Below are 72,089 nucleotides of genomic sequence, written 5' to 3' on the forward strand. Positions count from 1 at the left end.
TCTAGAAGGAATCAAACTTTGGAAATCTTTAGAGATCTTCTTAATTTTGGGTGAAGCGGGTGTTCTTGTATTTCGATAATTTCTCTAGAAATTATTCCCCTTATTTAATGGACCCAATCTCTCAAATACAGAAGCTCTCACAGTTGATTTTCCAAGTCGATCAAAGACAGAAGGCATGTTAGAAGCAGCAGATTCTTCTTCTATAGTGATAAAATTGCTACTCTTCCTTCTTATTGAGATGCACATTGGTGATGGTTGCTTGTATCCCAAACCTTCACGTGGTTGCCTCGTTGCAGCTTCTGATGGGAGCTTCCCTAACTTTGATGGCTCATTGGGATTGTATCCAGCTTTTGCAAATAGCTTGTAAGTGTTAGGGTCAAAACATTCATCTGTTCACTTTGTAGGGAGTGCCACATTATGCAAATCATTTTGGGCTACAAACCCTGCAAGCGGCTTCAAGGACAACTTTACTGCCTCAATTCATTTTATCGGAAGAGTTAACTCCTTTAGCGTGTTAGTTTGGAGATTAGATGATTCGCCCTCATCTTTCTTCCTTTTAGGGACATATTGGAGCGCGGGACTTACTTTCTTTCCATAAGACGTGATACCCCATTTATGAGATTTATTCACGTTGGCGTGTACCTCTTCAGTAATAGCTTTGGCTTTACCAATAGTCACCTCAGCTCTTTTAGTTACGGGCTCGTCATTCTTGCTTTTCATGCCATCATCAACTTTTATCCCCTTCACAATGCGGTTCTTCAAGTAGAACTTTGCATCGGCAAAGTGTGACTGTGCCTCGGTGAATGGCTCATCATCAACAACTATCTTCTTCTCGACTTCATCCTCATAATATTTTAAACATTTATGGTAGGTATATGGAACCACTTTATTCTCATGTATCCAAGGCCTTCCAAGCAAGACATTGTATGAAGTCTTCACGTCGATTACATGCAGTCATGCACTTGATTGCATATCTTCAATGGTGATTTCCAGCCTGATCGCTCCTATGGCTCTTTTCCCCCTTGGTTGGATCCTTGTATCATCACACGACTTTCTGAGAGTTCGTTCATGGGAATACCAAGTTCTTTCATAGTGCGAATGGGCAAAATGTTCACTGAGGATCCTCCATCAACCAAAATTCAATTTACCCGTTCATCACGCATATAGCCAACTAGGTACAATGGGCGGTTATGAAGAGTGTCACCTAGCAGAAGATCGTCATTTGTGAACGTGAATTTTTCCTTACAAGCATTAACTTCTTGAGGAGTGGACCCGATGAGCTTTTCTAGAGATGGTTCCAACGGTAGGTTATCACTCTTTTCTTCCCCTTTATCAGCATGGCAACAAGGGGCATCGATACCCTCATGGGAAATCTTCGTGCGGAACCAACTTGGTAAAAACTCCTCTAAGGTCACTAGATTTCGTGGCTTTTGAGAATGGTGTACATCTACTTTTGCTTTCTTCAAACGCCTAACTGGATTCTTTTTCATTGGTCTTTTTACCATCATCTTCCTTATTGGTTGTTCTATTGATTCTTTTAATGGGCTCTATTTGTGGTTCCTACGACGAGTCACCAACGTCCAACCTTCACCATCATCAGGTTGATCGTCTTCAACTTTGTTGTTCTCCAGTAATTCTTCATTTATTATTCCTTTTAAACTGCATAACTCATCTAGACAGAATGAGCCAAATGTGATAGAGACTTGGTTCGCGCTTGCTTTCTCATGTTCAAATACGATCTTCTTTTCACGGTCCAAGTCCATAACTTTGTCCTTAAAGATAAAGCACTTCTCCAGAGGGTGGCTTACAAGTCGGTGATATTTGGAGTAGTTTGGGTCATTCATTTTCCCAGCTTCATTTGGTCGCTTCATCTCCAGAAGCTCAATGAGATTTAACTCGAGGAGTTCTTCAAAAATAGCGGACACATCATAATTCAGAAATGGGTACTCTTTCTCTTGCAATTTTTTAGAGTCAACTTTTCACTTGACTTATCTCGAAAAGAAGTGGATTTTATACTCCGCTTCTTGCTCACCTTCGTCGTGAACTTCACAGGTGACGTGTTGACATTCATAGCTTCTTTTCTTTCAGACTTGGATACGAACTTTTCCCACTTCCTAACTTCTTGCTTGTCATTACCTTTGCAAGGTTCATAGATGGGCAACCTTTCATTTCCAGCGGAGGCCATGCTCAATTCCATGTCATGGGAACGAGTTGCAAGTTCTTCAAATGTGCTAGGCATGATACCTTGCAAGATGTAGCGCAATCCCCAATGCATGCCTTGGATGCACATCTCTATGCCTGAAGCTTCACTAAGCATGTCTTTGCAGTTGAGGCTTGCATTCCTCCAACGATTGATAAAGTTGATAACTGGTTCCCCCTTTCATTGACGAGTATTTGTAAGTTCTATCATACTTACAGTACGTCTCGTACTATAAAGCAATTGAGGAACTCTTGCTCTAGTTGATCCCATCTATTGATAGATCCAGCCTCGAGGTCAGTGTACCAGTCAAAAGCATTTCCTTTTAGCGAGCAGACAAACTACTTGATGAGGTAATCTCCATCAGTCCCAGCATTGTTGCACGTCTCCATGAAGTACGCCACATGTTGCTTTGGATTACCTTTATCATCAAACTATTGAAACTTTGGAGGTTGATAGCCAACAGGCATCTTCAACGTATCGACCCTTGCAGTGTACGGCTTTGCATATGTAAGGAAGGATTTGGCAGCAACTTTATATTTGTTCTTAATGGTTCCTTCAATGAACTCCTTCAGTTGATCAATTGGAATCATCCCTTCAGATGGGACATGGATAGCCTTAGTGGATGCATTTGTCTTGGGGGAGAGTCACTCTTAAGAACTTCTGGGAGCTTGCCGGGTGAATGGGTGGATTTTTCTTCCATCATGATTCTCACCCTATCTGTTATCTTGTCAATTCTATCCTCTTGATTTTGCATGCATTTGGTCAAGCCACCGATTGCTTCCGTCAAGTTTGCCAACTGCTCCTCCACAGATGAAGTGTTTGTCACCATGACTTGCATGATTGTCGTGGACGACATAGAATAGCATAGATTTTCACACATACTGATCCTTGATTGGCTCACGCTATGTGGTATAAGTGAGGAGGATCCATCATTTGAAGCATCATCATCTTCCTTCATAGTAGAGTGCTTGGATCCGGAGAGGTCAAACAGAGCAAGAGTTTTCTTGATCTTTTCAGCAACATCGCTTCCTCCTTCAGGTGCATTTGTGGAAGATCTTGCTCCTTTTGAGGATGGAGATCCGAAAATAGGTGTTGATACGGACGACACATGAGGTACTTGTTGTCTTAAAGAGCTCGCTTTGCTCCTCGTAACTGGTCTGAAGCTTCCAAAGGTAATATCGAGGATGCTTTCCGCATCAGCATAGAACCTGAAGTTAGCAGCTTTGGTGGAAGTTGGATCGGAGTTGATTTTCTTTGAAGCCATTTCAATGTTCTTGGACTTTGCTGATGGAAAAATTGAGATGAGAGGTAGAGATTGTCCAACTGGGCGTGCCAGAATTTGTAGACAATAAATTGCGTTGAGGAAATAAAATCAAGACCGAAAAATGTCGCAACAATCGTAGTATTTTATTTTGATTATTTGAGTGTTACAATCTCTATGAATCCTCTGATTCTTTTTTCTAATAGTAAATAACCTCAAGGGCTTTTGAGCTTGATCTTGAATATGTAGTTGTTTCCACAAACGATGATCTTGTTCTTGAGCTTTAGCTTGATTTCTTGAACTTGACCTTGATTTGTTCTTCGTTCTTGAGTTTGAACTTGATTGCTTGAAACTTGAAACTTGTAGAGAAATTTGCGGCATTTGATCCACGAGCTCTCTCTTTTTTCTCGTTATAACTTCTAGTGTCTTTTCTGAGTTATGAGGACCCCTATTTATAGTTGTGGAATGGAAGAGTTGTGATAAGAACAAACTCTTTCCGACCAATCAAATTGAGGTATGACATGGCGGCATTTGATTAGCCAGAATATGTCACTTGCACACGTGGCGCGATTTCATTAGCCTTTTAATATGACTTGGCATGCCTTGTCATTTTGACACGCGGCGTGGTCCTATTGGCTCTTCCATTTGACGTGGCGTGCCACGTCATTTGACACGTGGCACCAAACTTGGCCTCTAGAAATATGATATCTTGGGCTAAATGAAGTGGGCTCATCACTTGTAGCCCAATTAAATGAGCTAGCCTAATGGATTAAGACTTATTTATTTAATCTATATATATTGAATTTATATAATTAATCCAATTATATTAACCCATCATATTTATTTGGACCAATATATCTTGAATTTAAAATATAGTCTAAATTAATTTATGAATTTAATTTCGCAAATTTTATATACCTACACAACACATTAATCACAATTTTCCCTTCCATAAAAAAGATCTGTCAAATTCTATTTGTCATGAATGATTATCATGTATAGTAAATTATTCACTCTTTCATTCTCATAGAATTAACAAAGAACTTATACGACTTGGGTATAGAAATAAATCGTGCTTTTATTTATAACACTCCAAATTCAAAAGTCAAATTTGTTGAAATTGAAGAATCAATTTAAACCCACTATCTTAGAGCTTTCAGGATTTTCATGTATAATAATAAAAGTCTATATTTATGTAGGCTTAGGCACATTCAAATACTAGAAAAAGTGTACCTTAATTTTGTGATGCATTTTCATCTTCATAATGCGATAACATACAAAATTGAAATAACAACTTGCCAAGAGTGCATGCCAAAGTAGAACCAGCATCAACGATATATAATACCAATATAATAATAATATTTGTTCATCTGTCATTTATTACTCTTGAGATTCTAGAATTAATATTCTTTATAGGAATAATATTGAAATATTCTTAAGATTGTTGGAAAAAATTGGATGATTATGGAGAATAAAAAGTTTAGCTTGAGGCGTGTCAAAGACACTGTCTTAAGGATATTTCGCACATACCGAGATAAATATTTTTAGGCGTATCCCCCAGGATTCAACAAGCTCTTCTAGTATAACTAGGAGTAGAAACAACAAAGATTGTATAAAAGAAAACCCAACACAAAAGAAAATGGAAAAAATATTTTAATTGTTTTTCCAAACTTCTACCGGGAACACAAGCAGATAGCTTTATATATAGTCCAAAGAAGATGGACATCTGAAATAAAAAAAATAAAAAAAGGGTAAAATCCATTAAAGATTTAATGCCAAGAATTCAATGCCTAAAGAGATCATTAAGAATTCAATACTAAGAATTCAATTCCAAAAAGAAACCGGTATAATCATTTAAGTCCATAACGTTGAATCGTTGAAAGCTATCAAATACCAAACATTAAAAACATAGTTATTGCCTTCAATCATCAGTTTTAAAATTTTCAAATTTGTAATTGAAAATTATGCCATTAGTTACATTTTGTATTAAGACCAATTAATATTATTTTAAGAGAATGAACCTAGACATAATTTTAAATAATTTTTTTTGAGATATTAAAACTACTTTTGTTTCAACACGTAGTACTCAGTGGGTAATTCCTGAAGGTGTATCCATATTGTGGAAAAATTAATGTGATTTGCATTGAGACTGAATTTCATTTCCTGACACTAAGGTACTATGAGCCAATAAACCAAGGTCCGTTATTTACGGCTCTTTAGCAGTGGTCATGGGATGAGATCCAGATTAGGTAGTAGTCATTACCTGAATCGTTGAGGTTTATGGGTTCTGATGCATTCTAGATTTTTTGGATTTTGTGCATAATAAGTTGTAGCCCATACGTTTTCCTAATAATTTGATGATTACGGATTGCTTCCAGGGCTCATATAGTCTTGTTTTGTCCGCTATTGTAATGGGTATGAAGTTAGGGTGGTGTGATGGGTTGTCGTTTTCCTCTTCTAATAAGGTTGCTAAAAATTGTGCAATCAAAATTCATGGGATAAAAAGTTTGTTTTTGGGTTAATGTATCTCTATAACTGACATGTGTCTCCATAAATGTGTTACAATTTTTTTGACATGTGTCTTCTTAAATGTGTGTTACAATTTTTTGGTCTGTGCGTGTTGCATGAGAGCAGGTCTTCTTCTTCGTTGGTTAGCGTGCCTTCTTCCATTTGTTGGCTTTGTGGTTTGGTTGCTTTTGCGGTGGTCTTTAAAATATATATCTTGTACTCAAATCTTTCTTACACATCTATTAAATACGGAAATAATATTACATACCAAAACTTTTAAAAGTATGTCAATTACACACCTTTTTTGTCATGTGTTACACGTGTGTATTACACATAAAAAAGACACGTGAAAACTACAAAATTCATCTGAATTTTTTTAAAATTTTCCCTTTTTTAACTATTTTCTTTACAAATTAAAGAAAAAATTATAACCCATGTCTTCTTCCCCAACCCATACCCAGCGATTCCTACCCGCCCCCTCCCCCACATCCCCCCTCATGTTTCGTCTTCTTTCCCAACCTCCATCCTAGATTTGTCTATCTCTCTCATTTCGTCTCTTCAACCCCCATGATTAAGAAGAAAAAGAAAAAGAAGAAGAAAAATGGGGCTATTGGGTCTTGTAAAAATTACCATTATTGACCTTTTGAAAAAGCTTGAAAATTTAATCGGGTCTTGTTAATTTTGGTGTTCCATGACCTAGAAAATTAGTTTGAATTGGTGATTATTGTTGAATAAAAATTTACTTAGGTGATTAATTTTGATAAAATTCACAAAATACCATTAACAAGTTTGAAGCTTTGGGTTTGAGCTTGATTTTGAAATTTCTCTAAGGATTTGTGATGGATGTTGTTAAAATTTGTTAAAAATCGGGTAAAGATCTGAAACTATAGTTGGGGAAGAAGGTGCTTGTAGTGGAAGAGTTGGTGGTAGTACGGTGATGGTGAAAAAGATGATGGTGTTGGAGAGATGAGGAGGGGGTGAGATTTTTTTTCTCTATTTTATTCTTTGGGAAGATGAGGAGTTTGGGGGGGGGGGGGGCAGAGGCTTTTCTCAGTTTTTTTTTTCGATTTATGAAATGTGTGAGACGCTGATTGACGCGTGTAATAGCAATCTTTAAGCAGATATGGTCAAACATCGAAGTAGTGTGTAATTGACATAGCTTTAAAAAATTTGGTGTATAATATTATTCCCGTCTTTAACAGGTGTATAAGAGGGATTTGGGGACAAGGTCAATGGGTAAAGTATGTATTTTGCCAACTTTAAAAAACGCATTTAGTCAAAATTATGCATTTGTTCATTAATGGTTTTTGTTCCTTAAATACTTATACTTTCTTTATTTCAATTTATGTAAATCTATTTTTATTTTGGTCTGTTTCAAAAAGAATGACTATTTTTTAAATTTGGATACAATTTAACTTAAACTTCCAATTGTATTTTTAATGAGAAGTTTTTATAACCACACAAATACTCTGGACCCCTTTTTGATTTGTTTAAGACCACAAATTTTAAAAGTCCTCATTTTTTCTTAAACTCTGTGCCCAGTCAAACATGTTTACATAAATTGGAACGGAAGGAGTAAGACATATGCTTAGTATTTGATTCTTCTTTTCTTTTTTCTTCTTAAAATAACTGTTTATGAATGTATTATTTTGATCATTTGTTTAGCAATTCGTGTACTTGTAAAATATTCTTTTATATCTTCCATTAGGTAGTTGTGATTTTCTTTTTCATAAATCATAATTCGTAGATTTGCTCTAGTTATTGACCCTCCAGTAGTTTTTACAATTACAAAAGATTCTCCTATGGTAGAATTTCTCCAATGAAATAGATATGCTATTAATAATAAATAAGAAAAATTTCCTGCTCAAACTTAAAAGTTAAGGAAAGTTATAGTAATACTTTTCCAATCGGAACAGGATATCAATTTAAACTGCCGATTAAGAAAATATTTTTAATATTCCCAAACATTCAGGCCAAGATTCTGAAAAGTGTTATGAAATTACTTTCCGTGTAGTGGTGATATGTGATTGAAAGTGCTCTTGTCCGTATTGAATTGTTATTATTTGGAACTTCCGAATATGTGAGAAGTTTAAAATTGATTAAGATTAGACATTGATGCAAATTCATATTAGATAACGTTTTAATATTACAATTTTATCCTATATGGAATTATTTTTTGAAGAAGTATTTTAACTTTTTAAGGATATAACAGTCGATCAACATTTTGAAAATATTTTCATCGTTCAATTAGCGTGAAACATTCGTGTATTTATTATTATTATTATTATTATTATTATTATTATTATTATTATTATTATTATTATTATTATAGCTCAAAGAGGTGGAGTTAGAATTTGAATCTTATGAGTTCGGAATTTTAATTCTTTTAAGTTATTGGGCAAATTAATAATTTGTATATATTTATTGAATTTTTTACAGGCCGAATTTGCGACCAATACTGTGGCTCCGCCCCTGAATTAACTCAAAATTTTTTGGGGGGAAGTGAACGGTTAGCCACTAATAGCACATGTATTTACTTTTAAGCCACTATTTAAAATGTCTTTAGTCTTTAGCCACTGCTTTAATAATTTTTAACTGCCCGAACGAAAATACCCTTCTGCTCATGTCCTTAACTTTTGAACTTAACTTCAGGATTACATGTCCTTAACTTTTGAACTTAACTTCAGGACTTCAGGACTACATGTCCTTAACTACAGGACTTCAAGACTACATATCCTTAACTACAGGACTTCAAGACTACATATCCTTAACTTTTGAACTTGTAACACTAAGTAAATACCACTTTAAAAAATGGCTACCCCATATAATTTTTACAAATTTTTGCTGTGGTAATTAAAGGCCGTAAAGGCCTTCTATTGTTTCATTCAATATTATTTGGGACTAGCCCTTAATCTACACTTCTTGATTTTTCTTGTATTTGTTCAATATGCTACTTTTTTTCTTGGAGTGTCCAGCTTAGTTTTACTATTTACCAAGCACTTGTCTGTTGCTTTAGTAGCAAGTTTAGAAAATAATGCAAAACTCTGTACCTTTAAATTTTCTGATCTTTTAATATATATCAAAATAAAGAGGGAGACAGCTAAGTTGTGAAAACGAGACAAAAAACGTAGTGCTTAGGATTCCACTTTCAAGAATGTAGAGGATCAGTCCAAACTTAAGCTATAATTAATAACAGAATTCTAATATAATTCAAGAACACTTTTAGGGTAGGCCCCACCATGCCCTATAATGAAGTTTTGATAAAAGCAAAAGGCAGACCTAGCACTAATACACATGAATTTCTTTTTTGAAAGAGAAAAATAAAATTTATCATCTAATTCCATGACTGCTAGCTATATACAGTCATAGCAATTGAAAATAACATTTGCTAAAGCACACAGTAAGGCAGTTAGACAAACCATACTAGTTCGAGAGGTACTCTTGGCATTGAACAGGTAAAATAAAGTTTTTAGTAGCTACTAGCTAGTTTATGATAGGAATATTAATGTTCTCCAAGTTCTTAAGCATTTTCTTGTTCCTTGTTGTGCTTTGCAGCTTTCAGAAATGGAGATTGGCTTAGCAGTTGGAGGTGCATTTCTATCTTCAGCTTTGAATGTTCTCTTTGATAGGCTTGCTCCTCAGGGCGAGCTGCTGAAGATGTTTCAGAGGGACAAACATGATGTTCGATTATTAAAGAAGCTGAGAATTACCTTGCTTGGTCTTCAGGCTGTTCTATGTGATGCAGAGAATAAGAAGGCATCAAATCAATACGTGAGCCAGTGGCTTATTGAGCTTCAAGATGCTGTGGACAGTGCCGAAAACTTAATGGAAGAAATCAATTATGAAGTTCTGAGAGTTAAGGTGGAAGGTCAGTATCAAAATCTTGGAGAAACAAGCAACCAGCAAGTAAGTGACCTCAACTTGTGCTTGAGTGATGAATTTTTCCTTAACATAAAGGAGAAGTTGGAGGACGCCATTGAAACATTGGAGGAGTTGGAAAAGCAAATTGGTCGCCTTGACCTAAAGGCATATCTTGACTCGAGTAAACAAGAAACTAGAAAACCTTCAACTTCTGTGGTTGATGAATCTGATATCTTTGGTAGGCAGAATGAAATAATGGAATTGGTTGACCGCTTATTGTCTGTTGATGCAAACGGAAAAAATTTGACTGTAATTCCTATAGTTGGAATGGCTGGGGTTGGCAAGACAACACTTGCTAAAGCTGTTTACAACGATGAGAACAAGGTGAAAGACCATTTTAATTTGAAAGCTTGGATCTGTGTGTCTGAACCATATGATGCTTTTAGAATAACAAAAGGGTTACTTCAAGAAATTGGCTCATTTGACTCTATGATTGATAACAATCTTAATCAGCTTCAGATAAAATTGAAGGAAAACTTAAAGGGAAAAAAGTTTCTTATTGTTTTAGATGACATTTGGAATGAGAACTATAATGAGTGGGATGACTTGAGAAATCTTTTTGTACAAGGGGAGAAAGGAAGTAAGATCGTTGTGACGACACGCAAAGAAAGCATTGCCTTAATGATGGGAAGTGGGCCAATTAGGGTCGGGACTCTGTCGGGTGAAGTTTCTTGGGATTTATTTGAAAGACATGCATTAGAAAACAGGGATCCTAAGGGCCTTTCAAAACTTAGACATGTTGGAATACAAATTGCAAACAAATGCAATGGATTGCCGTTAGCTCTAAAGACACTTGCTGGTTTGTTACGCTCCAAATCGGATGTTGAAGAGTGGAGGCACATTTTAAGAAGCGAAACATGGGAATTACCAAACTGTCCAAATGGCATCTTGCCAGCATTGATGTTGAGCTACAATGATCTTCCTGCATATTTGAAGCGATGCTTTTCCTATTGTGCAATATTTCCCAAAGATTATTCATTTTGCAAAGAACAAGTTATTCATTTGTGGATTGCCAATGGTCTCATACAGCGGTTCCATAAAGATGAAAATATTGAAGATTCTAGCATCCAATGCTTTCTCGAGTTGAAATCAAGATCATTGTTTGAAAGGGTCCCAAATTCTACTCAAAGAAGCAACATAGAGAAATACCAAATGCATGACCTTGTCAATGATTTGGCTCAAATTGCATCTGCAAAACTTTGTATCAGGTTGGAAGACAACGAACCATCTCATACGTTGGAAAGAAGTCGACACCTGTCATATTCAATGGACCATGGTGACCTTGAGAAGTTGAAACCCCTTTACAAATTGGAACAATTGAGGACATTGCTTCCGTTAAGTATCCAACCACATAGTTCAATTAAGCTAAGCGAGAGGGTGCTGCATAACATATTGCCAACACTAAAATCCTTAAGGGCATTGTCATTGTCTCGTTATGCTATCAAGGAGTTGCCAAGTGTCTTGTTTATCAAATTAAAACTCCTAAGATTTTTGGATCTTTCTCGGACAATGATAAAAATGTTACCAGATTCAGTTTGTCTATTGTATAACTTAGAGACACTACTTTTGTCATCGTGTGATTATCTCATAGAGTTACCGCTGCAATTGGAAAACTTGATCAGCTTGCGTCATCTTGACATTAGCGGCAGTTCTCTCTTGAAGTTGTCTCTACATCCAAGTAAGTTGAAAAGCCTCCACGTGTTACGGGGAGCTAGATTTCTTCTGGGTGGATACAGTGGTTCAATAATTGGAGAGTTGGGTGAACTACATAACTTGTATGGTTCTGTATCGGTTTTAGCATTGCAAAATGTGGTCGATAGAAAGGAAGCTCAGAAGGCAAACATGAGGAAGAAGGAATATATTGAGGAGTTATCATTGGAGTGGAGTGAGAGTATTGCTGACAATTCACAAATTGAAAGAGATATACTTGATGATTTACAACCAGATACAAACATAAAAGAACTCCAAATCACTGGATATAGAGGGACAAAATTTCCTAACTGGCTAGCTTATCCTTCGTTTCTTAAACTGGTGAAATTGTCTCTTATCAAGTGCAAGGACTGTGATTCCTTGCCAGCTCTAGGACAAATTTCTTCTTTGAAATTCCTTACTATTAAAGGGATGCATCGAGTATTAGAGGTGACCGAAGAATTCTATGGCACTTCTTTTTTCAATAAGCCCTTTAACTCTCTTGAGAAGCTGGAATTTTCAGAGATGCTGGAGTGGAAGCAGTGGCATCTACTTGGAAATGGAGAGTTCCCTATACTTCGGGACCTTTCAATTGAAAATTGCCCCAAGTTGATGGGGAAGTTGCCTGAAAATCTTTCTTCTTTGATAGAATTGAACATTTCAAAATGTCCTCAACTCATTTTGGAGACACCTGTTCAACTTCCATATTTAAAAATGTTTCGAGTAGTTGGTTCTCCTAAGCTTGGAGTTCTTTTTAATCGTGCTGAGTTGTTTACATCCCAACTTCAGGGGCTGAAACAGATAGCTGAACTATATATTATTGATTGTCACGCTCTCACCTCCTTACCTATTAGCAGTCTACCAGATACTCTAAAGAGAATATGGATGTATCGTTGTGGGAAGTTGAAATTGGAGTCGCCAGTTAGTGAGATGATTACTAGCGGACATAACATGTTTCTCGAGAGCTTCAGATTACATAGGTGTCATTCCATAGATGATATATTACCTGAGTTGGTCCCAAGAGCACACTCTTTGAGTGTGGATGGTTGCCCCCGCCTTACAAGGCTTTTGATTCCCACTGCGACTGAAGTTCTCGGTATTTATAAATGTGAGAATCTTGAAATACTTTCAGTGGCACGCGGGACTCAGATGACATCGTTGCATACTTTGGTTATTAGAGACTGCCAGAAGCTGAAGTCGATGCCAGAACGTATGCAGGAACTCCTTCCATTTCTTAAAAAACTGGAACTGCATAATTGTCCCGAAATCAAGTCCTTTCCTGAAGAAGGTTTACCGTTCAGCTTAGGAGTCCTTGTGATCGACGATTGCAAGAAACTGGTGCATGGCCGAAAGCAATGGCATTTACAGAGACTCCCTTATCTCACAGAGTTAACCATCTTTCATGATGGCAGTGATGAAGAGATTCTTGCTGATGAAAATTGGGAGCTTCCTAGCTCAATTCGAATTCTTATGATTTACAATCTGAAAACATTGAGCAGCCAAGTTCTCAAAAATCTCACCTCTCTTATACATCTACTTATTGGTAGTTTACCTCAAGTTTGGTCACTATTGGAAGAAGGGCTTCCCTCTTCTCTTTGTTACCTATCATTATATGATCATCCTGAGCTCCATTCACTACCGACTGAAGGTCTTAGGAGCCTCACTTCGCTTCAATGTCTAAGGATCGACAAGTGTCCTAATCTCCATTCTCTTCCAGAATTAGCGCTGCCCTCTTCCCTCATTGAGCTGCGTATCGATCGTTGTCCTAATCTCAAACCCCTACCATTAAAAGGAATGCCACCTTCCATCTTTGAACTATCTATTTCTGAATGTCCGTTGAGAAAACCACGTCTAGAATTTGAGAAGGGGGGTTACTTTGCTCATATATCCGAAATATATATCGATGGTGAATGCCTGTAATGATTAAAAGGAATGGTGCAACAACAGATGTAAGTGATTCTTCTTTCTCAGTAGTTTTCTTTTTTTCATTACTTCTATTGGCTTGTTTATTATTTCTTTTTCATTATTAAATCATGTTGAGCAGTGTATAGTGTCCATTTCCACTATGACGCCGTGTAATCAGCTTCAGAGAGGGATGAATTTCAAGTTAGATAACAAAAAAACGGTACGTAGTAATATGTTGCAACTACAGAATTTTTTATAAATGTGCTGAAACATTGTAAAAGAAACCTGGTATAGGTAGGAACATTGAAATAATTTGCTCTTGAAAGTTTTGTACCATAATGTAATGTTAATGAACGATAAATCTTTTACCATGCATATACGCAGATATGTGAACCGCGGGATATGCATTGTCTTTCAAACTTTGAAGAATCTTACTTCAGGATTCTTAGTTCAGGTAGTGTTTGAACTTTCATCTTAATAGCAACGTATTGTTCTTGTCGTTTCCCTTTTTCCACTGAGTTGAGAAAGGAGGTGGTTTAGAGTTGAACATGTTCAATTTTGAGCTTTCATCTGTCTAGTGTGAGTTGAAAGCTGATAACATAACGTAATGCTAATGTACTTACAAATCTTTTCCCAGTCATATAGGTCGATATGTCAGCGATGTGAGCACATGATTTTTGCCTTATACTAATTATTCTAAAATAATTCCTTAAATTAGGTCTTTTCTTTAATTATGTGTTATTTTTAGGAAATATTGTACGGTTTTCCTGTTTGTTTGCATAGGTATATGTGCGTGTGTAATTTTATTAATGCATTTAAAATACAAAATAATAATAATAATAATAATATAATATGTGTTGTATGTGCATTTAGAATTTAGTTTTTTAATTTAGGAATTAACAGGTTTGTTTTACAAAAAAAAAAAAAAGAAGAAGAGGGAAATAAAAAATTATGCATTTATCTTATTTTTGTCATTTAAATGTGTCATTGTGTGATTAATGTTTTGTCTTGTGTGTTAGTGGTTGTTAAAGGGTAATTAATATTTTTGTAAGGGTGATTTTGATTTTTATAATTAAAATTAGGAATTTAATAATTAGGAATTAAAGGGAAAATAGGAAACAAAAATTGGGTTGGGCCGTTTTAATTGATAAAAATGAGGCCCAAAATGTGTAATGACCTAGTCCAGGACCAGATCTCTCAGCAGTCTCCTAAACGACGCTGTTTGAATGCTTTCAATTTGGACCATTGATTAGTTAGATCCAACGGTCCCGATCAATCCTCTATACCCGATCCACCTTACCCCGGGCCAAACCATACCCCAACCAAATTCAAAACGACATCGTTCCTTTTAAGAGAATTGATCCAGGCCATTGATCTCAGTTGATCCAACGGCCATGGTCCATCCACCCCACCCCGTATATAAGTCCTAAAACATACCCCACCCCCAAACCAAACACCCCCCATGTCCTGTTCATCGTCTCTTTCGAGAGACCAGATGAACCCCACCGTCCACCACCGTGCACCGCCCACCGGAAATCGCCTCACGGCGGTTCCGGTGGTCCAAATGACCCCATCTTAACAACATAGCTTCCTCACAACACCCTCTTTACGGATCTGGTGTTAGTTTCCCTCGAATCAGGCCACAACATCTCAAATCTTCGATCAAAGTTTGGTCTGAAAACCCAACTTTCTCCGATGGCTTCCAAATTAACACCATAGTTTCCCCTGTCCATCCTCGTCATGAACCTGTTAGTAGCATGGTTCGAATCTTCCTGGAACTGCTCGAATCTTCATTAGTTGTTAAACAGTTTAGTTTAGATAATTGTTAAATTTGGGCAGTTTTAGTCTGGGGGCAGTAATATTAAGGGATTTTCAGGGATATTTTGGGAATGAAACAGTAAGAATAATATGTTAGTATTAGTGTGCTAGTAGTAGAATGTTAATAGCTATTAATTAATCCTAACGGGGAGCCAAAGGAAGTGGAAGGAGCTGAAAATCAGGAAAAAAGTTTTCCTTAATTGGATTAAAGTAATAAAACAGATTTTGAGTGGGATTTTCTGATTTTTTTTAAAAGAAGGAGTGTTGGGCAGACTTGTATAAAGAAGGGGGTTGGGACTGGAAAAAAATAGAGACAGAGAGAGAGATATACATAAAAAAAAGATCTAAAAATGGCTAAATCAGTAGAGAGGGCAGAACATACAAAAAAAAACAGAGAAGAAAGAAAGGAGAACAGAACAGAAAGGAACAAATAGAGAGAGAGGAGAAAAACTGAAAAAAAGAGATAGAGAGGAGATAGAGAGAACAGATATAGAGGACAGTAAAGAAGAGAAGAACAGAAAAAAAAAGCACACACACACACACAGAATCTGAAATAAAAAAGAAAAATAAGAGAAGTCAGAAATATGGTTTCCTCATATCTGTCTGGGTTTGTTTGGTGATACTGTTTGATTGGATCTGAAATTTTCATAAAATTTCTGTTGTTGTTCGTCTGTTTTCACGGGTCTTGATGTTTTTGGCTCAAATCTGCTAAATCATTGGCACTTTTCTGCTGGTTTTGTTGCTGCTGTGACTGCTGAACCTTACCTCCTTTACCCTCATTTCCAGGTAGATATCTGTAGATCATGTCATGAAAAGCTTCAACATCGCAAGTAAATGAAGTTTAGAATTGCAATTATGTCCTCTACTCATTTAAATCTATTAGTTAGGTTTCAATTTTGTTTTAGTTGGTTAATATAGTATTATACTTGACATGATAAACTATTAGCCAATTTGCCTTTTAAAGTAGTATAAATTCTGCGGTAATCTCATTTATTTTGAAGTTTAGTGATGACATTTATTTTTGAATTTCTAAGCTAGGGAATATGGCAGAAAGCTGGCCATTAATTAAATCTTGTGATATGGTTGGTTAAGTATAGGATAGTATATAAATATCAAGAAACTACATTATTAGCGTATCTCGTCAAATATCCGAACAAAAGCTAGATGATGTAAGTTGTATTTTGTTTGTATATGGCGTGATAACGGTTGTGTATAACCATAGGTGAAAGGTGAATTGATATAATCCTCTACGTTTACGATGTTGGAATATTGCGAATGGTTCAGATGTATACTACAAATTCAATCATCGTAAGCAAAATTAACCAAATAATCAGAACTTTGAACTAAAAACCAGTTGTTGAGAAAGGGGTGAGATTTATAAATACGAATTGCAACATTTTAAGTTGAAGATATACAAAAAGAGTCCGCTCCGAATAGAACAATGAAAATTCTTCGAAAAATATTAGTTGTTTATCCAATTAATTCTTTCCTAGTTTTGCATGTAATTTGTTTTATTTTTGTATACGAATACTGTATTAACTAATAAAATGATAAATTTAGTTGCACGTTATTTATTTTTCATATCATTAATTCATTAAATTTAGATAGTTTTGAGGTATATAATTCATACGTTTAAAATATAACCTGTGGTCGACACCTAATAAATTTTAAATTCTTTTCAAGAAAATCTAGAGGCATCTCAATCAGTGATTTCCCATGATTTTCACATTAAAATAGATGGATATAATAAAAATTTGTAGAAATTTTATATTACCAGCAAGAATATTTTGTGGAATTAGGGATTCATTCGCGTGACCTAATTACATTTTCTAAAGGCAATTCGGATTATGCGTTCGCGTAACTTCGAGCAAACTTTTAATAAAAAGGGGTTCTTCGGAGGATGTTAAATTAATTTCATATAACCCGAGATGTGCAGTTCACTATTTAATCATACGAGAGCGACGAAATGTTCTTAATTTTATTTTAAGCACAATTTCGAACATAAGTTTTTTTTATAATAAAAATATAAAAATATTCTCAATCTTATTGTGTACACGTATGCGTGACACGATTCTTTACATTTATAAAAAATATATAATACGAATATACGTACGCGTGATTCGTTTCAAGGAAGGTCTATAATTGTAAACAATCTAAACAAAGGCGGTAATAAAATCATGCAACAAGAAAAAATGTATTTAGTAAATCAAGATAATTAAGCCAAGTATAAAAACGGTTAAGCGACCGTGCTAGAACCACGGAATTTGGGAATGCCTAACACCTTCTCCCGAATTAACAGAATTCCTTACTCGGATTTCTGGTTCGCAGAATGACAAACATAGTCATATTCTCCTCGATTCGGGATTAAAACCGGTGACTTGGGATGCCATAAAATTCCCAGGTGGCGACCCTGAAATAAATAAACAAATCCCGTTTCGACTGTCCTTTAATTGGAGAAAACTCATTGCACCCCTCGCGTGGGGCGGAAGAAGGAGGTGTGACAGCTCTGGCGACTCTGCTGGGGAATAGTACTGATCCAGAACCACTGGTTCAGGGTTTAAGAATTCAAGCTTAAAATAACTGTTATAGTTGGCTTTATTTATCATCTGATTTTTACATGTTCATGCTTAAGGTGCTAAATGTTGCCTTTTACCGCTTCAATATTATCTGAATTGTGTATATAAAACTGCTACGAAACCCTCCTTCTTTCTGAGTCTTCTGAATTTATGGTGCACACGTGCGCGTGACCACCTTTCTGTTAAAGGTCATACCAAATAAGACGAAGTTGGGACAAGTAACTAGGCCGGGTAGACTTTCGTGCTCCCGGTACGTTGCCCCCACTTCGGCTCAAACTGTCCGTTTGGGTAAGCCAGGTTTAGAACAATCTGCCTCAGGTTTTTCACTTAGAATAACTCAGCCTCGTACCGGATCCCTAGTAGGAACGTCTATTTGCATAATGTACATTTGACCTTGGAGACTCAACACAGGGGTTGAGTCTGTCTAGGACAGGTGAACCCGAAATGAAAGGACCATCCTGATGCATCCTACTTGCTACTTGTGCATTCATTTGCCTAGGATTTGCTTGTTGACCAGCTTAATTTAAAAAAAAATCATTGTGAGAGCCAAGAAATAAAATGGGTTGTTTTAGAAAATTCCAAAAATAGTTTTAAATTTTGAAATAAAAAATGTTAAATAAAAAAAATGATTTTTTTTATGAGTGTCTGTTTTCAAAATAAGTTTTGATTTTGTTAAAATTAAATCGCAGATACAAAATGAGCACCACCCAAAACCCACCATTCGAAGATGTAGATGAGTTTCTATTTCGGCTTCAGATGTGGTGGCATGAGTTAGGAGAAGATGGTCAAAAATGGGTCATTAAGCATTTGGGAACTCTCACAGATATTATGAAAGTTAAACCACGTGATGATTTGATTGCGGCATTAGTAACTTTTTGGGACCCTATTCACAATGTCTTTCGGTTCTCTGATTTTGAGCTTACTCCTACATTAGAAGAGATAGCTGGATATGCTGGTATTGACGGAGATTTGAGAAATCAAAATCTGATATTCCCAAAGGCTCCCTCAGTGCATCGATTCTTTGGTCTTCTGAACATCAGTAATCAAATCAGAAAAAGCAATGTTGTCAACGAGTGTTGCTCTTTCAACTTCCTATATTCAAGGTTCGGAAAGCCGGACGGATTTGAAATTCATGAGAAGGTCCTTACTAACAAACAGAACAAAGACACCTGGCAGATTCACCGTCGCTTCGCTTTCATGGTGGCTTTTCTGGGAATCATGGTCTTCCCAAACAAAGAGAGAACAATTGATATTCGCACAGCGAAAATCGTGCAGGTCCTCACTACCAAGGAAAATCACACCCTTACCCCGATCATTCTATCTGACATTTATCGGGCGTTGACTTTATGTAAATCGAGGGCAAAGGTCTTCGAAGGGTGCAAAATTTTGTTGCAAATGTGGATGATTGAACATCTCCAACATCAGCCCAAGTTCATACAGTATGGTCCAAGCAATGATAATTTTATCGAAAGTTATGAAGAAAGAATAAAAGATTATAAGTCTCCAGAAGGGATGGAAGCCTGGGTATCTCATCTAAGATCCTTAACGGCAAGTCAAATTGAGTGGACTTTGGGATGGCTCCCGACAAGAGAAGTGATAGACATGTCAACCTTGAATAGTTATTTGCTGCTATTGGGATTGAGAAGCGTCCAGCCATATGCGCCACAGAGAGTTCTAAGACAACTAGCGAGATACCAAGTGGTGCCTGATGATGAGGATTTGAGTATGCAAGTAATTGAGTTACATCCCGAAGCCACTCTTCCCGAGGCTTTAATTCAGCAGATGTGGAATGGATGTCGATACTTGAAAGATGATACTCAAGTTCCAGACACAACAAAAGGCGAGATAAATCCAGGATATGCAAGATGGTTTGAGAAACGATCCCGCGTGGATGATGCACCAGAACCCGATCTAAGAAGGCCAATAAAAAGACCCCATGTTCAAACCTTTAACGATAAAATCCAAGAGCGATTGATTTGGGGAGAAAAGGAAAAGGGATACAAAGCAACTATTCATGCATTGAAGGAAAATTTGAGGAACCTCAAATTAGAGAAAGACTTATAAGCACAAGAAGTAGAAGGGGAAAAGAAGAGTCTGGCTTGTGAAAATAAAAATCTTCACGCTCAATTTCAAAAAGTGAAGAATGCTTCTGAAACACCAATGAGAAGTTGGAAAGATCAAATAATCATCGCCAATCTTTTGGAAAAAATGCAAGGTTGTCATTCCATTTTGACAAAAACCAAAAAGGTGTTGAGCAAAGCTAAAGAAAGAATCCAACAATTAAACGAGGAGGCCAGATCTAATAAGGAACGCCAAGTAAGGAAATCCGAAGAAGACATGGCACAATTCAAGAAAGAGAAAGACCATTGGATGCATTCAGAAGCCCAACTTCATGCACAATTGGAAGAAGCAAGAAGATACAATAGGGAACATCAGCACGCGGACATCGATAGAGAAAGAGCACAGGCAAGACTCGATCAGGCCAGACTCTGAGCTCAATTAGAGTCAGCTCTAGATCGCGAAGACCGTATAAGAGATATAGCCACCACTCGCCAACAGAAACTGCAAAACCAAGACCAACGTCTCCAAGATTTCAGGGCCCAAATCCATGATTTAGCGGTTTACACCTCTCAAAGTTATGTACACTACCAAGGGATGGATTATGAAAGGTTTATAGAGCATGTACCTATTTTTGCCCGTCATCTGGCAATGGAGTTAGAAAGAATGTATCGTACGCTAGGAGGTCATCCGGGTCAAGCCCCACCATGAGCAGATGATCAATGATTAAAAACAAAAGTGGGGAGTGGAGCATGTTCCCAACTGTTGAGAGTTATGTCTTTTATTTGATTTGGGTTTGTGTCGAGTTTTTAAACCATTTTCTTATAATGTTTTCCAAATGTAATGTATGTTCCATCTTTGTATTATTTCAAGAATAAATAAAAGTGTTGACAATTGCTTTACGCCGGAACTACGCACAGTCTGATTCATGCGGGGGCATGATACGTAGGCAATCTCTATAAGATTCTACCACAATCATAAAAGAATAAAATAAAGAGTGAGTAAAAATAAAAAGAAAGGTCAAGAAAAGCTGGGATGACACAAGCAGCCGAGCAAATGCATAATAGAAAAGGGTTATTTGTCTAGGAACATTGCATCTCAACGTGTGATTATATATGTGTTAAACTCTCTAAACTAACAAGTTTGCTCATTTCCAGAATACAAGCAGTTAGTTTCTCTAAGAGTATACAAGCATATTATCATTATCACACCAGATCAAAAGGACCAATACCCGAAAGCATGTCTATATCGGATGTCGACACAGGTATTGAGATAGAGGAGATGGACGTTGGTAAAATGAAAGAAGAGATGCTTAAACTTAAGCAACAAATGGCTGAGATGTACCGGGCCTGGTCTACAGGGCAATCACCCCCATCTTACCCAGCTAACCCCGCCTCCACCCCATCACTAGCCCAAACTCAGGATAATCCTACCATTGAACTATCCCCGAATTTCCCCATCTACCAACACTACCGAGGCACCACCTCTCATACACCGCAGTCTCCACCTCCTAAACCAGTTCCATACCCTCCTCCACCAGTAACTCCTGTCTTCGTAGCACCTCCCCCGGCTACATTCCACAAATCTCCTAGTGAGCCTATATTCCAGTCCCAGGACAACCAATACTACCCCCCGGAGCCCACTTTCAAAGCCTCCGAAATCCATTCATTTACTCCCCGTCTTGACTTCCCAACCGAAATTGACAAGCCAGTAAAAAATGCTGAACAAGAAGAGATGTTCAGGAAGGTCAAAAGCTTAGAACAATCGTTCCGAGACATGTGAGGGTTAGGAGGGCAGGTCAGTGTAGCCTACTAGGATTTGTGTTTATTCCCAAATGTACAATTACCAGTTGGTTTCAAGATGCCCAAATTTGATCTATATAACGGGCACGGCGATCCAGTAGCCCAGTTGAGGGGTTTCTGCAGCAAGATGCGAGGAGTTGGGGGAAAAGACGAATTATTAATGGCTTACTTCAGTCAAAGTTTGAGCGGATCAGCTTTGGAGTGGTATACCTGCCAAGACCATGGGAGATGGTACACCTGGGATGACCTGGCACAGGCATTTGCTTATCACTTCCAATACAATCTGGAAATCATCCCAGATCAATTATCTCTGACAAATTTGATAAAAAGCACAATGAAAGCTTTAGAGAGTATGGTTTCTGGTAGAGGGAACAGGCAGCAAGGGTGGATCCTCATATGAAGGAAAGTGAAATGGTAGACTACTTCATACAAGCCTTGGAGCCAACTTACTATGCCCATTTGGTTTCAGCGATAGGAAAATCATTCAACGAAGTAGTGAAGATGGGAGGTATGGTGGAAGAAGGCCTCAAGACAAATAAAATCATGAGTTATTCGGCTATTAAGGCAACTACTCAAGCTATTCAAGGCGGAGTAGGAGGGATTGGAAAGAAGAAAAGGGAGGAGGCGACGATGGTTGATTCAGGAACTTGGTCAGGATCTAGAGATTCACCTCATTACTACAATCAACATCGATCCCACCAATCAACTTACCACCACAATTCACCCCAACCCTACTATCACCCGTCAGAACCTCATTTTTCCGTCAACCATGCGCAAACATACAATCAGCCACCTGCCCACGCTAATTGGCGTGCTCCTGTCATACCAAGTACCTACCCTTATCCGCGAACCTATCCCGGACCAGGTTTCAGACCTAATCAAGTATTCAGGGGTGAAAGGGGGCAGAAAAAGAAAACCTTCACTCCATTGGGAGAATCCTACACTAGTCTGTTCCACAGGTTGAGACAGCTAGACATGCTAAGGCCGATACAATCCAAGTTTCCCAATCCTCCTCCAAAGAATCTGGACTACACCGCTAGCTGTGAGTATTGTTCTGGTACACCAGGCCATGATACAGAAAAATGCTGGCATTTAAAGAATGCAATACAAGAGCTGATTGATACTAATAAAATTGAAGTTCAAACCCCCGAAGCTCCCAATATCAACAGAAATCCAATGCCAGCCCATCAGGAGGCCAATATGATAGAAATAGTATGGGCTGATGGGGAAACAAAGAAGCCGTCACAAATCGTCATGATGATTCGGTCTCATAAAGCCAAGCCAGACGAGCAGTTAGCAGAGGAGAAGTCGGTACCTAAGCAGAACAAAAATAGTGATGAACCATCTGTGGTAGTTAAGAAAGGATCTTCAAGCAAAGTTGCTACGAAGTAGGAAGGATCAAAAGTGATTGTACCAGGGGTCGCTAACAAACCCATCATAGTCGTGGAAGGAGCCCGTGTAGATCGGGTTATTATCAAGCCAGTAACCCAGTTACCAGTGATCAACAACAAGGCCATTCCATGGAACTACGAACGGGTGACGGTAATGTACAAAGGAAAATAAGTCAAGGAAGAAGTCTGTGAGGTGCAAGGCTTGACTCGTTCGGAAAGATGTTTTACTCCCGAAGAGTTAAGAAAAACTAAAAATAATCCAACACCAATGAAGAAAGTTGTGACAGAAGAAGAAGCGGAAGAATTCTTGAGAAAGATGAAGCTCCATGACTATTCTATCGTGGAACAATTGAAAAGACACTCGCTCAAATTTCATTATTGTCATTGCTGATCCATTCTGACGAGCACCGTTAAGCTTTAATGAAAGTCCTAAATGAGGCACACGTTCCTGACAGGATCTCCGTGAATCACTTGGAAAAAATAGCCAACAAAATCTTTGAGGCAAACAGAATCACATTTTCTGATGATGAATTGCCTGTGGAAGGTACTGAGCACAACAGAGCTCTTTACCTCACCTTGAAATGTGAAAACTCCGTAGTGACCCGGGTGTTGGTTGACAACGGGTCAAGCGCAAACATCTGCCCTCTCTCCACTTTGAGCAAGTTGAAAATAAAAGAGGAGAGGATCCAGAAGAATAGTATTTGCGTGCGGGGATTTGACGGAGGAAGCAGAGATTCATTTGGCGACATAGTGCTGGAACTGACAATAGGGCCAGTTGAATTCACAATGGAGTTTCAGGTGTTGGATATAGCTGTTTCCTATAATTTGCTGTTGGGTCGACCATGGATCCATGCTGCTAAAGCAGTCCCGTCAACACTACACCAGGTGGTCAAGTTTGAATGGGATAAACATGAAATAGTTGTGCATGGGGAAGACAGTTTAAATGCTCACGGCAATGCCATTGTACCGATTGAGGGAGTAGAAAATGACCAGGGACCATGGGTTTACTAGGTTTCCGACACAATGTTGGTAGAGAAAATTCCAGAGGGGAAATACATTCCGAATCCAAAGATAACCTCTGCATCAGTCATGGTAGCCTATGAAATGTTAAAGAATGGTTTTTTACCCGGCAAAGGTTTGGGCTCGTCTTTGCAAGGCATTACACAACCAGTATCTCTCCCCGAGAACTGGGGAACATTTGGTTTGGGATTCGTACCCACTGTCACAGACGTGAGAAAGGCCAAAAAATCGAAACAGAAAGCGTGGGTCCTTCCAAAGCCAGTCCCACATCTATCAAAATCTTTTGTCAGGTCCGGTACCAAAAATCACCCGATAACAACAATTCCTAAATCCATGATTAATCCTGAGGAGGAATTAATTGAAAGATTTGAAAAGATGTTTGATGATGTGAACATGGTGGAAAGCGGTGAAGGTTCTAGTAACGCAGAAGTTCAATTCATCGGGACAGAGATAAGGCTTAATAACTGGAAAGCCACTTCTCTCCCCATTCGAAAGGAGTCTTGGTAGTTTATTTTGATTTTCCTTCAGTTTGTTTGGGTTACTTCAGGGTTGTAATCCCAATGTTTGTCTTACAGTTTGTTTGAAGTGTGCAAACCTTGTTATCTTTCATCATCCAATGAAAATACAGTTTCCTTTTCATTATCGTTCCTGATAGTTTTCTTTTCTTTTTCTTCTTTTTTCTGTACAGTTCTTTTTACACTGGCTCTAGTGATATGGCATGCATAAGGAATCCTCAGCCCAGTCTTAAAAATCAATCTGGTTCCGAAATAATAATTCAAGAAGTATATTGTGATTATGAATCATAATATGATGAGGATGAGGCTTTCGAAGAGATTAGTAAAGAGTTAATTCATTTTGAAGAAAAAGCTAAACCTAACCTGAGTGATACCGAAGACATCAATATAGGGGACACGAATAATGTCCAAGAAACTAAAATAAGTGTCCACCTTGAACCAAAGATCCGAGAAGAGTTAATTAAAACACTCATCGAATTCAAAGATGTTTTTGCATGGTCATATGACGACATGCCAGGCTTGAGCACTGATTTAGTGGTTCACAAATTGCCCACTGATCCAATGGTGCCTCCTGTCAAGCAAAAGTTGAGAAAGTTCAAGCCTGATATGAGTGTGAGAATTAAAGAAGAAATCACCAAACAATTGGAGGCAAAGGTCATTCGAGTCACTCGATACCCTATTTGGTTGGCCAATATCGTTCCGGTGCCGAAGAAAGACGGCAAGATTAGAGTATGCGTCGATTACCGCAATCTCAACAAAGCAAGTCCGAAGGATAACTTCCCATTACCCAATATCCATATTTTGATCGATAATTATGCCAAGCATGAGATGGGATCTTTTGTGGATTGTTATGTCGGGTATCATCAAATTCTAATGAATGAAGAAGATGCAGAAAAGACAGCATTCATCACACCATGGGGAACTTATTGCTACCGGGTAATGCCATTTGGTTTGAAGAACGCCGGGGCAACTTACATGAGAGCAATGACCACGGTGTTCCATGATATGATACATAAGGAGATTGAGGTATACGTGGACGATGTGATCATAAAATCAAAGCATCAGGCCAACCACGTTGGGGATTTGAGGAAATTCTTCCTGAGACTTCGCAGGTACAACCTCAAGCTTAACCCTGCCAAGTGCGCATTTGGTGTTCCATCTGGAAAACTGTTGGGATTCATAGTTCAGTCGGCGAGGCATCGAGCTAGACCCATCAAAGATCAAAGCCATCCAAGAATTGCCACCTCCAAGGAACAAAACTGAAGTAATGAGTTTGTTAGGGAGGTTGAATTACATCAGCAGGTTTATTGCTCAGCTCACGACAACCTGTGAGCCTATTTTCAAATTGTTGAAAAAGGATGCTGTGGTCAAGTGGACTGATGAGTGTCAAGAAGCATTTGATAAGATAAAAGGATACTTGTCAAACCCACCCGTGCTGGTTCCACCAAAACTAGGAAGACCTTTGATTCTTTACTTGACAGTCTTGGAAAACTCATTTGGTTGTGTACTGGGGAAACATGACCTCACCGGCAGAAAAGAATAGGCCATCTACTACCTTAGCAAGAAGTTCACAGCTTATGAGATTAAGTACACTCATCTGGAAAGGACATGTTGCTCCCTAACTTGGGTAGCTCAGAAATTGAAACACTATTTGTCATCCTACACTACTTACCTCATTTCGCGTCTGGATCCGTTGAAATATATATTTCAAAAGCCTATGCCAACAGGGAGACTTGCAAAATGGCAGATATTGCTCACAGAATTTGACATCATCTATGTGACTCGGAATGCAATAAAAGCCCAAGCATTGGCCGATCATTTAGCCGAAAACCCGGTCGACAAGGAGTACGAGCCATTGAGAACTTATTTTTCCGATGAAGAAGTAATGCATATCGGTGAGATGGAGCAAATTGGAAAACCCGGATGGAAACTTTTCTTTGATGGGACTGTTAACATGAAAGGAGTCGGGATAGGAGCTGTAATCATTTCTGAAACTGGGTATCACTATCCTGTTACAACTCAACTCGATTTTATTGCACCAATAATATGGCTGAGTATAAAGCTTGTATTTTGGGATTAAGGCTAGCTGCATACATGGGCATCCAGGAAATCTTGGTCTTGGGAGATTCGGATCTTCTGGTACATCAAATTCAAGGAGAATGGGAAACACGAGACTTGAAGCTCATACCATACCGACAATGTTTACATGATCTTTGTTAGCGGTTTCGATCAGTGGAGTTCAGGCATATTCCAAGGACCCATAATGAGGTTGCCGATGCATTGGCTACCCTGGCATCAATGTTGCACCATCCAGACAAACCTTATGTGGATCCACTGCATATTCGAGTCCACGATCAGCACGCTTATTGCAACATGATTGAAGAAGAATTTGATGGTGAACCATGGTTCCACGACATCAAGGAGTATATCAGAATGGGGATATATCCAGCGCGAGCCACCGGGGATCAAAAGAGAACCATTAGACGGTTGACAAATGGATTCTTCTTAAGTGGAAGAGTTTTGTATAAAAGAACACCAGACCTTGAATTATTAAGATGCATAGATGATAAACAAGCTACGACTGTCATGTCTGAAGTACATTCGGGAGTTTGCGGACCCCACATGAGCGGATATGTGTTGGAAAAGAAAATTCTCCAAGCTGGTTACTATTGGCTTACCATGGAGCGAGATTGTATCAGTTTCGTGCGCAAATGTCATCAATGCCAGATACACGGGGATTTGATTCATTCTCCACCATCCGAGTTGCACACAATGTCAGCACCATGGCCCTTCGTCGCTTGGGGCATGGATGTCATTGGACCAATCGATCCGGCAACATCCAATGGGCACAAGTTCATTCTGGTAGCCATTGATTATTTCACCAAATGGGTTGAGGCCAAAACATTCAAATCAGTGACCAAGAAAGTTGTGGTCGATTTTGTTCACTCAAATATCATATGTCGATTCGGAATCTCGAAGGTGATCATCACAGATAACGGTGCTAATCTTAACAGTAACTTAATGAGAGAGGTATGTCAACAGTTTAAGATTGTAAACCACAATTCTACCCCATATCCGCCCAAGGCGAATGGAGCAGTCGAAGCAGCTAACAAAAACATAAAGAAGATACTTCGGAAAATGGTAGAAGGTTCAAGACAATGGCACGAAAAATTACCATTTGCATTGTTGGGGTATCGCACTACTGTTCGCACTTCGGTAGGAGCAACTCCTTATTTGTTGGTATATGGCTCTGAGGCGGTAATTCCTGCAGAAGTTGAAATTCCTTCTCTTCGGATCGTCGCCGAAGCTAAGATTGATGATGATGAATGGGTCAAAACTCGTTTGGAACAGTTAAACTTGATTGATGAAAACTGATTGGCAGCAGTATGTCATGGCCAACTGTATCAAAGAAGAATAGCAAGAGCATACAACAAAAAGGTGCATCCCCGAAAGTTTGAAGTGGGTCAACATGTGCTGAAACGTATTTTTCCACATCAGGTTGAAGCAAAGGGCAAATTTGCCCCGAATTGACAAGGACCATTCATTGTGACCAGAATATTTTCCAACGGTGCATTATGTTTAACAGATATTGAAGGAAAATGCATAGACATGGGTATCAATTCCGATGCGGTAAAGAGATATTATGCATGATTTGTTGGTATAATTATTGAATGTTTGTATTTGGCATTATTTCGAAGATTGGAATGACAAAGGCAATTTATTCTGCTATCCAAATACTGTATCCTTTGTTCCCCCTTTTGAGCCATATTTTGTTTCTTTCCTACCCTCTTTTGGAATCATTAATAATATAAAAAAAAAAGAGAAAAGAAAATTATGGAGTAAACTACGTTTGACCTGATTCCTCAAAGAGGATACGTAGGCGCCTCACGGCTCGGTCATAGGGTGCATAATATGCATAATGTGCATAAAATGAAACATCAAGAGACCCCCAATCAAGAAACTGATGCAGGAATTGTATTGGCAATAAGAAAAATGATTCCAAGAGTTGTAATTTTTAAACCCATATCAAAATTATTTAACTTTTGATACCCTTTCATTCCAACCACATACCAAAAGACCTTTCGATCAATATTAGAAAAATGCCGAGTCAAGCAAATGGAGATGGTTCACAACACTCTGATCCAAACAAGAAAAGCGATGAAAATGAGAGAGTCTTATAGGTGAAAACCCGCACGGGCACCATGAGACGACAGAAATCTGAGAGAAAGTAAAATGAGAGAGTCTTATTGGTGAAAACCTTCGCAGGCACCGTAAGGTGAAAAGGAATTAAAAAATAAATAAATGAGGAAGGTCTGTCGGTGAAAACTCTTTAAGATACTACAAGTCGGACAAGGTCTGTAAATTGGCAAAAAGTGAAATTGGGTTGTGGAAATTTTGGGAAAGCAAAGTGAAACAATTGAAAAGGAGATTGGTTAAAAAGACTGGGCTGATTAATCCAAAATGCATACCCTGATCATTGGTGCCAGTAACTCCAATCAGATAAGTTCCTTATTCCTTCTTCAACAGTCATCCAAATTTGGATTTTCCTTTTCATTCTTAATTGTCAAAATCGTCATGTTTCGTCACTAATAATCTTACTCTTCTAAAGCTTTTGAGGTAAGTTTCGTTCCAAACAAATAAAAAGGAATGTCAAGGTATACTACCAAGATTCAAGATTGCATAATGCAAAATACGGCCACGATAGGCGGGAAGTAATAAGATGAAAATAAGATATGGGTGTAAGAAAAGTTGAATCAGAAAAGTGGTTCAGTAATGTCAGGAGAGACATATGATTACAATTGAAAGGGTTTGAAGTGAAAACAACAGTTGGGGATCCTACGGTTAAGGATCAATTACAAGGACAAACCAGTCTTTTCAACCACTCCAAGGCAGTAAAACAGGACAAAGAGAAACCCCACCCTCAGCAAGAATGCCACAACTAAACACAATGCCTTAAACTAACAAAGTTTTATTTGAGTTGAAACAGGGGCAAAAACAATATTTGTTTCAGGAAACACCCGGTAAGGGGAGAAATCAGGCGTCCACCTGGAGAACAAGGAAGAGCAATGGAGGTATTAACAATCAGGCGTCCACCTGGAGAACAAGGAAGAACATTTGAAATATCAGAAGTCAGGCGTCCACCTGGAGAACAAGGAAGAACAATGGAAGTATTAGCAATCAGGCGTCCACCTGGAGAACAAGGAAGAACATTTGAAATATCAGAAGTCAGGCGTCCACCTGGAGAACAAGGAAGAACGATGGAAGTATTATCAATCAGGCGTCCACCTGGAGAACAAGGAAGAACAGTTGAAATATCAGAAGTCAGGCGTCCACCTGGAGAACAAGGAAGAACAATGGAAGTATTAGCAATCAGGCGTCCACCTGGAGAACAAGGAAGAACAGTTGAAATATCAGAAGTCAGGCGTCCACCTGGAGAACAAGGAAGAACAACGGAAGTATCAGAAGTCAGGCGTCCACCTGGAGAACAAGGAAGAACAATTGAAATATCAGAAGTTAGGCGTCCACCTGGAGAACAAGGAAGAACAATGGAAGTATTAGCAATCAGGCGTCCACCTGGAGAACAAGGAAGAACAGTTGAAATATCAGAAGTCAGGCGTCCACCTGGAGAACAAGGAAGAACAACGGAAGTATCAGAAGTCAGGCGTCCACCTGGAGAACAAGGAAGAACAAGAAAAGTATTAGCAGTCAGGCGTCCGCCTGGAGAACAAGGAAGAGCAATGGAAGTATTAGCAATCAGGCGTCCACCTGGAGAACAAGGAAGAGAAATGTAAGAAGTTGAAGTAGTCAGGAGCCCGCCTGGAGAATAGAGGTGATAAAATTTAAGAAGTTATTGAAGTCAGGATCCCGCTTGGAGAATGGAGGTTGAATTATTTTAAGAAGTTGTCAAAGTCAGGAGCCCGCCTGGAGAATAGAGGTGATAGAATGCAAGAATTTGAAGAAGTCAGGAGCCCGCCTGGAGAACGGAGGTTGTTATTTTTAAAGTTGAAATAATCAGGAGCCCGCCTGGAGGATGGAGGTGCTATTTTTAAGGATATGATTGAAGTCAGGAGCCCACCTGTGGAACAGAGGAATACATTTCAAGATCAAGCAGAAGTCAGTAATGAGGAGAGTTATAACAAAATTCCTCAGCATAACCAGCTTTAATGCAGAAAGCAGCGTCCCCAGCAGACAGAATGGAATAATAAAACTTATACTCAAAAAGGCAAAGGTCCAGTGTCATCCCTAGCAGTTTTGGAAAGAAAGGCACCAGAGAAAACACAAGCCGACAATGAGTAAGGCAACCAGATCAAGGGGAAGACAGATAAGATTTTGTAATTCCTAGCTTAGTCTAGCTTCTTATTTTCTTTTGGCACGGTGTAATAAGGAGATCGGGAGGCAGTAGCAACAACAAGCAACAACAGTAACAGCAATCCCATGGTAGTCCCAGCTACCAAAACTTTCCGAACTACATTGACCTGATTCCCTTTTAGCCAGGGATATGTAGGAAACCTTTGAAGCAAGGTTCGGTCAAATCTTTCAAAAAATGCTTCACACGGAATAGTCAAACAGACAAAAATCGCTCGTATCCGCTCACTTTATCTTTGTACGAAAACTCTTTGTATTTTCGGACAAAGAGGGGCAGCTGTGAGCACGTGATTTTTGCCTTATAGAAATTATTCCAAGATAATTCCTTAAATTAGGTCTTTTCTTTAATTATGTGTTATTTTTAGGAAATATTGTACGGTTTTCCTGTTTGTTTGCATACGTATATGTGCGTGTGTAATTATTAATGCATTTAAAATACAATAAAAATAAAAATAATATAATATGTGTTGTATGTGCATTTAGGATTTAGTTTTTTAATTTAGGAATTAACAGGTTTGTTTTACAAAAAAGAAAAAAAAGAAGAGGGAAAACAAAAATATTCATTTATCTTATTTTTATCATTTAAATGTGTCATTGTGTAATTAATGTTTTTCTTGTGTGTTAGTGGTTGTTAAAGGGTAATTAATATTTTTGTAAGGGTGATTTTGATTTTTATAATTAAAATTAGGAATTTAATAATTAGGAATTAAAGGGAAAATAGGAAACAAAAATTGGGTTGGGCCGTTTTAATTGACAAAAATCAGGCCCAAAATGTGTAATGACCTAGTCCAGGACCAGATCTCTCAACAGTCTCCTAAACGACGCCGTTTGAATGCTTTCAATCTGGACCATTGATCAGTTAGATCCAACGGTACCGATCAATCCTCTATACCTGATCCACCTTACCCCAGGCCAAACCATACCCCAACCAAATTCAAAACGACATCGTTCCTTTTAAGAGAATTGATCCAGGCCATTGATCTCAATTGATCCAACGGCCATGGTCCATCCACCCTACCTTGTATATAAGTCCTAAAACATACCCCACCCCCAAACCAAACACCCCCCCATGTCCTGTTCATCGTCTCTTTCGAGAGACCAGATGAACCCCACCGTCCACCACCGTGCACCGCCCACCGGAAATCGCCTCACGGCGGTTCCGGTGGTCCAAATGAACCCATCTTAACAACATAGCTTCCTCACAACACCATCTTTCTGGATCTGGTGTTAGTTTCCCTCGAATCAGGCCACAACATCTCAAATCTTCGATCAAGTTTTGGTCTGAAAACCCAACTTTCTCCGATGGCTTCCAAATTAACACCATAGTTTTACCTGTCCATCCTCGTCATGAACCTGTTAGTAGCATGGTTCGAATCTTCCTGGAACTGCTCGAATCTTCATTGGAAGATTCGAGTAAAACCTAACCCTACCCCAACCTACCCCAAATTCACACCAGTTATCCACCTGACCTCCCTCGTGCCTAAAACACCGTTGGTTTGGTTCGAATATGTCTAGAAATTTTCGAATTTTAGATCAAAGAATTAGGAACCCTAAAAATCCAAATCGTGGAATTTGCCCAAATTAAATGAGGGATTGAGGTCTAAGAGACTTTAATCGAGGTATTCTCAATTGCGAATACTTAGAATAAAGTCTGTTCAACCTCAAAAGGTCCGAATCCAAGATTGAGCCTGTGTCCGTATAATTTTGAAGAATCAGAGGTATTTTTCCTATTTTTCTTTTGTACCCTATGTGTGTATTATTGCCTGTTTTAGTAATCTGTATAATTTTCCTGTTTTTACTTAATTCTGTCTCATATCCACTATACCCGTTTATTATATAGAATTCTAGCATTATTTCTGTTTGTTGTAATTGTTTACAATGTGTGTAATCGACTCGATTAAGTTCATCGATTAGTTATTTTATTATAAATTCATGTTCCTGTTAATGCTGATTGAAACAACCTGTTTGTCTATTTTGAATTGATTGTTGTCATTTGTTACAAGCATGTCCATTAATTAGTTTCTTCAGTTAATTCACTCTCGTTTGTTAAAACAGAAAGTTTGTCAAACATTTGTTGTGTATGTTGATTTTTGGGCAATTAGTTTCAGGACCTTGTCAATATACTGACAATGCTCCTGCATTTGTTTGATCTTAGTTCAATTTTGAATTTCAGTTTAAATGGTTCTGCTGAGTTCTGTGTGGTGTTAATATGTTTTTTATTCAAGTTCAGTGTTCAGTCTGTTAGTTCCAGTTTGAATTTAGTCTTTGTCTATTAGCTATTAGACATTTGGTATGATGGATCAATTAGCTATTGCATTTTCCTGTTTGGTACAATCTGTGAGGATAGAATGTTTGTTTGATTTATTTTAGGAATTGGTTATTAGCTGTTAAATAGTTTAGTTTAGATAATTGTTAAATTTGAGCAGTTTTAGTCTGGGGACAGTAATATTAAGGGATTTTCAGGGGTATTTTGGGAATGAAACAGTAAGAATAATATGTTAGTATTAGTGTGCTAGTAGTGGAATGTTAATAGCTATTAATTAATCCTAATGGGGAGCCAAAGGAAGTGGAAGGGGCTGAAAATCAAGAAAAAAGTTTTCCTTAATGGGATTTAAAGTAATAAAACAGATTTTGATTGGGATTTTCTGATTTTTTTTTTTGAAAAGAAGGAGTGTTGGGCAGACTTGTATAAAGAAGGGGGTTGGGACTGGAAAAAAATAGAGACAGAGAGAGAGATATACATAAAAAAAAAGGATCTAAAAGGGGCTGAATCAGTAGAGAGGGCAGAACATACAAAAAAACAGAGAAGAAAGAAAGGAGAACATAATAGAAAGGAACAGATAGAGAGAGAGAGAGAGGAGAAAAACTGAAAAAAAGAGATAGAGAGGAGATAGAGAGAACAGATAGGCAGAACAGATATAGAGGACAGAAAAGAAGAGAAGAACAGAAAAAAAAAAAAGCAAACACACACACAGAATCTGAAATAAAAAAGAAAAATAAAAGAAGTCAGAAATATGGTTTCCTCATATCTGTCTGGGTTTGTTTGGTGATACTGTTTGATTGGATCTGAAATTTTCATAAAATTTCTGTTGATGTTCGTCTGTTTTCACGACTCTTGATGTTTTTGGCTCAAATCTGCTAAATCATTGGCACTTTTCTGCTGGTTTTGTTGCTGCTGTGACTGCTGAACCTTACCTCCTTTACCCTCATTTTCAGGTACATATCTGTAGATCATGTCATGAAAAGCTTCAACATCGTAAGTAAATGAAGTTTAGAATTGCAATTATATCCTCTACTCATTTAAATCTATTAGTTATGTTTCAATTTTGTTTTAGTTGGTTAATATAGTATTATACTTGACATGATAAACTATTTGTCAATTTGCCTTTTAAAGTAGTATAAATTCTGCGGTAATCTCATTTATTTTGAAGTTTAGTGATGACATTTATTTTTGAATTTCTAAGCTAGGGAATATGGCAGAAAGCTGGCCATTACTTAAATCTTGTGATATGGTTGGCTAAGTATAGGATAGTATATAAATATCAAGAAATTACATTATTAGCGTATCTCGTCAAATATCCGAACAAAAGCTAGATGATGTAAGTTGTATTTTGTTTGTATATGGCGTGATAACGGTTATGTGTATAACCATAGGTGAAAGGTGAATTGATATAATCCTCTACGTTTACGATGTTGGAATATTGCGAATGGTTCAGATGTATACTACGTTACACGTAATATCATTTTATTTAGTCATCTTGTAATTAGTTCTCCTTCGAAACAACAAATGGTCTATTTATTTAAGAATGCGTTTAACTCATTTCTTAAAAATAGTATATAAATAATGTCAATGATTTTTACGAAGTGTAGATTTAGTGTTTATAAATAGCTTGCATAGGCCGAGAATAAAAAATTGGTTTGATTTTATTTATCCCAAATTCAATCATCGTAAGCAAAATTAACCAAATAATCAGAACTTTGAACTAAAAACCAGTTGTTGAGAAAGGGGTGAGATTTATAAATACGAATTGCAACATTTTAAGTCGAAGATATACAAAAAGAGTCCGCTCCGAATAGAACAACGAAAATTCTTCGAAAAATATTAGTTGTTTATCCAATTAATTCTTTCCTAGTTTTGCATGTAATTCGTTTTTTTTGTATACGAATACTGTATTAACTAATAAAATGATAAATTTAGTTGCACGTTATTTATTTTTCATATCATTAATTCATTAAATTTAGATAGTTTTGAGGTATATAATTCATACGTTTAAAATATAACCTGTGGTCGACACCTAATAAATTTTGAATTCTTTTCAAGAAAATCTAGAGGCGTCTCAATCAGTGATTTCCCATGATTTTCACATTAAAATAGATGGATATAATAAACATTTGTAGAAATTTTATATTACCAGTAAGAATATTTTGCGTAATTAGGGATGCGTTCGCGTGACCTGATTATACTTCTAAAGGCAATTCGGATTATGCGTTCGCGCAACTTCGAGCAAACTTTTAATAAAAGGGGGTTCTTCGGAGGATGTTAAATTAATTTCATATAACCCGAGATGTGCAGTTCACTATTTAATCATACGAGAGCGACGAAATGTTCTTAATTTTATTTTAAGCACAATTTCGAACATAAGTTTTTTTATAATAAAAATATAAAAATATTCTCAATCTTATTATGTACACGTATGCGTGACACGATTCTTTACATTTATAAAAAAATATATAATACGAATATACGTACGCGTGATTCGTTTCAAGGAAGGTCTATAATTGTAAACAATCTAAACAAAGGCGGTAATAAAATCAGGCAACAAGAAAAAATGTATTTAGTAAATCAAGATAATTAAGCCAAGTATAAAAACGGTTAAGCGACCGTGCTAGAACCACGAAATTCGGGAATGCCTAACACCTTCTCCCGAATTAACAGAATTCCTTACTCGGATTTCTGGTTCGCAGAATGACAAACAGAGTCATATTCTCCTCGATTCGGGATTAAAACTGGTGACTTGGGACGCCATAAAATTCCCAGGTGGCGACTCTGAAATAAATAAACAAATCCCGTTTCGACTGTCCTTTAATTGGAGAAAACTCCTTGCACCCCTCGCGTGGGGCGGAAGAAGGAGGTGTGACAAGCGAGATGTGCAGAATCTTTCAAGATCTGAATCAATCTTATTTGAAGACTTCAGTTCATGTAATGGTTGAGGTTTCGTTTCAATGGCAATTCATGTATTTTCATTACTTCTCTTTAGTTCTTCATTTTTTGAAGTATTGTTGAGCAGCGTGGAGCGTCTATTGCCCTTGTGAACCCGAAGCATCTTTAAGATGAGGATGATTTTTCTGTAGCTGACAGAAGTTCAGAAGCATCAGTACCAAATTAATCTTGTTATGTAATGATCAATGTCATTTCATCATGGAGGGTTCTTTCAGTTTATAGCTAAGGTTTGCCGCCAGAACCTATGCAAGAACTCCTTCCATCTCTCTATGAATCGTACGTATCCAATGGCTGAAAATGAATCCTCTGCAGTAGAGAAAGAGAGTTTCTTGATTATGTTACCTTTTCTCTATAGGCAAGAACGATGCAAATTTATCAGCCCTTTGATCTGATGGCGTCATAGTTGAAAGGAAATTAATTTTGCAATTTTCTGAGGTAATACTGCTTCCTTTCAAATTTGTTTCCCATTCTATGTTTTGTGTACAATCTTTCAGGCAGTGTATGGCCCTGTTTTTGCAAATTTACATGCTGGTTCAAAATGGTGAGGCCAATGGAAGTGACATTTGATTCCTTGAAGCTAATTTATTTTTTCTTTTGCAGAAGCAGGTTGATGAAGGGGAGCCTAGGCGTAACTGATAAATTTTCTTTGATGTGACCAGGAAGTTACGGGTTCGAGTCGTGGAAACAGTCTCTTGGAGAAATGCAGGATAAGGATGCGTACAATAGGCCCTTATGGTCCGACTTAGTGCACCGGGCTGCCCAGAAGGAGGTTGATAAAACGTTGTAATGCCTGAAGTTTCATCTCAAATATCATTTCAACGGTGTGCATGTATTATTATTATTACTGTTCAAAAGTAGAGCTCCAATAATAAGGAGGTTGCAATTTCAAAGTAATACTGCCCTACTTTGTCTTCTTTGAGATGAAGCCCTGCCTTGCTGAAAAGTTTTCATGGTCACTTTGCTAAAATTTAGAAGGGAAAAGCTGTTGAAGATTTCTTTAGTATTTATTCCTCTCGATTGAACAACAACATTGTCCTACTTTCCAGTTTTTCAATGAACCAGGGAACTGGATATTTTGATCTTTGTGTTAAAGCAAACTTGTAAGATAGAATGTTACTCGCCATCATCTTTCATAAGATGCAAATTAGGAACCATTAGAGTATTGCAAGGCTTGGCAGCCAGCTTACCAGTTTCTGCTAGTAAGTCAAGAATATACTTTCTCTGATATAGAAAAATTCCCTTCTTGCTTTTAGTTATTTCTACTCCCAAGAAGTATTTCAGTTGTCCCAAGTCTTTTGTATGAAACTTAGTATACAAGAAAGACTTGAGAGAAGAGATTCCCACATAATCACTCCCTGTGATAACAATGTCATCCACATATACATCAAGGAAAATAGATCTAGCTGTTGATTGCTTGTAGATGACAGAATGATCACATTTGCTCTTTTTCAGCCCAAATTCTTGAATTGCTTCACTAAATTTACCAAACCAAGCCCGGGAGCTTTGCTTCAAGCCATATAAGGATTTCTTCAAATGGCAGACCTAGTCCAGCAATCTTGAATTGCTTCACTAAATTTACCAAACCAAGAATGGGAACTCTGCTTCAAGCCATATAAGGATTTCTTTAAATGACAAACCTTGCCATACTCCCCCTGAGCAACAAAACCAGGTGGCTGCTCCATATATACCTCTTCATGGAGATCACCATGAAGAAAAGCATTATTAATATCCAATTGATGCAAAGGTCAATTCTCAGAAATAGCTAGAGAAATAAACAAGCGGGCAGAAGTAAGTTTAGCAACCGGAGAGAAGGTGTTTGAATAATTCACCCCATAAGTCTGAGCATACCCCTTAGCCACAAGTTTGTCCTTAAGTCTCGCCACAGAGCCATCAGAATTAACTTTAACCGTGAAGACCCACTTGCATATCATTGCTTTCTTTCCACTAGGTAAATCCACTAAATCCCAAGTGTGGTTTTTCTCTAAGGCATGTATTTCCTCAAGCATTGCTTCAAACCATCCAGGATGATTCAAAGACTCCTTCACCGTTTTGAGTATAGGAAAAAGGTCTAGAGACACAATCAAAGATCTAGATGCAGGGGACACGTGGTCGTAGGAAATAAAATTAACAATAGAATATGTGGATTTGCAAGTGCGTATACCTTTGCGAAGAGTAATTGGAAGGTCAAGGTTTTCTGGAGGGTCAGGTGGAGGCAAATCTGATGATGAAGGAACTTATAACGAAGGAACTGGTGCAGAACATGTATTATTTGTCTGTTGCCTCCGCGAGTAAACTTGAACAATTGGCGGTATTGCTACCACAGTTGGAGCAGGTGCTGAAGGCAAAATAATGGATTGGTGCTCGATAGAACTAGGAGATGGAGGAACATCATTTTGTTGTTCTGTCAAAGTACGAGTAACCTGATATACTAGCCACTCATCTTCCTCCCCCTGACTTGTAGAAATGGGAGGTGCATAGAAGAATGGTGTAGTATCTGAAAATACTACATCAGTTGACACTAAATATTTTCCAAGTTTGGTAGAATAACACTGATACCCCTTCTGAAGGCGAGAATAGCGAAGGAAAACACACTTCAATGCCTTGGGATCCAACTTGGTAACAAATGATAGAACATCTCGAACATAACATATGCTTCCAAATACCTTAGGTTCTATCGAAAATAATGCCTTGTTTGGAAAAGGACGTTGTAAGGCGCATTACCACCAAGCACAGTAAATGGCATGCGATTAATCAGAAAGTAAGCCGTAGAGACCGCATCAGCCCAGAACTGTTTAGGAACCTTCATTTGGAGCAAAAGTGCCCGAGTTGTCTCAAGTTGATACCTATTCTTCCTCTCTGCTACTCCATTTTGAGAGGGTGTATTAACACATGAAGACTGGTGTAGAATACCATGTTGTCTCATGTACGACTGAAATAACTCTGACATATATTCTTTAGCATTATCACACCTTAGATACGCGCCGAAGCATTAAATTGAGTTTTGATTTTAGCACAGAAGGCAGAAAAGTGAGTAAACACTTCAGAGAGGCTCTTCATAAAGTAAATCCAAGTCATTCGAGAAAAATCATCTACAAAGGTGACAAAATACTTATGCCCGATTTTGGAAACAACGGACATGATCCCCAAATATCAGAATGAACTAACTCAAAAGCTGACTCAACTAGTTTATTAACCCTTAGACTTAACGAGAAGTGATGGTGTTTTGCAAATCGACATGACTCACAATCCAATGAAGAAATATTATGAAACCGAGGACAAAGCTTCTTCAACAAAGGCAGAGAGGGGTGTCCCAATCGACAATGTGCTTCAAAGGGAGACACAACACTTGAGCATGCAATAGACTGTGGCTCCCATTAATCAAAGATGTAGAGATCACCAGATAAATATCCTTTACCAATAACCTGTTTTGTTGTAAGATCTGTAGACATGTAATTTTTTACCTTCCCCGAGATTTTATACATTTTAGCGTTTAAATATTTAGTTTAGATCTAATATCGGTATATTAACTAGGTTTCTCCTATCAAGCTAACACCTAGGAAGGATCCTCATGGCGGCTCCACCAAATTGTAAAAAAGGTCATTCTATATACCGACCCCCCCAAGTTTAATGGACAATGCTATTGGTGGTGGAAAGCTAGAATGCATGATTTCATCATGGCTGAGGATTATGAGCTATGGGATATCATTTGCGATGATCCTTATGTTCCAATCAAGGTACTAGATGAATTTCCAATTTCAATGGCAAAAACCAGCAAAGAATACACTGAAGCAGACAAGAAAGCTGTGGAGAAGAATTTTCGTGCCAAGAAATTCTAATATGTGGAATGGGACCTAAGGAGTATAATAGAATCTCTACCTGTGACACTGCAAAGGAAATATGGGAAGCTTTGCAAATAGCTCATGAGGGAACTACACAAGTAAAACAGTCTGAAGATAAACCTAATACTGGTGATAGTTCCATGATGGCAGTTGAAGGCGAGGAGATTGGATATGACTCAGCTTTTGCTTTGATGGCTCAATCAGATGATGATGAAGACAATGGCAACAAAGAGGTAAACTTCAAGGATGTTTAGAGAAATCTGAAATCCTATTCTCTAAAAAAACTCATGTCTTTAGCTGATGTTTTAATAACTGCCTTTCATAGTCTTGCAGAGGATAGGGATTCTTTGATCTTAGAATTAGGAGAATCTGAACATACTAGAGAAGGCTTAGTGGCTGCAGTTACTGACCATAAGAAAACCATTAAAATCCTCAAAAAAGAAAAGAGTGATCTATTGGTAGAAATTGCAGATCAAAGGGAAACAATAGTGAAACCATATACTAAGTCAAAACCTGAAATTGCTGAAAAAGAAAAGGAGATAGCAAGTGAGGAACACATTAGGCTTGAAAATGAGGTGAAAGCTTTAAAATTTAGGATGTGTGCTAAAATTGATAAAAACGAGCTCCTCTAAACCAATCTAGAAAGAGTAATGAATGATCTTGAAAAGTCTCTAAAGTGGACCTGGTCCTCAGAAGCTACCACTGTCTTGCTTACTAATCATTGCGAAAGAAGGCAAGGAGAAGGGTTCTAAAGGGAGAAAACTTCTCACAACCCTCACAGTAAGTACGTCACTGTCTCTGATAACTAGCCTCGTACCTGATGTGGGAACACTGGGCGCTTCAAGGAGGTGTCCAGGCAAAGAATCAATCAGTTCAGAAAGACAAAGTGGTTGCTGAAACTGTGACTACAAAAGAGGGACCAGGTTCCACTCATAAAAAATTCACATTACCTGCATGGACTAAGAGAACTCTTATTCATCCTCTTTCTTACTACAAGGGACCCAAACTTGTTTGGGTTCCTAAAACTAACTCCTAATCTCTTGTGCAGGAAACAGTGAAAGGAAGCGGTCAACAATGGTTCATGGATAGTGGGTGTTCTAAACACATGACTGGGAACACTACAGACTTTCTTTTACTAAAATTCTTGCAAGGAGGGAGTGTATCCTTTGGCAATGGAAAAAAGGTATACATTCTTGGAGTTGGAAAAGTTGGGAAGTCACTCACTCATTCTATTGAAAATGTGTACTATGTCAATTTTCTTAAGTACAATCTCCTGAGTATTTCTCAAATCTGTGATATAGGAAACAAGGTGGAATTCTTGTCCAAAATATGTATAGTTACTAACCTTGTGACCGGTGAAATAGTACTGGTGGCCAAAAGATACAAGAACATCTATGTTGCTGATTTCGATCTTTACAGAGTGGTGATCTGAGTTGTCTGAAAGCTGTTGATGATGATGTTGAACTATGGCACAGAAGACTAGGCCATGCAAGTTTTTCCCTTCTGAACAAACTAATTCAGAAGGACCTGGTCCATGGTCTGCCTATGTCACAATTCAAGATGCAAAAAGTCTGTGATGCCTGTGCTAGAGGAAAACATGTGAAGTCCTCTTTTAAGTCTAAAAGAGATGTGAGCACCTCAAAGCTGCTTGAGCTTTTGCATATGGATCTGTGTGGGCCTATGAGGGTGCAAAGCAGAGGAGGAAAAAGATACATTTTCGTAATTGTGGATGACTATTCCAGATTCACATGGACTCTGTTTCTCAGAATAAAAGATGAAACTGTTGAAGTGTTTGTGGCATTTGTAAAGAAAATCCAAGTGAAGATGGAGTCTAGAGTTGTATGCATTAGATCAGATCATGGGACAGAATTTGACAATGTCAAATTTAATGAATTCTGTAATAAAAATGGCATCACTCACAACTTCTCAGCTCCCAGAACTCCCCAACAAAATGGAGTAGTAGAAAGGAAGAACAGAACTCTGGAAGAAATGGCAAGAACAATGCTGATTGACAATGGAATTGCAAAGAACTTCTAGGCTAAAGCTGTCAACACTGCCTGCTACTTAGTGAACAGGTGCATGATCAGATCACTTCTGAACAAGACCCCGTATAAACTGTTGAATGGAAGAAAACCCAAGCTAACTCACCTAAGAACATTTGGATGCAAATGATATGTTCTCAACAATGGAAAGGATCAGCTTGGTAAATTTGATGCCAAGAATGACGAAGGAATATTTCTTGGTTGCCCTTCTCAAAGCAAGGCTTACAAGATATATAACAAGAGGACTCAATGTGTTGAGGAAAGTGTCCATGTTATTTTTGATGTATCTCATCCATCATTTGAGAAGGGTACTGAGGAAGATCAAGATGGAGAACCCTTACTCGTTCCTGGTGAAGTCATTAAATTACAAATGGAAAGGCAGATATGATGAGTCAAGTAAAAGAGCCAAATGAAGACAACACTGCCTCATCATCAATAGAACCAAGCACTTCAATTACAATCACTGAAGCTGAAGAAAGAGTGGTTGATGCAGTTCAGGGAACTCCACTAGCACCTGAGAGAAGGATAGAGGAAAATCAGCCAAACATACCTTCCTCCTCTTAGATTTAACCTCAGGCGTCTAACTGAAGACACCAAAGCTCTCACCCTATAGACAACATTATCACTCCTCTAGATTCCGGAGTACAAACCAAGTCAAGAGCCAGAAATTCACTTGCCTTCTCAGCCTTTCTCTCCCAGATAGAACCCAAAAACATCAAGGAAGCCTTGATAGATGCAGATTGGATTACAGCCATGCAAGATGAGCTGCATCAGTTTGAGAGAAACAATGTGTGGCACCCGGTACCTATACCCCCAGATCAAACCATTATAGGAACCCGGTGGGTATTCAGAAACAAGCTTGATGAACATGGAATTACCACAAGGAACAATGCCAGACTAGTAGTCCAAGGCTACAATCAAGAGGAAGGGATTGACTATGATGAAACGTTTTCTCTAGTGGCTCGCATGGAAGCTATCAGAATTCTAATCACTTTTGCATCTCATATGGAATTCACCTTGTCCAAATGGATGTCAAGAGTGCATTTTTGAATAGACTCCTTAAAGAAGAAGTCTTTGTGAAGCAACCCCAGGGTTTGAATGTCATGAGCACCTTGAATATAGGTTCAAACTGGACAAAGCTCTGTACGGGCTAAAGCAGGCTCCTCAAGCTTGGTATGAAAGACTGTCAAAGTTCCTCTTAGAAAATGGTTTTAAAAGAGGGAAAATTGACAACACTCTTTTCTTGAAGAAACGAGGAAGGAACCTGCTCATTGTTCAGGTTTATGTTGATTATATCATTTTTGGAGCAACAGTTGACTCTCTATGTGAAGAATTTGCAAAACTTATGGGAAGTGAATTTGAAATGAGTATGATGGGAGGATTAAACTTCTTCTTGGGTCTTCAAGTAAAACAGTCCGCAAAGGATACTTCCATTTGTCACCAAAAATACACCAGGGAACTCTTGAAGAGGTTTTGACATGGAAGCATCAAAGGTGATAGACACTCCGATTGCAGCTACCACTCGACTGGACATGGATGAAATTGGATCTCCTATGAATCAAACAATGTATAGAGGCATTATTGGGTCTGTAAGCACGTGATTTTTGCTTCACAGACAATCACTCCAAAAGAAAATAAAAATAGTGACAAATGACTTCGCTGTACAATTTTTCGAGTTTTCCGTGACATGTGTTTGTGGGTCTGTCCATTTTGCATTTAATCATTAATCAAACAAAATACAAAAAAATATGTATGCATTTCTAGGTTGTAATTTAACCATTTTAAATTTTTCTTATATAGGTGTGTGAATAATTGTGTTAAGTATTGATTAATGGGTATTTCAAATTCATTTTTTAATTTAGTTGAATTTTTAAAATTAGAAAACAAAGAAAAAGAGTGCAAATTATTTAGAAAACCGGATTGGGCCTATTTATTTCAAGATTTTAAGGCCCAAAAACAGCCCAAACACAGGCTGCCCGGACACGGTCCAAACGGCGTCGTTCTGTCCCGTCTAAGCTGGGCCGTTGATCTCGAGTGAATCGACGGCCAGGATTACACCCCCAGATCCATTTAACATAACCCGACCCAATAACCGGTTCAGCCCAGCCCCTCACTTAAACCAAACGACCCCGTTTAAATATCAAATGACCCCGTCTCATTTCTCACCATCAGATCCAAGCCATTGAGATCATCTGATCTAACGGCTCAGATCCAATCCCCTACTCCGTATATAAGCTTTCCCTCACACCCCACACCTCCTATCCGAACCCCACCCTTCACTCGTCTCCTTCCCCAAGCCCTGAAACCCCCAAACCCTAACGCCGCCCTAGTTTCCTTTTCACCAGAACCCGGCGGCATGAATGCCGGTGACCACCCCCTTCACACCCTTGAAGCATCCAACCACCCTGAACACGAATCCACTAGCCATGTACCTCGAATCACCTCCTATCGTCTCGAATCTGGATTTGAAGATTCGAGACAAAACTCGATCTATACCAAACCTCCCCATCTTCATACCAAACACTCCCCGGACCCTCCTCGTGACCAAACCAAACTTGGTTTGGTCCGAATCTACCCACAACTCCTAAAAAACCAGATCTGAAAATCTGAACCTTAGAACACAAGAGCCTGAGGAACCCGACCTGCTTCATAGAGGGTTTGAGGTCTAATAGACCTTAACCAAGGTGTTCTCGGTTTGAGAACACCCTGGTTAGAGTTTGTTTGGCCTCAAATGGTCAAATTTAATTCGGACTGGGGTCGGCCTGCTTTGAACATTTTTTAGTAAGTTTTCCTTTTCTGTTTTTGTGTGGATGAGTATGTTAGCATGTTCTGTTGTGTTTGTTCGGTGTTTTCTGATACTTTTCTTAATTTCTTCCGTCTTTGTAAAGACCTTTTATTTGGTCAATTGTTTTCTGTGTATGATTTGAATGTATTCTGTGATATACATGTTCGATTAGATTAGTCGTCAAACGAGTTAATTCATATAGGTTCCCAGTGATTGAACAAAGTTGTCTGAAGTCATTCAGGACTCTGTACGTGTTGTTTATATGAACGATTGATTGTTATGTGTTACGATTAATATAGTCGAGTCGATATATGTCGTCAATTAGTTTCAGTCATTAATGGTAACAACTTGATTCGTGTTGTTTATTTTTGCTGTGATCGTATTTGAATCCCATTAGGAACTGAATTGTATTGCCTATTGATTTTGTTCAAATTGAATTAAAGAACATCTAGGGGAAGGTTATAATGGCAGTTCAGACTTTGATTTTAAATATGATGCCATGTTTATTTGGTTTAGACCGTGGGCAGCCTGTGTATGGTTAGCTTTAAGGAATTAAAATAATGGGACAGCATGTGCTGTCAGATTATATTCCTGCTGCCCATACTTTGGTTAAATAAACAAGAGATTAGGACACTTTAACAACAAAAAGAGAGAGGGGCTGTCAGGGATTTCATGGGAGTTTTGTTATTTAAAATAAGTGAGTGGAAAAACAACAGGGAGGGGGAATTTTGAGTTGTCAAACAGACTGTAAAGTGTTAAGGTTAGGCTATAAAAGAGGCAGACCTTCCATTAGAAAAGGAGGAGTTCATTTTTTTGGAGTCTTGAGAGATTCTGTGAGTAAGAAAACTGAAAAAGGAAAAACAGAAATAAATTTCAGAACATTGTGAATGAGTATTGTCTAGAAGAAACTGTGTAAGAGTCCAGTTTGATCAGGTTGTCTTTGTGGTTTTGCTTTTCTGTCGTTTGCCAAGCTTTCTTGTGGTCATTGGATTTCTGTTGCTGTTACATTCAACATTCTAGGCTGTTATTTCCTACTCTGTTTTTCTGGGATTGTTTATTTGTTGCTCGACTCCTTGCTGAGCTTCATCATTGTTGGCTGGTTGTTGTTGCTGTGTTGTTGCTGTGAATCTGCTGTTGCTGTTGTTTGCTGTGTACTACTCAGCTGATCCTTTTCCTTCTTCTTTTGTTCCTCTATACCAGGTACACAACTAATACTGTCCATGTAATTTGAAAGTCGAGCATGAATACAAAAGGGAAGATTTGAAGACATCTATGTCCACATGTAGTTGCTATATAGATGATCATGTAGTGTGTAATGGTTTACAATCTTGTTTGGGTATTGGAGTTGGTCCTTTCATATAGTGAATACAAAAAATGTAGTATGGTTTAATATCATATGTCGGTTAGGTTGACAGACAAAAGGATTGGCAGTATACTAGGCTATGTCTTGGAAATTAGTTGTGTTTTGTAATTAGCATTCTCTTTTAATGCATGTCAAAGAATAAAACTATCTACCTCAGTTAATTTTCATTCTCTTTTGATAAACTGCCTCATTATAATTATCAAGCCACACCCTTATAACAATTAGCACAAGTCCGCGCACCTCAATCTTATGAAGGTCGAGCCCAGGTCAAAACAGACCAAACAGACCCGCCTCGGATAAACAGTGGCCCAGGTCTGGCCCATTCCGCATGAGCTGGATTTGGGCCCATAATGTTCGATCAGTTGTCCGTATGTATGGTCACGTTTCCTTATTCTGTAAAAGCATTTCGGATCCTGCTATAAATAATCTGCAAGCATGTAAATAATTAAGAGATTTTCTTTTATTTTAGAGACGAACTTAATAGGAAATATAGTCATTATAGGTTTATCCTTTAAAATAAAAATGAGACGAGCCTCGACAAACAAAAATGTAGAAGCTGCGGGGCCCTCTAAATGTATATATTAAATACTTAGATTCCGGGACGGGCCGTTTAGCAAATTTCACGGCCCTTCCCAAAATAATAACACGATAGTCTCTTTAGGTGCGTGTTTAATAATCTACTTTCTTAAAACTTGGGGTGTGCATTTCATGCGACCCAGATCCAAATCCCAAAACATCAAATAAAATATGTTCCAGATTGTGGGTGCATTTCATGTGACGCAGTCCAAAGACATGTTTTAAGCGATGTTCACATCCTTTTGAAATAATAACAATAAAGCGGTAAAAAGTTAAAATTGGCACATTGGTTCATAATGGTATTTAAAATCAGATAAATAAGCCGAATATGACAGTTGAGCGACCGTGCTAGAACCACGGAACTCGGGAATGCCTAACACCTTCTCCCGGGTTAACAGAATTCCTTATCCGGATTTCTGGTGCGCAGACTGTAATATGGAGTCATTCTTTTCCTCGATTCGGGATTAAAATTGGTGACTTGGGACACCCTAAATCTCCCAAGTGGCGACTCTGAAATTAATAAACCAATCCCGTTTCGATTGTCCTTTAATTGGTAAAACTCCCTCGTACCCTCTCGGGTATGTAAAAAGGAGGTGTGACAGCTCTGGCGACTCTGCTGGTGATAATTTACACCCAGAACCACTGGTTCAGGGTTAAGAATTCGAGCTTAGAATAATTGTTATAGTTGGTTTTATTTATTATCTGATTTTTACACGATATATGTCCAATGTGCTAAATGATGCTTTTACCGCTTTAATATTATTTGAATTGTGAATATATACAACTGTTACGAAACCCCCTTCTTTCTGAGTCTTCTGAATTTATGGTGTACACGTGCGCGTGACCCACCTTTCTGTTAAAGTCATACCAAATAAGACGAAGTTGGGACAAGTAACTAGGCCGGGCAGACTTTCGTGCTCCCGGTACGTCGCCCCCGCTTCGGCTCAAACTGTCCGTTTGGGTAAGCCAGGTTTAGAACAATCAACCTCAGGTTTTACACTTAGAATAACTCAGCCATGTACCGGATCCCTAGTAGGAACGTTTATTTGCATCATGTGCATTTGACTTAGGGGACTCAACACAGGGGTTGGGTCTGTCTAGGACAGATGAACCCGAAATAAAAAGACCATCCTGATGCATCCTACTTGCTATATGTGCATTCATTTGCCTCGAACATGCTTGCTGACCGGCTTTAATGAAATCATGGTAAGAGCTGAGGAATAAAATGGGTTTTTTTTGAAAGTAAAATATAGTTTTCAAATCTTGAAATAAAGGTATTTAATCTTGAAAATAGTTTGAAAAATTCCCAAAAATAGTTTTAAATCTTGAAAATAGTTTTGACTGAAAATGATTAGAGTATGTTTTCAAAATGAGTCTTGACTTTATGAAATTAAATTTCAAATACAAAATGAGCACCACACAAAACCCCTCATCCGCAAATACAGAAGAGTTTCTATTCCAGCTTCAAATGTGGTGGTGTGAATTAGGCGAAGATGGTCAAAAGTGGGTCATCAAGCATTTGGGAAATCTCCCGGATATTATGAAAGTTAAACCCCGTGATGATCTGATTGCGGCATTAGTAACTTTTTGGGACCCTGTTCACAATGTCTTTCGTTTCTCTGACTTCGAGCTCACTCCTACATTAGAGGAGGTAGCTGGATATGTTGGTTTTGACGGAAGTTTAAGGAATCAAAGCTTGATATTCACGAAGGCTCCCTCGGTACATCGATTCTTCGGTCTTCTGAACATCAGCAGTCAAATCAGGAAAAGCAATGTCGTCAACGGATGTTGTTCTTTCAACTTTTTGTATTCAAGGTTCGGAAAGTCAGATGGGTTCGAAATTCATGAGAAAGGCCTTACTAACAAACAAGACAAAGACGCATGGCAGGTTCACCGTCGCTTCGCCTTCATGGTGGCTTTTCTAGGAATCATGGTCTTCCCGAACAAAGAACGAACAATCGATATTCGCACCGCAAAAGTTGTGCAAATCCTCACCACCAAGGAAAACCACACCCTTGTCCCCATCATTCTCTCAGACATTTATCGGGCTTTGACTTTATGTAAAGCAGGAGCGAAAGTCTTCGAGGGATGCAAAATTTTGTTGCAAATGTGGCTGATTGAACATCTCCAACAACAACCCAATATCATATAGTATGGGCCGAGCAATGATAATTACATCGAGGGTTATGAGGAAAGAGTGAAAAATTATCAGGTTCCAGAAGGGATAGAAGCATGGGTATCTCGACTAAGGGCTCTAACGGCAAATCAAATTGAATGGACTCTGGGATGGCTACCAATGAGGGAAGTGATACATATGTCAAACTCAAATAGTTATCTGCTACTATTGGGATTGAGAAGCATCCAGCCGTATGCGCCTTTGAGAGTCCTAAGACAACTAGGAAGATATCAAGTAGTTCCTGATGATGAAGATTTGAGTACGCAAGAAATCGAATTACACCCAGAGGCCACCATTCCTGAGGCGTTACTTCAGCAGATGTGGAATGGATGTCGATACTTAAGAAGCGATACTCAAGTCCCAGACACTACAAAGGGTGAGATAAATCCTGGATATGCAAGGTGGTTCGAGAAACGGTCTCGCGTGGATGATGTACCAGAACCTGAGCTAAGAAGGCCAACTAAAAGACCCCATATTCAAAACTTTAATGATAAAATCCAAGAGCGGTTGATCTGGGGAAAAAGAGAAGGGATACAAAGCAACTATCCATGCCCTAAAGGAAAACCTAAGGAACCTCCATCTGGAGAAGGATTTGCAAGCACAAGAAGCTGAAGGCGAGAAGAAGAGTCTAGCCTATGAGAATGAAAGTCTTCATGCTCGATTTCTAAGAATGGAAAAGGCTTCTGAAACGCCAAGGAGGAATTGGAAGGATCAAAAAACCATCGCCAATCTTTTTGAAAGAATGCAAGATTATGATTCCGTTCTTGCTGCAAAAGAAAGGGCGTTGAGCAAAGCAAAAGAAAGGATCCAACAATTAAACGAAGAAGCCAGATCTGATAAGGAACGCCAAGATAGGCAATCCGAGAAAGACAGGGCACAATTCAAGAAGGAAAAAGACCATTGGATACGATCAGAAGACCAACTTCGTGCACAACTAGAAGAGGCAAGAAGGTACAGAGAGCATCAACAAGCGGACACTGATAGAGAAAGAGCGCAGATGAGATTAGAGCAGGCCAGACTCCGAGCTCTATTAGAGTCAGCCCTAGATCGTGAAGGCCGTATCCGAGATATAGCCACCACTTGCCAATAGCAGTTGCAGAATCAAAGCCAACATCTCCAAGATTTCAGGGCACAGATCCACGACCTGGCGGTCTACACCTCTCAAAGTTATGTAAGCTGCCAAGGAATGGATTATGAAAGGTTTACAGAGCATGCACCCACCTTTGCCCGTCATCTAGCAGTGGAGTTAGAAAGGATGTATCGAACATTGGAGGTCATCCGGTTCAAGCCCCGCCTTGAGCAAATGATCTAATAATTTACAACACAGGTGGAAAGTGGGGCACGTTACGAAATGTTAAGAATTGTATCTTTTATTTCAATTTGAATGTGTGTATTGCAAGACATTGCTTTTACAAAGTTTTCAAATGTAATGTTTGTTCATCTTCTTTTATAAATGTTAGCCTCATGGCAGAACTACGCCTGGTCTGATTCGCGCGGGGACGTGATACGTAGGCAATCCCCAAAAGATTCGACCGCTTTTAATAAATAAAGAAAAGAAAATACAAATAAAATAAAACGCAGGGTTTCCCAAAATACTTTAAAGGGACGAATGAGCAAACCGGGATGACGCATGTTGTTTGAAGCAAAGCATGTAGAAACGGTTAACTGCCTAGGTGCATTGCATCCTCTATGTGTTATGGTCAAATATGTTAAAATCTAACGCTAACAAAGTTTGTTGTTGTCTGATCCAGACAAGTTAGTTGTTAAAGAACTCTGGCAACACGCTCATACCAAACCAGATCCAAAGGACCGGTAGCAACAAGCATGACTACTTCAGAGAATAGTAATGAGGAAGAAAGGCCGATGAGCCAGTTGTTAAAAGAAGCGATGGAAAAGATTGAAAGGATGGGACTAGAGATGAATGCAATGCAGCTAGCCATAGCCAAAACACAAAAGAGCCCTGAAACACTAGGACACATGCCAGAATACCCTTACTCCGGCCCTTCCACAAGCCGCCCAAATCCCCTTTATCATCAAGAAAGAAGCCCTCATGATTCCCAAGCTCCACCCAATATTCCCATTTTTAGGGGACCCACATCAGCCCCTTTGCAAAGAACGACCAGTGAGCCATTGTTTCAGGCTCACGATACACAATACTATCCCCCTGAGCCTACATTCCATGCACCCGAGCCTCAAGCTTACAATCCACATTTGGAAGTGCCGGCAGAGATTGAAAAGCCGGCTAAGGCCCCTGAACAGGATGAAGTGCTGAGAAAGTTCAAAAGCCTGGAGCAGTCCTTCAGGAACTTACACGGGCTGGGCAACCAAGTCAGCGTAGCATACAAAGATCTGTGCCCTTTTCCAGACGTCCAACTCCCGGCTGGGTTCAAGATGCCTAAGTTTGATTTATATGAAGGACACGGTGATCCCATGGCACATTTGCGGGGATTCTGTAGCAAGATGAGAGGGGCAGGCGGCAAGGATGAGCTGTTGATAGCTTATTTTGGCCAGAGTCTGAGCGGATCTGCACTAGAATGGCACACCAGGCAGGATTCCAGTAGGTGGTATACTTGGGATGATCTGGCCCAGGCTTTCACAGGTCATTTCCAGTACAACCTCGAGATAGTCCCTAACCGTCTCACATTATTAAGAACTGGGAAGAAACTCGGGGAAAGTTTCCGCGAGTTCGGGTTCCGCTGGAGAGAATAGGCAGCTAGAGTCGATCCTCCCATGAGAGAGGGAGAGATGGTGGATTATTTCTTGCAAACATTGGACCCAACCCACTTTGGTCACTTGGTGACAACGGTTGGAAAATCTTTCAACGAGGTGGTCAAGATAGGGGTCATGATAGAAGAAGGTCTGAGGTCTGACAAAATCTTAAACTATTCAGCACTCAAGGCCACAACCCAGGCTATTCAAAGCGGCACGGGAGGTGCGCTGAGAAGAAAGAAAGAAGAGGTTGCCACGATCGAGGCAGGCAGCTGGTCCAGGGCTGGCAGGCCACACTACAACCAACCCAGACCTCACAGGTCAAACTACCCATACAACCCACCACAAAATTTCCTATCCACTTCAAGAACCACATTGTTCCGTACACCAGGCCCAGGCATACACCCAGCCTCCGGTTCGCCCGCAATGGCGCGCGCCGGTTCCCCAGAACGTATATACGCCACCACAAAACACCTACCCTCCACCAAGGGCGTATAGAAACCCTCCAAGGGCAGGCTTTCGGGGAAATCCAGATGCTAGGAATGACAGGTTGCGGAAACAGAGAACTTTCACGGAGTTGGGAGAAACCTACACCGCCTTGTTCCATAAGTTGAGGCAATTGGGTTTGGTTAGTCCTGTCCAGACTCGAGAACCAAATCCCCCACCTCAGAATTTAGATCGATCAATCAGTTGTGAATACTGCTCAGGGATGCTCGGGCATGACACCGAGAAATGTTGGAAGTTAAGGCATGCCATACAGGATCTTATTGACACCAATAAGATCGAGGTTCAGACACCAGAAGCTCCTAACATCAACCAAAACCCACTGCCAGCGCACCACGAAACTCACATGATTGAGTTGGTGTATGAGGGAGGAGAGTTGAGAAAACCCTCACAAACAGTGATGATGATTCAAGCCGCCCCAAAGGAAGTTTCAACCAGTGGGGGAACGAGGGTACAGTCACAGGGAGAAAGCGTCAAGCCAGTAGTGATATTGGGAAAGAGTCCGTCCGCCATAACAAGCAAACCCGAGCCAAGCAAGTTGGTAATACCAGGGATCCCGCCCACACCGGCGGTCGTGTTGAAAGGGGTATGTAGAGAACGGGTGACCATAAAGCCTGTGGTCCAGCTGCCGATGATTGACAGCAGGGCTGTGCCTTGGAAATATGAAAAGGCGGTGGTGATGTACAAAGGAAAACAGGTGGAAGAAGTCAGTTGTGAAGCGCAAGGGCTGACTCGATCAGGTCGATGTTTTGCTCCGGTGGAGCTAAGAAGAACCAACCCAGCTGCAACCAAGAAACCTGTGTCCGAAGAAGAGGCTGAAGAGTTCCTAAGGAAGATGAAAGTACAAGACTATTCTGTGGTCGAACAGATGAGAAAAACACCGGCCCAGATCTCACTGTTGTCATTACTGATCCATTCTGAGGAGCATCGTCGGGCCCTGATGAAGATATTGAACGAAGCTCATGTACCCAGTGAGATTTCTGTAAACCACCTGGAAACCATTGCCAGCAAGATTTTCGAGGTGAACAGGGTAACATTCTCAGATGATGACCTACCGGTGGAAGGTACGGAGCATAATAAAGCTCTATACCTAGCTGTCAAATGTGAAGACTCGGTGGTAACTCGAGTATTGGTGGATAACGGCTCAAGCGCCAATATTTGCCCACTATCTACCTTGAACCAGTTAAAGATCGACCACGGAAGGATCCACAAGAACAGTATCTGTGTCCGAGGGTTTGACGGAAACGGAACAGCCACTGTAGGGGATGTTGTACTTGAACTGACCATTGGTCCAGTCCTGTTTACCATGGAATTCCAGGTGTTAGACGCCACAGTATCTTACAACATGCTGTTAGGACGACCATGGATTCATGCAGCAAAAGCAGTGCCCTCCACCCTACATCAGATGGTGAAGTTCGAGTGGGAAAGACAAGAGGTCGTGTTACACGGCGAGGATACAACGTGCATCACGGGCGGAGCCATTGTACCTTTCATAGAGACTTCTGATGACAAAGGTCCTTGGGTCTACCAGATTTTCAATACAGGGTCAGCCAACAAAATTTCTGAAGGAGAAATCATCCCGCACCCTAGGATAGCTGCCGCGACAGTCATGATGGTCTCGGAAATGCTGGGTAATGGATTTGTGCCAGGAAAAGGCCTGGGAGTCGAGCTTCAAGGGATTGTCCAACCTGTCTCCCTTCCTAAAAATCTGGAAACTTTCGGATTGGGGTTCAAACCAACCGCAACAGATAGGAAGCAAGCGCGAAAAATGAAGAAGAGGGTTTGGTTTCTGCCTAAACCGGCGCCACGTCTCTCGAGGTCTTTTGTCAAAGCAAGTGCCAAGGGGTCACCGGCCCCAAAGATTCTAGGACCATTGATCGGTATAAATGAGGACCTGAATCAGAGTTTTGAGAGGCTGTTTGCGGATGTCAGTATGGTGGAAGCTGGAAAAGGTTCCAACAGAGCAGAGATACAGTTTGTGGGGCCCGAGGCCAAGACCAACAATTGGACAGTTACTCCTCTTCCTGTCCGAGGGGAGTCTTGGTAGTAGGCTTTGATTTATGTTTTGTGTGTTTTGTTTTGTCCGGATTATTCAAGGGTGTAATCCAAATTTTACTTTCGTTTTGTAAAAGTGTGAACCCTTTTATCCCGCAAGTTTAATAAAGTTCTTTTCTTTTGTCCCATTTTAATTTTGTTTTGTTCTTTTTCTTTCTGAACAGTTCTCTTTTTACTGGTTCTAATGACATGGCATGCACAGCGGATCTTCGACCTAGTCTAATAAATCAATCTGAATCCGACTCAATGATGCAAGAGGTCGTTTGTGATGATGAATCTGAATGTGACGAAGGTGAAGCCTTCGAAGAGATAAACCGAGAACTGTGCCAATTTGAAGAGAAACCCAAGCCTAACCTAAATGACACTGAGGCTGTGAATCTAGGAGACGCTGATAACGTCCAAGAGACCAAAATTAGCATCCACATTGAGCCGAATGTCAGAGAAGAATTGATCAAAACCCTCATGGAATTCAAAGATGTTTTTGCATGGTCATATGACGATATGCCTGGATTAAGCACCAATTTAGTGGTTCACAAATTGCCCACTGACCCGGCATACCCTCCGGTCAAGCAAAAACTAAGGAAATTTAAAACAGAAATGAGTGTAAAGATCAAAGAAGAAGTAATTAAGCAGTTGCAAGCGAAGGTCATTCGGGTCACTCGATATCCCGAGTGGTTGGCCAATGTGGTACCAGTCCCAAAGAAGGATGGAAAAATCAGGGTATGCGTCGACTACCGCAACCTCAACAAAGCAAGTCCCAAGGACAATTTTCCATTGCCCAACATCCATATCTTGATCGATAATTGCGCGGGGCGCGAGATCGGATCCTTTGTGGATTGCTATGCGGGTTATCATCAGATCCTAATGGATGAGGAGGATGCTGAGAAGACAGCGTTTATTACGCCATGGGGAACCTACTGCTATCGGGTAATGTCGTTCGGGTTAAAGTACGCCGGGGCAACGTACATGCGAGCAATGACTGCCGTGTTTCATGACATGATACACAAAGAAATCGAGGTGTACGTCGATGATGTGATCATCAAATCTTGGCGTCAGGAGGACCATGTGGCAGACCTAAGGAGATTTTTCCAAAGACTCCGAAGGTATGATATCAAGCTTAACCCGGCCAAATGCGCATTCGGGGTTCCATCAGGAAAGTTGCTAGGATTCATCGTCAGTCGACGGGGGATTGAGTTAGACCCATCCAAAATTGAATCCATCCGAGATTTGCCACCGCCAAGGAACAAAACAGAGGTAATGAGTTTGCTGGGTAGACTCAATTACATCAGCAGGTTCATCGCTCAACTCACAGCAACTTGTGAGCCCATATTTCGGCTGCTGAGAAAGGATGCTGCGGTAGGTTGGACGGCAGAGTGTCAGGAGGCTTTCGACCAAATCAAAGGGTATCTGTCTAATCCACCCGTATTGGTCCCGCCTAAGCCCGGGAAGCCCCTAATTCTTTACCTGACGGTCTTGGAAAATTCATTTGGTTGTGTATTGGGGCAACATGATGACACAGGAAGGAAGGAGCAAGCCATCTACTATCTTAGCAAGAAATTCACAGTACATGAGGTCAAGTACACTCAACTCGAGAAAACATGTTGCGCCCTAACTTGGGTAGCTCAGAAGTTGAAACACTACCTGTCTTCGTATACTACTTATCTCATATCCCGTTTGGACCCATTGAAGTATATCTTTCAGAAACCTATGCCCACGGGAAGGTTGGCAAAATGGCAAATTCTGCTCACAGAGTTTGATATCGTCTATGTAACAAGGACGGCCATGAAAGCCCAGGCGCTGGCAGACCATTTGGCAGAGAATCCCGTTGATGAAAAATACGAGCCCTTAAGAACGTATTTTCCTGACGAAGAGGTAATGCATACAAATGAGTTGGAATTGCCCGAGGAACCGGGTTGGAAGCTTTTCTTCGATGGAGCTGCAAACGCGAAAGGGGTTGGAATAGGAGCAGTACTCATTTCCAAAACAGGACGGCATTATCCTGCTACGGCTCAACTACGCTTCTATTGCACCAACAATATGGCCGAGTATGAGGCTTGCATTCTAGGTCTGCGCTTGGCTGCTGACATGGATGTCCAAGACGTCTTGGTCTTGGGAGACTTGGACCTCTTGGTACATCAAATTCAGGGACAATGGGAAACACGAGATCTAAAACTCATACCATACCGACAATGCTTGCATGATCTGAGCAAGCAATTTCGATCGGTGAAATTCAAACACATCCCGAGAGTTCACAATGAGGTTGCGGATGCCTTGGCCACCTTAGCATCAATGCTGCACCACCATGACAAAATGTATGTTGATCCTCTACACATCCAGGTCCGTGATCAGCACGCCTACTGCAATGCCATAGAAGAAGAAGCAGATGGCGAACCCTGGTTTCATGATATCAAGGAATACCTCAGAATGGGGATATATCCAGAACATGCCTCTAGAGACCAAAAAAGAGCCCTTCGGCGTTTGTCGAATGGTTTCTTCCTCAGTGGAGGAGTATTGTACAAAAGAACCCCGGATTTGGGATTGTTGAGATGCATAGATGCCAGTCAAGCAATGACGGTTATGGCAGAGGTACATGCTGGAGTTTGTGGGCCACACATGAGCGGATATGTATTGGCAAGAAAGATCCTTCGAACAGGGTGTTATTGGCTCACCATGGAACACGACTGTATCACTTTCGTAAGGAAATGCCATCAGTGCCAGATACATGGAGATTTGATTCATTCTCCGCCAACGGAGTTACAAACGATGTCAGCACCCTGGCCGTTTGTGGCATGGGGCATGGATGTCATTGGGCCCATCGAGCCGTCAGCATCCAACGGTCATAGGTTCATTCTAGTGACCATTGATTACTTCACCAAATGGGTTGAGGCTAAAACCTTCAAATCAGTAACCAAGAAGGCAGTGGTGGACTTTGTTCATTCCCATATCATCTGCAGATTTGGGATCCCAAAAGTGATCATCACGGATAACGGTGCGAATCTTAATAGCAGCTTGATGAGAGAGGTATGCCAACAATTCAAGATTACACACCGCAATTCCACCCCATATCGTCCCAAGGCGAATGGAGCAGTCGAAGCAGCCAATAAGAATATCAAGAAGATACTGCGAAAAATGGTGGAAGGGTCCAGACAATGGCACGAGAGATTACCCTTTGCTTTGTTGGGTTACCGCACTACCGTCCGAACTTCCATAGGCACAACTCCTTATTTGTTGGTGTATGGAACTGAGGCCGTAATACCAGCGGAAGTCGAAATTCTGTCCCTCCGAATTGTCGCTGAAGCCGGGATTAATGATGATGAATGGGTCAAAGCTCGATTGGAACAGTTGAGCTTGATAGATGAGAAAAGATTGGCAGCAGTGTGCCATGGTCAGCTATACCAAAAGAGAATGGCAAGAACATATAATAAGAAGGTGCGCCCCAGGAAGTTTGAAGTAGGGCAGCAGGTATTGAAGAAGATCCTCCCACATCAGGTCGAGGCAAAAGGCAAATTCGCCCCAAATTGGCAAGGGCCTTATATCGTGACCAGAGTATTGTCCAACGGTGCTTTGTGTTTGACAGATGTCGAAGGTAGATGTGTCGACATGGCTATCAATTCAGATGCAGTCAAGAGATATTATGCGTAATTTCTTTAATTATGGCAATTTTTGGTTTATTTGTTTGTATTTGGCATTTATTGGATAATGAGATGACGGAGGCAATTTTTTTTCTTCTATCCAAACACTTTTTAACCCTTGCTTCCCCCTTCAAGCCTTAAGTTATTCTTTCATACCCCTCTTTTGGAATCATTAATGGAAAAGACATGGAAAAAAAAAGAAGAAAAAGAAAAGAAAAAGAAAATGAAAAGAAGGAAAAGAAAAAGAAGATAAAATATAAGGAAATACAAAACCGTGGGAACTACGTTTGACCTGATTCCTCGAAGAGGATACGTAGGCGTCTCACGGCTCGGTCATAGTATGCATCATAGTGAATATAGGATGCATAATGTACATAGTATGCACAATATGGCACAATGTGCGTAACGCACATAGCTCAACATAAGTGTAAAAAAATAAAATTCCCCAAGCAAGAAAACTGGGGCAGAGGTTATGTTTTAAGTTCCAACAAAGGTTTGATTCCAAAAGTTGTAGCACATCACCCATCAAATTATTTTCATTTTTTCTTTAACCCCACACCAAAACCAACATCAACGTCCAAAAGACCTCCCGATCAATGTTCAAGAGATGCCAAGTCCGGCAAATAAGGCCGAGAATAATACACCGATCCCCAGCAAAGAAGAGGATCGTAAGACTGGGAATGAATTGATGGTCAAGGGAATCTCCAGAAAAGAGGGTCGTATCTACAACACCCCGATTCCCCGAAAGAAATAAAATGAGAGAGTCTTATCGGTGAAAACCTTCACAGGCACCGAGAGGCGATGTAAGATGAGGGACATGAAATGAGAGAGTCTTATTGGTGAAAACCTTCACAGGCACCATAAGGCGCCGGGAGATGAGAGAAAAGAGAGAGTCTCATTAGTGAAAACCCCTCGAAGGGCACTATGAGGCGACAAGACAGATCAACAAAAGCTACCACATTCGAAATGGACACTCCTTTATCATCCCCAACAAATCAAACCATCGGGCAAATCGATTGATACAAATAGACTGGGTCGGGAATCGGTGGTGCACATCATGATCACGGGGACCAGTCATGTCCTCCAGATAAGTTCTTTTGAGTTTCTTCTCCCACCAAAATATTGGTTCAGAAAGATTTTCTCCTTTTTCTATCTTTTATTTCTTTTCCTAAAATGTGTCTTGAAAGGATTTTTCAAAGCTTACTACCAGAAATCGGAGGGGAATTCATCCAATGCAGGATAATACAAACAGTCTTAAAGGCCGATCCCAGGCAATACAGTGATCGTGCCCGGCAATTTTGGAGGAAGTAAGCTCATAAAGGGAGTGGTTTCGGGAGTTAAAAGCAGACTCCCACAGCATGTGCTTAAAGATAAAGCAGAAAAGGGGATTAATTGAAAGCCAATCCCCAGCAGGCTAGAGACCCCCAGCAGGCAACTCTGCCCATTAATCAATTATGGGGACATAGAGCAAGAAAGGGGAAGAGAGAAAAATCGTTCGCCGGAAAGGCACCCTCTACCACCACGATTAAAACTGACTAAATACTTTTGTCTGCTACAGAAGAACAAAGGATTGATAATGGCAGCAAGACGCAACGCCAGGGAAACCACCAAAAACCGGGGCAGAAAATTTTCTGCCGATTGTCGAAAATTTTCTCGGAAGAACGGGGAAGCAATTTCAATACATTTAAGTTCTAGGTCGCCCACCAGTATAATGCGGGAATACATTTAAGTTCTAGGTCGCCCACCAGTATAATGCGGGAATACATTTAAGTTCTAGGTCGCCCACTAGTATAATGCGGGAATACTTTTAAGTTCTAGGTCGCCCACCAGTATAATGCGGGAATACTTTTAAGTTCTAGGTCGCCCACCAGTATAATGCGGGAATACTTTTAAGTTCTAGGTCGCCCACCAGTATAATGCGGGAATACTTTTTAGCTCTAGATTTTGGAATCAGTAACCCCACCTGAAGACGGAAGGTTACAACAGAGATCCCCCAAGCAGGAAACAATAAAATCCCCCAGCACCAAGAAGCAGAAGGCTGCAAAGGCAAGCGCGCGATTCAAAAGGAAGAAGGTACGCGTCTCAAAAGAAGCAGTTTGGGAACGTTATAGCATGCCCAACATAACAATTTTGATGAAAAAGCCATACCACCGAAGAAACAATTGAAAGGATTGAAGAAGAGGGCATGTTCCCAGCAGATCAAGCGAAGTGATGAAAACTGGCATTCAGAAAAGGCGAAGGACCAGTATCATCCCCCAAGTTCACAAAATAAAGGCATCAGAGGAAAGCATTAGCCGATAAGAAAGCAAGGCAACAAGAACAAGTTGAAGATAGATGAGACTTCATGATCCATTAGTCTAGCTTAACTTCTTGTTTTTTCCTTTTAGAGCAATGTAACAGGGAGATCGGTTGAGCGGTAGCATCCTGCAGCAGCATGTAACAGCGCACAAAAACAGCGAGCACTACAGTCACACGGTAGTCCCAGCTACCAAAGTTTCCCGAACTACATTGACCTGATTCCTGTTCAGCCCAGGATATGTAGGAAACCTCTGAAGCAAAGGTTCGGTCAAATCTTTTTCAAAAAAATGCTTCACACGGAGTACTCGGACGAGCAAAAATCGCCCGCTTTATCTTTGCGCGAAAACCCTTCGTGTCTTCGGGCAAAGAGGGGCAGCTATAAGCACGTGATTTTTGCTTCACAGACAATCGCTCCAAAAGAAAATAAAAATAGTGACAAATGACTTCGCTGTACAATTTTTCGAGTTTTCCGTGACATGTGTTTGTGGGTCTGTCCATTTTGCATTTAATCATTAATCAAACAAAATACAAAAAAATATGTATGCATTTCTAGGTTGTAATTTAACCATTTTAAATTTTTCTTATATAGGTGTGTGAATAATTGTGTTAAGTATTGATTAATGGGTATTTCAAATTCATTTTTTAATTTAGTTGAATTTTTAAAATTAAAAAACAAAGAAAAAGAGTGCAAATTATTTAGAAAACCGGATTAGGCCTATTTATTTCAAGCTTTTAAGGCCTAAAAACAGCCCAAACACAGGCTGCCCGGACACGGTCCAAACGGCGTCGTTCTGTCCCGTCTAAGCTGGGCCGTTGATCTTGAGTGAATCGACGGCCAGGATTACACCCCCAGATCCATTTAACATAACCCGACCCAATAACCGGTTCAGCCCAGCCCCTCACTTAAACCAAACGACCCCGTTTAAATATCAAACGACCCCGTCTCATTTCTCACCATCAGATCCAAGCCGTTGAGATCATCTGATCTAACGGCTCAGATCCAATCCCCTACTCCGTATATAAGATTTCCCTCACACCCTATGCCCCCTATCCGAACCCCACCCTTCACTCGTCTCCTTCCCCAAGCCCTGAAACCCCCAAACCCTAACGCCGCCCTAGTTTCCTTTTCACCAGAACCCGACGGCATGAATGCTGGTGACCACCCCCTTCACACCCCTGAAGCATCCAACCACCCTGAACACGAATCCACTAGCCATGTACCTCGAATCACCTCCTATTGTCTCGAATCTGGATTTGAAGATTCGAGACAAAACTCGATCTATACCAAACCTCCCTATCTTCATACCAAGACACCCCCCTGACCTTCCTCGTGACCAAACCAAGCTTGGTTTGGTCCGAATCTACCCACAACTCCCAAAAATCCAGATCTGAAAATCCAGACTTTAGAACACATGCACATGGGGAATCCGGATATCCTTAACGGGGGTTTGAGGTCTAATAGACCTTAATCAAGGTGTTCTCATGTGAGAACACCCTGATTAAAGTTTGTTCGGCCTCAAAGGGTCAATGTCGAGTCAGATTTGGTTCAGTTTTGTCTGGACATTTTTGGTAAGCTTTCTTTTCCTTTTTGTTTTATTCAACTGCTAGTTAAGTATGTTAGCATGTTCTGTTGTGTTTGTTCGGTGTTTTCTGATACTTTTCTTAATTTCTTCCGTCTTTGTAAAGACCTTTTATTTGGTCAATTGTTTTCTGTGTATGATTTGAATGTATTCTGTGATATACATGTTCGATTAGATTAGTCGTCAAATGAGTTAATTCATATAGGTTCCCAGTGATTGAACAAAGTTGTCTGAAGTCATTCGGGACTCTGTACGTGTTGTTTATATGAACGATTGATTGTTATGTGTTACGATTAATATAGTCGAGTCGATATATGTCGTCAATTAGTTTCAGTCATTAATGGTAACAACTTGATTCATGTTGTTTATTTTTGCTGTGATCGTATTTGAATCCCATTAGGAACTGAATTGTATTGCCTATTGATTTTGTTCAAATTGAATTAAAGAACATCTAGGGGAAGGTTATAATGGCAGTTCAGACTTTGATTTTAAATATGATGCCATGTTTATTTGGTTTAGACCGTGGGCAGCCTGTGTATGGTTAGCTTTAAGGAATTAAAATAATGGGACAGCATGTGCTGTCAGATTATATTCCTGCTGCCCATACTTTGGTTAAATAAACAAGAGATTAGGACACTTTAACAACAAAAAGAGAGAGGGGCTGTCAGGGATTTCATGGGAGTTTTGTTATTTAAAATAAGTGAGTGGAAAAACAACAGGGAGGGGGAATTTTGAGTTGTCAAACAGACTGCAAAGTGTTAAGGTTAGGCTATAAAAGAGGCAGACCTTCCATTAGAAAAGGAGGAGTTCATTTTTTTGGAGTCTTGAGAGATTCTGTGAGTAAGAAAACTGAAAAAGGAAAAACAGAAATAAATTTCAGAACATTGTGAATGAGTATTGCCTAGAAGAAACTGTGTAAGAGTCCAGTTTGATCAGGTTGTCTTTGTGGTTTTGCTTTTCTGTCGTTTGCCAAGCTTTCTTGTGGTCATTGGATTTCTGTTGCTGTTACATTCAACATTCTGGGCTGTTATTTCCTACTCTGTTTTTCTGGGATTGTTTATTTGTTGCTCGACTCCTTGCTGAGCTTCATCATTGTTGGCTGGTTGTTGTTGCTGTGTTGTTGCTGTGAATCTGCTGTTGCTGTTGTTTGCTGTGTACTACTCAGCTGATCCTTTTCCTTCTTCTTTTGTTCCTCTATACCAGGTACACAACTAATACTGTCCATGTAATTTGAAAGTCGAGCATGAATACAAAAGGGAAGATTTGAAGACATCTATGTCCACATGTAGTTGCTATATAGATGATCATGTAGTGTGTAATGGTTTACAATCTTGTTTGGGTATTGGAGTTGGTCCTTTCATATAGTGAATACAAAAAATGTAGTATGGTTTAATATCATATGTCGGTTAGGTTGACAGACAAAAGGATTGGCAGTATACTAGGCTATGTCTTGGAAATTAGTTGTGTTTTGTAATTAGCATTCTCTTTTAATGCATGTCAAAGAATAAAACTATCCGCCTCAGTTAATTTTCATTCTCTTTTGATAAACTGCCTCGTTATAATTATCAAGCCACACCCTTATAACAATTAGCACAAGTCCGCGCCCCTCAACCTTATGAAGGTCGAGCCCAGGTCAAAACAGACCAAACAGACCCGCCTCGGATAAACAGTGGCCCAGGTCTGGCCCATTCCGCATGAGCTGGATTTGGGCCCATAATGTTCGATCAGCTGTCCGTATGCATGGTCATGTTTCCTTATTCTGTAAAAGCATTTCGGATCCTGCTGTAAATAATCTGCAAGCATGTAAATAATTAAGAGATTTTCTTTTATTTTAGAGACGAACTTAATAGGAAATATAGTCATTATAGGTTTATCCTTTAAAATAAAAATGAGACGAGCCTCGACAAACAAAAATGTAGAAGCTGCGGGGCCCTCTAAATGTATATATTAAATACTTAGATTCCGGGACGGGCCGTTTAGCAAATTTCACGGCCCTTCCCAAAATAATAACACGATAGTCTCTTTAGGTGCGTGTTTAATAATCTACTTTCTTAAAACTTGGGGTGTGCATTTCATGCGACCCAGATCCAAATCCCAAAACATCAAATAAAATATGTTCCAGATTGTGGGTGCATTTCATGTGACGCAGTCCAAAGACATGTTTTAAGCGATGTTCACATCCTTTTGAAATAATAACAATAAAGCGGTAAAAAGTTAAAATTGGCACATTGGTTCATAATGGTATTTAAAATCAGATAAATAAGCCGAATATGACAGTTGAGCGACCGTGCTAGAACCACGGAACTCGGGAATGCCTAACACCTTCTCCCGGGTTAACAGAATTCCTTATCCGGATTTCTGGTGCGCAGACTGTAATATGGAGTCATTCTTTTCCTCGATTCGGGATTAAAATTGGTGACTTGGGACACCCTAAATCTCCCAAGTGGCGACTCTGAAATTAATAAACCGATCCCGTTTCGATTGTCCTTTAATTGGAAAAACTCCCTCGTACCCTCTCGGGTATGTAAAAAGGAGGTGTGACAGGGTCCCTCCTCTATCTCACTGCCAATCGACCTAATATTGTTTTCAGCATAGGGTTGTGTGTGAGGTTTCAATCAAATCCCAAGGAATCTCACTTGAAGTCTACCAAAAGAATACTGAGATATCTCAAAGGAATACAGGAACTGGTGTTGTATTATCCATCAGGTGACAGTTTTAATCTGATTGGGTATGCTGATGCAGACTTGCATGTTATTTTGTGGATAGAAAAATCACTTCTGGAATGCCTCACTTCTTAGGTTCATGTCTTATCTCTTGGAGAACAAGGAAGCAGAATTCAGTGGCTTTGTCAACAGCTGAAGCTGAATATGTAGCTGCAGCATCCTGTTGTGCTCAACTTCTATGGATCAAGCAGCAACTTGAGGATTTTGGGGTACTCACTAAGAGTGTGCCCCTTCTATGTGACAACACCAGTGCACTCAACATGGCCAAGAATTCAGTTCAACATAAAAGGACAAAACATATTGATGTGAGGCATCATTTTCTGAGAGATAATGTGGAGAAAGGGTTGATATGTATAAAGTTCTGCAGCACAGAAGATCAAATTGAAGATATTTTCACCAAGGCACTAAGTAGGGAACAGTTTGAAAGAAACAGAGTAAAGCTGGGACTGTTGAAGCCAAATTAAGAACCTGATTCCTCTTTGGCTGGCTCTTATCCTTAAGAAATAACTTGCTCAAAGTGTTTTCTGGCCATGTCTAACTCACTTCAATACCGTTGCAGGTAAACACGCATGATAAGCATAGAGGTGATAGATGCAGTGCATGAATGATAAAAGAGGAATGATTCTTTTCAAAAAAAAATCAAGAATCAAGTTCTTGTACCAAAGGTTAGTAGTTCTGTGCATCCTTTTAATACACGTCTTAAAAAGGGTACAAAATACAATTGCCATGTCATCAACATTTTAGATCCTACTGTCACGGCTCTTTAATTCAAAACATTCCATCTCCCTCTGAAACATTACAATTCTTCACGCCCAGTCGCCGTTTCAGAACCGATGCTTATTCCTCTCCCTTCATAATTATCCTTTCCTTTTAAAAACCCTCTCTTCTGCTCTTCTTAACCATAAGTCCTACACTTGAATCACCCAAAAAGGAAGGATAATCATACCACTTCTTTCAATGGCTGAGAAAACTTTCGATCTCTCTGCCTCAGCTGCAACTACCATTGACCCATCTATGGAACCTTTCATTTTCACTGAGCCTTTCTCACCCTCTATCACCCCTGCTGCTGCAGTCGCACCTTCCCCCGTTTCCCAATCTCTTCCCAACTCAGAAACTATTGAAACTATTGTTCCGTTCTCCCCATCATCTATTGTTCCCACCAGTCAAACCCTAAGTGGAGAACAAGGTCAAAATACTGAGTTCACAAAGGGTTCTGCTATTGTTGCTACCGATTCCATGGTTGTGGAAGCACCGATTGAAGAAGAGAAAGATGTCGTAACTGTGTTTGTAGTATCCGCTGATGGGGTATTGCATGAAATTACATCCCAAAAAAATGAGGCACACAGTGTGGAGGAAGAAGGGGCCATTGTGGCTGTTGAAGGGGATGCAATAGCATATACTACTGGGGCATCACAAGAGGAACCTGATCCCTCTTCGGAGGACCCAGGTTGGGGCTCTCATCCCCAGGACAATGTTGTTCCTATATTTGATGTTGTGCCCCTGGAAATTCAAGCATCTGAAATGCAATCCAGTGATGAAGAAGACCTAGACAATGTGGCTCTTGATGCGTTCATAAGTAAGAGAAGGGTTGTGTCCACCCCTGAGTCTAAAATCAAATGACCTGCTACCAGGCTTCAAGTCAAAGTGGCTTACTACTCTGCTCTCCAAAAGAGCAAGAAGAGTAGTAAGAAAAAAAGAAGAAAGTTGGTGAAGGATGGTATACCTGTAAGTGATAAGGCTATCCCTGTAGTCGAGGTGGAAGAGGGAACTCTAGAGGAACCTGGTTCACTTGTTAGGCGGTCCTCGAAAAAGACAAAGCCTATTTCAATAGAGAAAGAGTGAACATCTAAGTCTAATATGAAGGAGGTAGTGAGTGAGTTTTCCATATCTGATGACGATGTACTAGTTAAGTCCGAGGGAAAAAGGCAAAGTCAGTGGAGAGAAGTCTAGGAAATGCAAGTCTGAATCTTTTGAAGAACCTAGTTCAGTGAAGAAAATGAGAAGTGAAGTTAGCCTTGGCTCTGAGCACCTGAGGCATCAAAAAGTTCTGATGGGTCGTACGTTTGACCCAGCAATCTCTGAGATGGTTGGAATGCGCCAAATTCTGGAAATGGTCGAGTTTCAATGTTGGGTGCATCTATTTCACCTGGATGCACCTAAGGTGTATGAGGAGGAGGTACAAAGTTTCTTCGCTAGCCTCTTTCCAGTTGATACTGACCATGTCTATGCTTTGGTGAATGGGGTAGACATCGTCTTTGATGTAAAATTGCTTGGAGAGATTCTAAAAGTTCCTACAGTTGGGGTGTCAAGTGTACGAGATGTTTGTCAGTATAACTTCAGAAATGCTAATCAGAAAGGGGACCAGATCCATAAGAAAGCACTACTCCCTGTTTACCAGCTGCTGTTTGAATTAGTTAACAAAGTCCTGTTGCCTCGAGCTGAAAGGAGGTCAGTGACTTCTAAGTCTGACCTATTCCTAATGGAGAAACTGGACGGTTTCAATCCTGTTAGTCTGCCTGCTATTATTATTGTACACATGCAAAATGTTGACACCTTCAAGGACGGTAATCATGGCCTTCCTTTTGGATTCTTGCTTACTCCAGTGTTCAAATTCTTAAAAGTTCCACTAGGAATAGGTAAAGTGGGGACTCGAAAGCAGACCTTCTCACAGAAAACTTTGGAAGAGTGCAAGTTTGTGGAAAAGTATGGGGGGGGGGGGTAGGAAGTACATCAACCATTTCTCAGCTTATCAACACCCAGAACAGTGCAGTTGAGGAAATTCGTTGGTTGAAGGCCGGGAATGCTATCCTGGAAGGTCAGCAAGCCCGAGGGATTACCATGTCGAATGATGAAGTGGCTCGTTTGACACAAGAGAATGCTGATCTCAGGGCGCAAGTTGAGAACCTGAAGGCGGAACTGCTCAACGAGCAAAAGTCGGCAAACGCCCGAATAGACCTCGTTCTCCAGACACTTGCTGTAGCTACCAAGCCTTTTACTCCTAGTTCCCCCTAAGTACTTGTGAGCACGTGATTTTTACCCCATATGATTTACTCCTACAGAATCCCAAAGAATTAGATTTTTCTTTTAATTATTTGTTATTTTAGGAATTATTGTAGAATTTTTTTGATTATTTGCATTTTTTTGTGTGCATGTTTAATTCTATTTAATTCATGAAAAATACAAAAATACATTGCATTTGCATTTAGGATTTAATTTTGCATTTTAGATTAATTAGGAAATTAGTTGTTTTATAAAATATAAAAAATCACAAAAATAGTTCATGCTGCATTTTAACTCTTTAATTTTGAATTTTGTAGCTTTTCTTTTAATTTAGGAGTTATTTAATTTTTGTAAATATTATGTTGAGTATTTAATATAATTTGGTAGGTTAATTTAATTTTTAAGAGTTAATTTAGGTTTTTATTTTAATTTGAAAAGAAATAACAAACAACAACAACGACCCAATATAATCCCACAAGTGGGGTCTGGGGACGGTAATATGTACGCAGACCTTACCCCTACCCCGAAGGGTAGAGAGGCTGTTTCCAAGAGACCCTCGGCTCAAGAAAGCAACAAGAGACGATATATTAGTACCATAAAAATGCATAATAAAATAACATAACATAAAATAATAAAAATATAAAAGATACGAAATACAAAATACAAAATATGAAATATGAAATAGATGGCTGGTATAGTAAAACTAGCATGAAAAGCCCTGCATCAATAGACGACCAATGGCATCCTCAGTCTAACTCCTAACTAGATAGTCTCACTTTATTGTGTTGTAGAAATATTCACAACTTTCCCCTAACCTACAACCCTAATGCGCGACCTCCACAATTCCCTATCAAGGGCCATGTCCTTAGTAATCCTAAGTCGCGCCATGTCCTGTCTGATCACCTCTCCCCAATACTTCTTAGGTCGCCCTCTACCTCTCCTCGTGCCCACTACAGCCAGTCGCTCACACCTCCTCACCGGTGCATCAGTGCTCCTCCTCTGAATGTGCCCGAACCATCTGAGTCTTACTTCCCGCATCTTGTCCTCCATGGGGGCCACGCCCACCTTCTCTCGAATATCTTCATTCCTAATCTTATCCATCCTTGTATGCCCGCACATCCACCTCAACATCCTCATCTCCGCTACTTCATCTTCTGGATGTGTGAGTTCTTCACCGGCCAACACTCAGTCCCATATAACATGGCAGGCGTAACCACTGCTCTATAAAACTTACCGTTTAGTAACGGTGGTACTTTCTTGTCACACAAGACTCCCGAAGCTAAAAGAAAAGGATTTGAAATTGAAAAGGAAAAAGAGAAGAAATAAAAGAGAATCCGATTTTGGGATTTTGCAATTAATTTTCCCCCAGGCCCAAACGATTTTTCCCCTGAACCCGTTCAACCTGGCCCAAACCCATGTCCCCAACCCGGTCCGCCTTTCTTATTAACCAAACGACACCATTTGGAGTTCCCCCATTTAAACTAATCATAGCCCTTCATCTATCCATATCCAACAACCCAAATCATTTCCCCCATCCCCTTTAAAAGTGTCTGAACCCCCCTTTCATTAACCTAGTACTGTGAACTACTTCACTTCATCTCCCTCATCTCCATGAACCCTAGCACCGCCATGAATTTTCCACAATATCCAGCCGGCGGCGTCACCTCTAATCCGCCCCAAATTTAACCCACAACACCCCCATGACTTCCCCTATCCCAATCCCTAACTAGTTTCCCCCAAATCCTTTTAGAATCCGTCGAATCTTCAATTAAGACGACCCGATCCCGAACCCTAAAATCCCAAATCTCCCAAATCGGCAAGTTTTGTTAAAGGATTGGAGTCGAGTTTGATTTTATTCATGTGTTCTCGACGAGAACACATGATTAATGTCAATATCGGCTAAAATCGAAGGTGTTGAAGAACTTTTCAATTTCTACTGTCCAACCGTCTCTTAGGTACTTGTTCTTTTTTCTGTTTGCTTTTCTTTTCTTCACTTTTCATTTTTATTTCTCATCTCATCTTCTTCTGCTTCTTTCTTTTCTTTCTTATTTCTTCTATTTCTTCAAATCATTTTGGTATACATGCTAGTTTTAGGTCTATTTTTAATTAGCACGTTTTTGGTTTGTTGTTCGATTTTGTTCAAATGCCTGTTTGTTTCTATTTTTCCTTGGGCTCAGGACCTCATGAGTCCTTACGACTCTGTAAGTTAATATTTTGTGGGTTTTTATTTTGATTGAATTGAGGTTTTGAAAATTAGAAGCCCAAAGAAGGGAATTAAATCGAGTTTTGGCAAGCCCAGGTTTGGGGCTGAACCTTGGGTCAATTTGACCCATATTTGGTCAAGGGTAAATAGTAGAGGTTTAAAGGTTATTTTAGGGATTTAGTCTAGGGAATCTTGTATAACTAACTTAGGAAGCTGCTAGGAAGGTGGGTTTGGGAGTGACCTAGCAAACAGATTTTAAAACTAAGGATTCACTCGCAAAAACAAAAATTCGAAAAGGAGTAATGGGCAAATAACTTGACTCATTTCTACTGCCCTAGTTGCTCTCTACAAAAGGCTCTTACTTCTTAATCAAGTCAGATTTGGGGAGAGAATTAAGAACACTGAAAACTTTAGGAACGACTGAGTTTTTTCTAGACTCTAAAAATACAGAAATTTGGCTTAGAATTTGCTTGGTTTTTCTCCTTGAGTTCCCTGTTTAGTCTGATTTCTCAAAAGCTCCAAAGAATCATACTCATTCTGGTTTCAAAAGTAATTTAGAAGAACTGGTTTTTGTGGTTTGATTTGCTGAAGTTGCAAGTTGATACTGCTGCTGATTTTCTCTCATTCTACTTTTGTTTTGATTTTTCCAGGTAATTTTGGCCCTCAGTAAATGTGCAGTGCTGTGTTAAAACCATGTAGTTGATTGGTACATTGTGAAATGAATGTAATCTGCTGCATATTAGTCTCTCTTCTTCGAGGATTAATTGTGTTTTGTTTTAAGCTTTGCTACTTAAGTTGTATTGCATAACATTAGTGTAGATACAATATTTTTTTCCATTTGGATAAAATTTGTTGCTCTAGTACTCATGTTGTTTGGACAGTTATGATGGAAACTCAATGAACAATAGGTCTAGTTAAATCAGCAGCTAAATTCTACAATCAATCATGTTAAATAGTGTAATTTGGACTGTATTTGAGCTCTCTGCCTTGTATTTTATTTGGATTGTTATAGTATGATTTGTGGTATACAAATAACACTTTACTTCATGAAGTTGATAACTGAATGGTTCCTAAGTTAGTAGTTAGTCTATTTAAGTTGTATTCCATGTTGAATCCATGTTCCCAAGCATATGCATATGTTTTGAAGTCTTGTCAAGTATTCTAATGAAAACTGAGTTGAAGGCTGGTTATGTTTCGATAGTAAGACTAATTGTGTGAATGGTTATAATGTTTAAATGTAGAATTGTTCACATAACAGTCTCATAAGGTTGATTTGCTATTGTATGTGTTAAGAGAGGTTTAATTGAGGTTTAAATCTCACAATTGCATATGAGTTAGCTGAGGACTGATTTAAATATGATTACTATACATCTGTGTATTATGGAAAACCAATCAGACCCCTATTGTTAGATTTAATGTTCAAGTGTCGTTTTTACAAGCTGTAAGGACTCGATCTCGAGTCCTGATTTTCCCCTGCCTCATCTTAAGAGATTTTGTTTTCCTTTTGGGCCAGGATTTTGAATCCAATCCGAAATGGGGGGTTTGCATTCCCAGCCCTTTTTGGGCCTGCATTTCGAGCCCATCTGCTTCTCTTTAACTTTGATACGGGGTGTTCCAAATAGCAATTGGGCCTACTGTTAGTTTAGGCCCCTCCCAATAATTGAATACTTGTCTTGTTTTAATATCAGTCTCTTAATGATAGAGTTTGGTTTGAACCATTCACTTGAAACAATAGTTCAAATTCCCTTAGTGCTTAATTAATTAGATTTCGTTAAATAAGTTTGAGGTGTACCATATTAAATAACACCAATAGTTTATGGCCCTCATAATAATAAAAAAAAATAAGAAATCATTTAAACAATTAGATTTGAGGCGAGCCATATTAAGTAAGATACAATTTATGGCCCTCAAAAGTTTAGTTCAAACATCCATTAAAATTATAATCGAGGTGCGCCATAGTGCAAAATTGGATAACCCATGGCCCTCGGATAATCAATATTAACTCTTTTTAAATTGAGGTGTGCCATCAATTGAATTTTTCACGGCCCTCGCAAATATTGTTTTAAACTTGAAATTTCGTAGTTGCTTTAGGCACGCTATTTTAAATTAATTTCCTTAAACTCGAGTGTGCATTTCATGTGACCCAACTCCAATTCTCAATAACGTTAAATAAAATATGTTATGGATCGCGGGTGCATTTCATGTGGCATGGTTCAAGGCGTGTTTTAAATAAAGTTGAATCTTCCTAAAAATAATTAAAAGTGGTTTAATAGTTTGAAAATACACCATAGGCTAAAACATGCATTAAAATCAGATAATACGCCAATTATAATAGTTTAAGTGACCGTGCTAG

The 72,089-nt window shown here is 39.5% G+C and overlaps 1 protein-coding gene across 4 annotated transcripts; it reads left to right on the plus strand.

Moving 5' to 3' along the window:
- Nucleotides 1–9,247: 9,247 nt before the first annotated feature.
- LOC104231706 (putative disease resistance RPP13-like protein 1) lies at nt 9,248–34,330 on the plus strand. 4 transcript variants are annotated; one of them, XM_070156676.1, is made up of 5 exons: nt 9,248–9,424; nt 9,525–13,528; nt 13,624–13,704; nt 13,869–13,938; nt 16,089–16,286. In XM_070156676.1, the coding sequence occupies exon 2, from the start codon at nt 9,534–9,536 to the stop codon at nt 13,497–13,499; it is 3,966 nt and encodes a 1,321-aa protein (XP_070012777.1). In that variant the 5' UTR covers nt 9,248–9,424; nt 9,525–9,533; the 3' UTR covers nt 13,500–13,528; nt 13,624–13,704; nt 13,869–13,938; nt 16,089–16,286. The 4 variants fall into 4 exon arrangements, with proteins under 4 accessions (XP_070012777.1, XP_070012776.1, XP_070012775.1 ...); XM_070156675.1 differs by lacking the exons at nt 9,248–9,424; nt 16,089–16,286 and adding an exon at nt 34,247–34,330 and having other exon boundaries at nt 9,431–13,528; XM_070156674.1 differs by lacking the exons at nt 9,248–9,424; nt 16,089–16,286 and adding an exon at nt 18,568–18,653 and having other exon boundaries at nt 9,431–13,528.
- Nucleotides 34,331–72,089: the final 37,759 nt, after the last annotated feature.

The sequence above is a fragment of the Nicotiana sylvestris genome, chromosome 9 (genome assembly GCF_000393655.2).
Source record: "Nicotiana sylvestris chromosome 9, ASM39365v2, whole genome shotgun sequence".
Taxonomy (NCBI): Eukaryota; Viridiplantae; Streptophyta; class Magnoliopsida; order Solanales; family Solanaceae; genus Nicotiana; species Nicotiana sylvestris.

What these genes read in the sequence shown, in the direction of transcription:
- LOC104231706 (XM_070156676.1), top strand. Translation starts at nt 9,534, where the DNA reads ATGGAGATTGGCTTAGCAGTTGGAGGTGCATTTCTATCTTCAGCTTTG.